This window comes from Rhineura floridana, chromosome 10, assembly GCF_030035675.1.
Source record: "Rhineura floridana isolate rRhiFlo1 chromosome 10, rRhiFlo1.hap2, whole genome shotgun sequence".
In the NCBI taxonomy this organism is placed as follows: domain Eukaryota; kingdom Metazoa; phylum Chordata; class Lepidosauria; order Squamata; family Rhineuridae; genus Rhineura; species Rhineura floridana.
This window is the reverse complement of record NC_084489.1, coordinates 39,744,640-39,810,296: the sequence shown is the minus strand read 5'-3', so window position 1 is coordinate 39,810,296 and position 65,657 is coordinate 39,744,640. Positions and strand designations below refer to the sequence as shown.

Sequence of the window (65,657 nt, the reverse complement as noted above, 5' to 3'; positions counted from 1 at the left end):
ACAGCATGTCTGTGAGTAGGTGGAGCTAGGTGCAAAAGTGGGTGGAGCAACAGATGTGACTTTTATCCTTATATAGTACACTGCATTCTGGTCACACGCACGCACGCAAGCAAGCGACATTATCACAGTTCAAGGACACATTCTAACCAGGCAGAGGCACTTACGGAGAGTGTGGTGCAGAGCTGATGAAGAGTGTGGCCTGGGAAGTGTCCTGGGGGCCAGACAGAGAGATCAGGGAGACTGTATACGGACTCGAAGGGCATTCGGATTCTGTGTGGCAGCAGTGCCTACAAGAGGTGAGGGGAGCCTCTTCAGGGAGGAGAGCAGTGCATCGACTTGAGCGGGATCCAGAAACTTACCAACATCAGATTTACAGTAGTGAGTCCGGAGGTCTGTAGGGGCACACATGCAGGCTGCTGTGGGATCCCCTAGCAGAGCGAGGAGGAGGAGGAAGCTGGCTGTCAGAAATCTGTCCACTGGAACCGACTCCATTTTTTTTTTCTGCCAGAGAAGAGGTGGAGTGACTCAGATGTGACCTAGAAGCCAAAGAGAGAGGGAGACAGAGAGAGAGAGGGAAGGAGGGAGTTATTTCAGGAGCGGGAGCTGCAGGAAGAGAGGTAGAAACATCATCTGTAGAATACCATTTGGGAGTGCTGTACTAGCAATTGACTGTTCTCTTTCCAGAAGGGGGAAAGAGGGGGAAAGAGTTCCCCAATCCCGACTGAACAAAGCTCCTTGTCATCCAAGTTCTCTGGGTTGGGTATGAACAAAAAAACAAACACGAGGGATGGATGAAGAGAGGAGTTAATTGGAACAGAGGGAAGGGGAGCTTAGCAATGGCTTCCTGTCCTTAGGGGCAGCAGGTTGAAAGGTGGGAGGGGGGGAGCCTTAGCTGGACTAGGGAGAGCCTGAGGCGAAGAGGAGGGTGAGAGGTCGGGCTTAACAAGAACTTCAAATGCGTCCTGACCTTACGGGCAGTGGCTTGAAAAGGGGAAGCCTTAGCAGAGCTAGAGGGAGCCTGAGCAAAGAAAATAGGGTGAGAGGCCAGGCCTAACAAGAAAACACCTGAGTCTTCTAGATCTGCACAGAAAATAAGGTAAAATGAGAGCTGGGGGAAGGGGAAGGTTTGTTTGGGGTTCCATTGGATAAACAGGGTTGAACATCTCAAGAGGGGTTTAGGACTTGGGAGGGATCCATCACAGAGTAGGGAGGAGCTCTGGGCAAGGCCTAGCTTGCTGCTGCAAGACTTAAGAGATCTTTTTCGTGTATGACTTGATTGATCTTACTCACCTTGCTCTGTACTGTTGTGCTCTAGGTGGCTCCTGCCAGTATAGCCCTGCAGCTCCTGGTCCACGTGGCTGGTATTTAAAGTGCACTCCACTTTCCCCTGGGGGCTGTTCCCTTTCCCTCACTGTTTTTCCTGCCCTTACTGCCAAAGGGACCCATGGTTTTGAGCTAGCCGTGCCAGGGTGGGGATGTTCATGTGCCTGATGAATCTGGCGTAACAGAAGACAGGAAAGGTGGTGATGAGCAGCTGCCAGCCCCCAAGGAGAGTTTTATTTATTTATTTAACAAATAAACTTTGTTTGTTTAAAGTAAATAAACTTTATTTACTTTGGATTGCTTATTTTGAATTTCTTTGGATTTAATTTTGGATTACTCAGTTGAAGGAAAGTGATGCTGGCAGTTGTTTTGGTGGCTGGCTTTTAAGAGGGGCAAAGGGGGTGCACCAGATGGCACCATTTATTTATTTTATTTATGTATTGTGTTTGTATACCGCCCCATAGCCGAAGCTCTCTGGGCGGTTTACAGCAACTAAAAACATCAAAACAAACATACAAATTTAAAACACATCTTTTAAAAACAATTTAAAACACAATTTTAAAAAATTTAAAACAATTTTTAAAAAAGAGCATCTATCCCTGGAGAAGCCTCCCAACCCCAGGCATCTGCTTCAGGGTCCCCATGGACTGAAGTAGTTTGCATTCTTCTGGAACTCCATCATGTTATTATGTACTTGATTGGTTTATGCAACAAGTCATTGATACAATCTAGAGCATTAGGGGTGGATTTATACTAAATGAAAGGAGTGATTCACACATCATTCCTTTTTATTAGATGTTCTGTGATGCTTCCCCAACATTACTGCATTATGGCTGTCTGGAGGGACACTTTTATGGTATAGCACAACAAAAGCAGGATACACACACACACAGAACTTTTGTGGTGTGAAACCTTGCAGGATTTTAGCAGGAAACTATGAGACATGTACCTGAAGCTGTATGATCACCTCAAAACATTTGCAGATCCACATTGTATTGATATTGGGATTGTGTATAACATCATGGCCAGAAATCATGATGAATACTCAATTAAAAGGATGTCTGGAAGGGCCTATAGTTTTGATTGGCAGCCTTTTGGGGTAGAAAATGCAGGATAATAAATATTGTAATAATAATTTAAGAAATTGTGCTTACAATGCATAGCCATCCCTGGTGTTGGTCGGACCTCAGTGATGATGGCACAAGGCCACATGTACTTGCAGGGCCTCAGTCCTCCTGGCACTGAGTTCATGGGCTGTGCTGAGCCCAGCAAACAATCACAGAGCAGCTCTTACAACTGCACGCCAGTGCATGACTCAGAAAATGAGATTCTGGGTCTTTTCCTCATGTCTGTTTGGGAAGTACAACTCAGCAAAGTCACTGAATGGTCTGCATTAATGGAGAACATTCTCTACCAGTGGCCAGTTTATTTCCGGGCCCAGTTCAAGGTGCTCACATTAGTGTTTAAAGTCCTAAACGCAGTCGTGTAGTGGCAAATTAAAAAGTGCAGGGTCCCTTCATGTTAGTCACAGCCACGTCCTCTTCCCCCCCCCTTTTGCTTCTGGGTTGAGAATGAGCTCCTCCCACAACAACAGACAACCCTAGGAACCAATCAGCATGAAAGGGGAGAGTGTTAGCTACTGTGAAGAGTCTTTTCAGTGGCTCTCTCACCTTCTTTCACTCCAGTTAGCTCCAATCAGCAGCAAAGGACAAAGAAGCATGTTAGAAGACTCTTCTCAGTGGCTAACACACTCCCTTTTCATACTGATTGGCTCATAGGATGCTGGAGACGTTGGGACCCTGCTCCCAAAAATGTAAGGGGTCTAAGACCCCCCCCGAGACCCTGGACGACTACATCCCTGCCTCAACGACTTGGGTCCCAAATATCTGAAAAACTGCCTTCTTCCCTGCAGATCTCCTGGGTGTTGAAATCAGCAGAGGGGGCCCCACCCTTGGAAGTTCCACCACCCTTGGAAGCTCGGGATTGGTGACCTGGGAGAAGGCATTCTGAGGTGCGTCTGAAAACTTCATTGTACAACTTTGCCGAATGCTGAAGACACACCTCTTTACTCTGACCTTTGACACCTGAGTATATGTTTAGGACCCACCCTAATTTCTGTGATGTTATTTAGGTTGTTTATAACTGTTTCAATTATGTGTTTTAAAATTGTTGTAACCTGCTCTGGGACGTCTGGGTAAAGGGTGGGTAATAAATTCTAATTCTAATAATGATAATAATAATACTGTGCAGAAGCAAAAAAATCTTGAATGTTACTCCATTAGAGTGTTGTTTGCTTATTTGTTTTTTGAAAAACCACATTTCCATCTTGGCTCTGAAACTGAGTGCAAACTTCCCAGCCTCACCTGATTTCCAAGGTTGGACTGGAACATCTAGTTGTAGAAAGCTGAATGGGCAGGGCTGGGCAAATGAGCCTGGCAATAATTTCCCTTTAATATGTAAGCGTTTTGATTGCAAACCCTGAGGCTGATTGCAGAACTGCCCAGTCCTCTGACCAGCCGTGGTTCGGAAAGTGGGATCACCCTGAGGGCTTTGATACTGCTCCCCTTTCCTTTTCTCCCTTACCTTTTCAGAGCTAACCATAGTTAGCATTGCTGGTATTTTGGGGTGTTTGAGAATTTTGATTCAGTTTGCATTTCAAACAGAATTTATCAAATTTGCAATTTCCACAACAATATGAGAACCAAAACACAGCCATCCTTTGAAATTCGCATTTATTAGAATTTTGGGATGCAGTTCGCCAACTAAACATTTACAAAAATGTATGTGTTAGGGGAAAGCGTGCATAAAAATGAATACATGAGTGAAAATAGCATGCACAAAGGCATGAAATGATGAGAAATGGCTTGCAAAAAAAGTGTACCTTTGTCAAAACTGCCTACAAAAATGTGTTCATTTGGAGAAATTCACACTAAAATGGTGGAGAATATTCATGAGGATTTTTTTTTTAAATTACAGATTGCTGCAGAAATGTAGAGAACTGAATTTAACATTAGAAAAATGAGAAACTGAGAGAACTGAAACAGACAGATTTTTCCATCCCTACTGGTATCTAACTGTGGTTAGTTTCAAACTACAATTTGCAACCATGGTTAGAAGTAGGTTTGCAAACTGTGCTTTCAGTTAAAAGCATGGTTCTCAAATGTAACACTCACCACAGTTTGCACCAAAAAGAAAAGGAACAGTGGTATTAATCCACAAGACTGGAGGGACCAGGAACGGCCTGAAAGTCCATAAAGCATTCCTAATGCTTTAACAGTAGTTAAGCAGGAGTTTAGGCAGTGTTGCATCTACACTGGAGCCGAGTAGAGGAATCCTCAGCACATGGAAGATTAACCATTTTATAACGAGATGGCTGTTTGATAGGGCATACTAGGTTTTTTGTTCTTTCAGGTGTATTCTGCAACATGTCATTGATGCAATAATAATGCACTAGGGGTAAAGAGCTAGTGTGGTGTAGTGGTTAAGGTGTTGGGCTATGACCTGGGAGACCAGGGTTCGAATCCCCACACAGCCACAAAGCTCACTGGGTGACCTTGGGCCAGTCACTGCCTCTCAGCCTCAGAGGAGGGCAATGGTAAACCACCTCGGAATACTACTTACAATGAAAACCCTATTCATAGGGTCGCCGATAAGTCGGAATCAACTTGAAGGCAGTCCGTTTTTTTCAGGGGTAGTTTTATATACATGTTACCAAATTCTTGCAAGCTACACAGCAAGTGGATTGGACCTTGAAAGACCAACCCAAATTGTGTTTGCATTCTGACAAATTTGTAGGGCAGTACAATATCTCAGAGAGGAGGTCAGGTCTCCTGGTCCCCTGGTGCATTCACTATAGCTGCCCAATTTCCCTGCTTTTTAAAGTTTGATAGAAATATCTGTGGGCTATAGGTACATTCTTAAACTGCAAGGTTTTTTGCCTACTAGTGAATTTACTCTCAAAGTGCCTTGCAAACAATTTACAGTGGGCCTCCGAAGAGGCTAAAACCCCATTTCCTGGAGCTGATGTCAACAGACCCTTGACAGTATGGAAAAGCTCCACTGGACAGCTACTTGAGGATCTGATGGTGGCAGAGAAGTGGGCCTTCTTCGTTGCCCTCACCACTGCACAGTAGGCACGGTTATGATGTTTTACTTGTCCCTGATCACCCTCCCAGCACGACTTTCGCCACTTGCGCTCTAGCTGTCATCCAGCCTGTTTCATTGCCTTTAGCTCACTGGTGTACCAAGGTGCAAACCGGTCTCCACAATGCCGGAGAGGGTGCTTAGGGGCAACTCTGTCAAGAGCCCGACGCGCGTCACTGGTCCACAGCATGACAAGGGCTTCAACAGGGTCACCTGCTCTATCTACTGGGAACTCCCCCAGGGCATTCAGGAATCCTATGGATTCCAGTTTCTGGGGACATACCATATTATTCTGTCCATCACTCCTGCGGGGAGGATCAGAGCCATAAGTCTAAACTTCACCAGGAAGTGGACTGACCATGACAATGGGGTGACGTCCACCACCACTATCTCCAGACCACCCCTCTAGAGCAAAAACCAAATCAAGGGTATGTCCAGCCCTATGCATCAGGCCAGTGACAACTTGAGACAGCCCCACGGTCATCATGGAGGCCATGAAGTCCTGAGCCAGAACACTAGAGGCAGCCTCATCATGGACATTGAAATCACCCAGGACTATTGTTCCAGGCTCCTCCAATACCACAGCCGAGACGGCCTCTGCCAGCTCGGTCAGAGAAGCTGCCAGGCATATTGAATATTTGAAATTAAAGGTTTATCTGAAGTTTGAGCATTCATCAGTCAATCGTTCAAGGTCAGAAAGATACTTCAAGTTTTGTTTATCAATTAAATGTTCAATGCATTTTGAGTTAAAGGAATGTGTAAACATGATAAGCTGAATATGTAGAAGTCATGTTAAGAATAGTCATAAAAATAAAAAGGATAAAGATTTATCAAAAGTAAATTTAAAACTTGCCTTGCCTAGAAGAAATAGATGTATCTCCTTCCTTATGTAGGAATGCTTAGTGATAATAATCCAGTAAGCAGAATAAGCCTTCTTTGTATATTTTAATCTCAAGAAACAGTAAATTAGTTTAGATTGTGAGCCTAACTTATGGAACGGTGATTTATTATCTTCATATGATAAGATTCTCAAAATCTGTATAAAAATGCTGAAGTTTGAGCGTATCAGCTTCCTATCATCTGAAGCTCACTTGCCTGTACTGGCAGCATCTTCAAGAGCTGGTAAGACCTAGAAACACAGAAAAATGCTCTCCTAGTTTGAATTTTTGAAATCTTAGGGTCTAGACTTTGTGACAAGAAGTGTTTAAGTACTGCTATTGCTTACCTTAGGCTCATGTGTTATGAGATTATATGTATGTTATTAGAGGAAATATATTTTATTAATAAAAATAGAAAATGAACTCAAAGATTCTCCTGTACTACAAATTACTGTTGTACAAAAACTGAATTAAACCAACTACAATTTCAGGTGTACATTTTGTTGAAGTGGATTGATCAGCTATAGGTGGTAAACTGGCAGCCTAGGCCTTCTTCAATCCAGGCACCATACGTTGATACCATTAGCAAAGGTAAAATTCCTGACAGCTGGCACCCAACATGAGGATGGATGAATATTGATCCAAAATCAGATAACCCTCTCAAGGAGAGACTTGAGGAGCCATTATCTAGAAATGAAAAGGGAAAGGATAACCTAATGGCTTTAATAAAGTAATAAATATCTAGATTTTTAATTCACTGGAGATGGATTAATGTTGATAGATGGCTGATTTAAAAAAAAAGTCATGAAAAAGCAATTGGAGTAAAGAATCATGTTGTGAGGTAGGAAAATTTCCCTTTGGAGATGTACAAGAAGTTAATTTGACTTTACTGACTCTATGGCACACAGTAGATGCAAATAATGGTACTTTGCCAATTTTGCTTTTAGAAGCAGGCCTCCCAACACAGAAACTGAGACAGAACCTGAAGCAAGGAGAAAGTGGGGATGCATCATAACCCTGCTACAATACACAGTGTTGTATGAGGTCAAGCATGGCTATAAATTTGAAAATGGACACTGACCTGCCAAGAAATGCTGCTGAATTGTTTAAAGCAAGGTAACTGCAGAGAAACAGATGGATTTAGTTTTACACTCTTCAGTGGATGTTGGCTCGAGATGTTTATTCATTTATTTAAGCTATTTCTATACCACTTAATATATATAAAAATCTCTAAGTGGTGTACAGAAGATAAAACAACAGCAAATGTTATAAAAATATACAATAAAGCCGCAATACAAATGCATACATAATACAAATTAACAAATAAACATTAAGACAATTGCCTTGCACTTTGTCACTCAATATCTCTCAACCTCCTGGCTCTCACCCAGGACTCCACCCATCCATCCTGGCTCTCGCCCAGGGTCCAACACACACAAATCACCCCCAGTCTCACAAGCTTCCCAGGGGATCCCAAAAATGGCAAACAGAAGGATGCAGGGGCACTTGGAGGCCCGGGCCGCCCCTGTGCTGGAAGGTGCCGTCGACAAGGACGCCATTCTTGCCGAGGCAGCATAGGTAAAAGTGTGGGGTGTGGAAGGCGAGCTCCAGGTGGCGGTGTGAGATGAAGCTGGAGTGGCCCATGTTGACGTCCACCAAGTCCTGCGAGGAGACACGGCCCATCATCACTGATGCCCGACGCATCACAAACTCCAGGTCACGGCCCTGAAGACGCACCAGCACTGGAGGCAGCACCAACACGGGACCAGGGAGGAGCAGGAGCAGGCTGCCGACATGTTGATAGCATTTTAACTTGCTGCTGCCGCCGCTGCCTCCCTCTCCTCCCTCACCAAGCTGGCGCAGCCGCCTTTGCCATCACTGGCCTTGCCTGCCTGAGGCCAAGCAAGATCGCTGCGGGGCTGGCATGAGTAGGGGGCATCCTGCGTGGGGAAGGGTCTTGGCAGGCCTGCTGGGCTGGCGGAGCTGCATCTCTCTCTCTCTCTCTCTCTCTCAGCAATAGCCACCAGCAGCTCCATCCTTCTCTTTACATCTTCATACAGCTGCTGCTGCTGTTCAACCCTTCCCCTTTCTGTGTCTGTTGTGCCAGCTAGTTGTGCCAGCTGTGGCTGAGCACCAGATGTCATGGTCCTGATATAATTAGCCTTCAGTTCCACAGCAAAGAGATCAGAGAGATGTTGCATTTTGGCTGAACAAGCATATTGCTGTTTTGAAATAAAGTATGCCGATTTTCATTGCACTAATCAGGTAATAATTAATGAATGCTGTCATGCCAGAAGCAAAGGTTTATCCTTGGATAAGCAGAACTATGGGATACTACTATGGAGAGTCAGTGTGATATTAACGGTTAGGGTATTGGACTGTGACCTAGGAGACCAGGGTTCGACTCTTCCCTCAGCCATTAATCTCACTGGGTGACTTTGGGCTAGTCACTGTCTCTCAGTGTAGCCTACTTCACGGGATTGTTGTGAGGATAAAATGCAGAGGTGAGAACCGTGTATGCCACCTTGAGGTCCTTGGAGGAAAGGTGGGATAGAAATGTAATAAATAAATAAATAAATAAATAAATATTGTAACATTGGTTTTGAAAGCTTTTGCTACAACAGGCATAGCCTCTTTGGAAACAATTTGTAAATAAAGTAAATAACAATAATACATAAATACTGACATACAATGATTACTGAACTTGTTACCAAATATGACCTAAAAAGTGAATTTTTGAGCCAAAATTTTAAAACTGAGAATTAAGAGACAAAGGAAATGGCATTTACCTTGGATTTGAAATGGATTTGAAAATACTGTGTTAAACACTTATTAATTCTGGGCTTAGACCTCTCAGGCTGAGCAATATGCACAAAGCAGAAGGAGATTTCTCCCCCCCCCCCAAAAAGAACAATTTCAGGGAAGAGAGAGCATGTGACACAGCTGAACTGAAAAGGAAAAAAGGAGTGATAACCCCCCCCCAAAAAAAATTATTTTTGTGATCAGATAAATACATTTTTGAATCAGAACTTATGATTGGCTTGGTTCCCTGAAACTGATTTTTTGTTAGAAACCAAAGAAAGTAAATAATTTAAAATGTTCACAATATCTCTAGTTTGGGAGTAGATACTTGTGTTATTGTGCTCAAAAGGCATTGCCCTAAAGCTGACGTAGCTTTCTCCATATTTCTGATGTGCACTCACTGTTATGAGAAAGCAATGAACACTGATTTGCAACTGGAACTGCCGAGACCATTTTCTTCCTCCAGAATTGCCAAGCATTGCTTAATTTGTGGTTGAACAGCCAAGTCTGTTAAAGGACTGGATGTCTCTTCCTACCTCTCTGGACAAACTAAGATCAATGGATAAAAGCAAAAAACCTATCTTTACTAAGACTGAACAAACATTTATAAAGATAGAATGATGAATGTGAAAAGTATTCAATGTGCTTGATATTGCATATAGAAAAAGGAGGAAAACAGTGAATTTTAAAAGCATATGTTATGTTTACTTTTTCAGATCTCATCATCAGTAAATGTGGTCTGAAAGACGGTGAGTTCCCTGGGAAGAGAGATTGACTGTTAAAACCATTCTGAGAATTTCAGCTCTGTGAGGGAAATAGGGGTCTCCTAACTTTCAGCACACTTAACAAACTATAGTTCCCAGGATTCTTTGGGGGAAGCCATAACTGTTTAAAGTGGTAAGATACTGCTTTAGATGTATAGTACAGATGGTACCTAAGTATTGCCCTTGTGGAGCTCAGCAGGGAGGAGGATAGGGATAAAACTAGAATTAGTTGTCTCTGCCCATCTTTGGCTGTGGCTCCACCTACTGTTGGTCTCCCTGCTTTCTGCCCTACCAGTCCCAATGGGCACAAGGTTCTACTGCTTGCGCACTTAACAATGGTTTTCCTTGCTCTGGCATCTATTGGTTTGCTCCTTGGCAACAGCTCCTTCCTCCATTCTTGATAGATACCTATATTTTTTGTAGGGTAACATTTTATTGTTAAGAATGTTGTAAAGATTTTCAACACGCATTGGAATGTGAGGTAACTGAAGAAGAACCTTGTCTTCTACAGATACAGTATGTGAGGTTCTGCCAATAGGCAGTTAAACTGTCGCAGTAGTGCACTGTTGCTAAGGTATATGCAAGGTTTGGGTTTTTAATATACAGAGCAGCATCAGCATCCAGAGGTAGTCAGTGTGATTGGTCATTTGGTGGACATTCCATTCAAAGCTATTGGTCCAGAATTGTCTACCAATAAAGATTTGAAATCCCATCAGAAACAAATTGATTGGCTGGAGGTCCTAGCTGAAGGGAATATAAGGCCAGGTTCAGCACTGTGTGGAGTCAGTTGAGCACTCTTTGGTGGACTGTGGATTGCAAGGAACTCAAGAAGTGGATCTGAAAGCAACAGAAGCTGAGAGCAAGAGAAAGCGAGAAAGAGCTTGAAGCAAACTGAGAAGCCCCCCCCCCCAAAAAAAGCTGCAATCATTTGAGGTAAGAGCTAAGAAGGACTGCAAGAGAGGAGTGGGAGACTCCAGAAGTAGTCTTTGGGATAACTGAGGTCAGAGTGACAGCAGGCCAAAGGTACCTGAAAGAAGTGCACCCTGACCCAGATGGCTAGTAATGCCCTCTTGATAAGCCTGTGAGTTAAGAGGGGGACAGGGGAGGAGTTGAAGGGTAGTTGGCTAAGGTGGTTGTACAGGAAAAGGAACTAGAGCAGGCACCTAGTTATCTACTTAAAGCAATAGCAACCCCTTTATGTAATAATAGCATATTGTATCCAATAATTAACCAAGTTTTCTTTTACAGCTTATAAGTAAATATGTTATATTAATATTAAGCTTTAACAAATAAGAATATCTTTGTTTTACTTCTAAAAAAGAATCTGTTATCTGTTTTGTCCCATGCCTATTCCCAGCTATTGTATTTGTAAAAGGGAAAGACTGTTTGAAATAAATGGTAGCAGTGGAAATACAAAAAGGATAAATAATATTCATGTTAATTTAAGGTTTACAGTGGTAGAAATTGATGAAATGAGAAAGCACCAGGGACACCTACAGTTCTTTCTTTCTTTCTTTCTTTCTTTCTTTCTTTCTTTCTTTCTTTCTTTCTTTCTTAGAATTCGTACCAATTCTTCACTACAAAGTCCCATTTCTCCATAAACTGGAGACCAAGCAGTAGGTGTAAAGATCTAGGCCAACATTGGAGAACCTCCAGCCCAGTATTTCATTATACTTGCAAACAATTTATATTATTCAACTTATTCAATTTATTCATTTTAAAATCATACTAATATTGGAGAGCTATAACATAAACGTCAAAGAGCAAGAAAAGCTTCTGAGAGTTTATGAAGTCCAAATTTCCAAAGAGGCTGAAGAAAAATGAAACTGAATCTCCAGTATTAATATATGAAATAAAATTCCACCAAAACACATAAAAATCTTGTGGTTGTTATCTGCCTTGTACAACATGTAAATTGTGCACAATCTTTTCCAGTATTGCAATATTCCATATGCTTCTGTACCAGGTGGAAACATCTAGATTCATAGACTCTAATCATAGACTCCAACAGAGATGTACAATGTAAGACCTTGATGAGCCATTTACTCATGGCAGCTCACCTCACAATCGCTAAGCATTGGAAAGACCTAAAAGCTGCCTCAGTACAATATTGGTCACCAAAAGTTTGGCATATAGCACTCACGGAGAAATTAACCTCCAAGCTCCGACAAGCAGAGGGAGATTCAAAGAAGGAAAGCTTTATCAATGCCTGGTACCCTTTCATAATTTATGTGAGTCAAACAATAAACGGGTGGGCCCTGCCAACACAGTATGCTGCTAGTTGGAGTGCTTAGGCCACAAAATCTCCTGTTTTGAATACCTAATAATTCTTAATTTTCTTTAAAATACTTAAATAATTTGAATAAATTAACTGAGTTTATTTAAGAAACACGCCATTGCCGGGAGGGGGGAGGGATGGAGTTTAGACAGAGATTTAATAATTATAAGTTAGATTTTAAGATATAGATAATAGTTAATGCAATATGATATAGTTTTTTATGGTATAATCAAAACAATGTATCTTATTTTTCTTGTTTTTATATTGAAGAGATAAAAATTCCTGAATGTGGACTGTACCTGAATGCTGATTTCATGTAAAAGTCATGTAAATATTTCAAAATTCAATAAAAAGTAATTAAACAATACAGGATATTTTATAGAACATGGCATGTCTCTTGTGCTGCCTGACAGCTTTCTGACTCTTAAACCCTTGGGCAACATAAGAAAGGTCACTTTTATTTTGGTGTTGTGACCAGGGATGTAGTCGTCCAGGGTCTTGGGGGATCTTAGACCCCCTACTTTTTTAGGAGCAGGGTCCCAGCTGGGTGCCTATGTCTCCAGGATTCTACAAGCTAATCAGCATGAAAGGGGAGCATGTTTGCCATTGAGAAGAGTCTGACATGCTGCCTTGCCCTTTCCTGCTGATTGGAGGCAGTCAGAGTGAAAGGAGGCAAGTCAGACTCTTCTCAGTAACTAATCTCCCCTTTCATGCTTATTGGCTCCTAGAGACGTCTGTTGTTGTACGAGAAGGTATTAAAAAGGATTTCATTCTCAATCCATCAGCATGAAAAGGGGGGAAAGACTGTAGCTGCGACTAACATGAAGGGACCCTGCACTTCTGAATTTGCCACTACACTGCTGTTGCGGCAGACTAAAGGAATATTAGTTATCAGTTCAGCAGAGACATCACCTTTGAAAATCTGTTTGGCCAATCTGTTTAGATTGTGACTGAATAGGGAGAAAGAAAGAAAAGGAAGATTTCCCTCTGGTGGTGAGACTAGGCCATTGGAGACACTGTGAGAAGAATGGTGAAAACTTAATGGTTTCAGAAGCAGATCAATTTTGTGTTTTTTTAAAAGAAGAATCATCAGGCTACATTAACTCTCCATAACAACTAGGCAGAATTTTGAAGACAGGACACAGTGGCCTGCACCAAACATGGTTGTTAAGTGAGTAGCACAAGTCTATCATGCTGTGCTGTGATGCTTGTCAAGTGGGTGCAATTCAAATATAAAAGGTTAGTACCAAATATCCGGCATAAAATTGTGTCACAGTGATGGCAAAAATGCCATTTATATTTATTTCTGTGGTTCAGTTCACTCTGAACTCACGTGACAGATCTGTGAGGTCTAAGATCTTATGGTTTATTTTTTAATTTTATTGTATTTATTAAATTGGTTAGTCACTTTTCTTAACGAGGTGAACCCAAAGCAACTTACAGTCAATAAAAGAGAAAAACCAGTGTAAAAAATTCAAACAGAATAAAAAGTTGAAACAATAGATAAATGTAAAGGCAATGATATAGACCAATGAGGTTTGTTTGTACACACCATTGAATCACAGAGTTGGAAGGGACCTCAAAAGGTTGTCTGGTCTAACGCCATGCAAACGAGTGCCTTTCTAGAAGGAGAGAGAGAATACTAGCAGAAAATAATGTCCGTTAAATGTGAAATCGTGCTAATATAAAAAAAGTAGAAGAGAAACTCACAACAAAAATGTGGGCCACAAATGATCCCTGTGACAGAGAGAATGATGGAATGCAACAAAGAGGAAGAAATTAAACTGGAAAATGCACCTGATTTATTTAATCAATCTTAAATAAATGATGGGCCCGTCCATGCAACTGTATAATCTGCTGTGTTATAGCTTTGTGTACTCATTAATTCACCGTTGTCCATATGATATTGCAAGCTAGTATGGATTTTTGCGTTCACAAATCCGCATTAGAAATACCACCAAAAAAACGATATGCTTTCCTAAACCAATAATCAATCACATTAATGCCTGTGTGCTTGGACGCAATACCGCAGACCTTCTTGCAATAGGCAGCCCATGGGCATTCCTCCATTATATGCCAAGACCCTTGTCTCCTTCCCACCCAATGGCACATCCACAAACCGCCCCATGCGTGGAAATAAAAGAAAAAGTTTATGCACTCTGTTGCGCCCCAGGCGCAAGGGGAGTTAGATCAGGGAGGGGAGTCAGATGAGGACAAGGTCCCTGGGGACGTTATAGGAGGGGGGCTCTGTCAGCCTGCAGACTTCCTCGCCCATCCCTCCTGTCGAGGCAGATCCCACCCTGTCTGCGAGTTCCCTGTCTAAGCCGTTGGGAAGCGACCCTTCACCCATGCCAAACCCGCCCACGCCAGAAGCCTGGCATTTCAAATGCTTCTCCACCAACCAGCTCCCCGCTCCCTGAGGTCACACCGTCACCTAGCGAAACCCAACTGTCGGATGGGGAATTGGAGGCTCGCCTCCCCTCACACCGTGCGAGAAGGCATGAGAAGCGAGACTCCCAGAGGGTGGAACTGCGGAGGAGCTGTCGGTTACAGGCGAAGACCTTCCCTACTTAAGCAGGTGCCCAGCCAGACTCCAGTGCTGAGTCAACTCTCCCCACATGCTGCAGAGACTGTTTAGGTAGCTTAGCTAGGGAAAGTAGTGAGCTAGAGTAGACAGATTTATGAAGCACATTACTTTGGATGTAACCATCACCCTAATAAAACGGGAATTAAACCAAGCCTCGCCTCCGTCTCGGGCTCTGGGCAGGACAGCTTGACTCAGCCATCATCTCCCTTCACTGATGCTTCCATGACTGACACCATGGAGGCTAGCAGCACCGCCAAAGGGAGACTTCAAGGAACCATTGAAGCCTTGTACACCGAAGTCCAGAATTTCCAGGCAGTAACCCAGAATCTCCAACTCGAGAATCAGAACTTTTGAGCCCTGATTGCCCAAGAAGGCGCGGCACCGGTGGCCGCACCACCCATCAGAGTCAAGGCACCAGTGGGACTACCTCCTTGCTATGGTGACTAGAGTGACCAGTTCGCCATGTTCCTTGCCCAGTGTGAACTATACATATGCGTGCATCAAGCCGAGTTTCCGAATGATGATGTGAAGGTGGCATTTATCATCAGCCTCTTGGAAGGGGAAGCAGCCAAGTGGGCTACCCCGTATCTCGTGAGAAATGACCCTGTCTTGGGTCAATATACCACCTTTGTCGCAGCCATGACCGAGATGTTTCGTGACCCTCAGCGTAAAGAGACGGTCACCCACCAGCTAGGAACCTTGAAACAGAAGAGCTCTGTGGGGGCCTATACTAACAAATTTCGCGTCTTAGCCCAGGAGGTGGAATACAATGACCCAGCTTTGATGTACTCCGGGTGCTGGACAAATTGGCACGCACCTCCCCGCCTGGCAGCCTGACAGAGCTGATCCAGTTATGTTTGCAGAGAGACAGTCGGATTGAAGGTCGCCGCTTGGAGCGCAGGGCAGAATTTCCACATTCTCAGGCTCCTGCACCTCTCCCCCGCATCCATTTCCCACCTAGCGTGGGAACCTCAACTAGTCTGGCAAAGAGTGAATCAAAGCCCAATTGTAAACATATCTGCTTAGAAGTAAGTCCCACTGAGTCCAGTGGGATATTCATCCTTGACAATGGGTTAGGTCCAGACTAAGTTGGTTGCACTTAGTCTCCACTGAAATGATTGTGAGTTTAAGGAAATAATAGCTATCTTTTTCACAGTAATTTCAATAGGATGTAAGTGGACTTAACTTAGGGGGTAATCAAAACCTCTGCCTGGCAGCAGCAGAGCTTAATGGAGCAGCATAGCCACTGCTGCTTCCACAGCCCCACAACGTCTGCTGGCCAGGGCAGAAGGTTGGGGTGGGGGTAAGAAAAAGAGTGCAGCAAAGATCAGGCCCATTTCCATCACATGTAGTGGGGAATTTTATATATCCACACATATATAATCTTAGATATTAGAAGAAAGACGTTTTAGAATCATAAAGAACTAAGCAAATGGCCCACTGGCCTGTTTAGGGACCCTAAGATCATCCCATGGGACCCCAGAAAACCAGATATTAGAAGCAGACCTGTGTGTAGGCCTAGAAGAAGCCGGCAAAGTGAACTTAGTTTGAACTCTTGTATTCTTGCCAAATCAGCTGGTGCATGACTGACAGATATTGATTACCCTATTGTTTGGAATCAAGAAGCGTGTAACTTGTGAGAAAAAGCTGTGATTGATGTAACGGAGAAATCGCTAATATTTGATTCTTGGGTAAAGCAATAATGCCATCTAGGGGGAAAATTATGAAATGTATTAGAAGTTTTAATGAAGAGAAATAGTGAGATTTTACAATGATTTTAAAATAATCCAGTGTGTTATATTTACAACTTTATAAGTGTGTTTTCATTAAGAAAAAGGTACTCTGGGGTGGCCTGCCTCCTCTATATCTCTGAGACTGAAATATACTAGTTAGCCAGAGTCACCCAGTCTTTTCCTGATTCTGTGTGGTTTTAAAATGAAGCTCAGTGTATTTAAATATAATCCCCTCTCTTGAGCTATGTATTTTATAAATAAGAAAATGGGATTTCTGAGAAAGTATAAGGACATAAGAACCCCCATGACAAAGGAATATAACTGGGGGTGCTCATACATTCCCAAATACCCTAAGTTGGGGCAAACCTAACTCAAGGAACTTGTCCAAATATCTCCAGGTGTACCTGGGTCAGCCTGACTGATCAGGAACAATGCCATATGGAATGTACTGGGTATGCTTGAAGGCACCTTCACAATGGTACTGGCCTGAAAAAGCATTAGTCATGAGAGACAGCAGGACAATGGAGATATTAACGAGATGGACAGAATCTTGGAATCAGCACTGGAGTTTCTGATTGGTTTGGAACGATTGTAGAGAGGAGGAACTGTGATGTTGTGTGGGCAAGGACTCATGAGATTGGTGAATCACTGTCACATGCTGTAACTGTACTCTATAAAAGAGCTTGCACACAGAGCCTCAGTGCAGTCTCTCCTGGATGTTTCTGGGAGGCTGACCCTGCATATGCTTGTAAAGAATAAAGGCCTACCTTTTTGCTTCAAGCCTGCCTCTTAGAATTGTTTTTTTAAGGACCCCCAGCAAAAGATCCCAATGGAGAAAAATTCTCCATCACATGTTGGTAGCAAGATCAGCCTAGGATCCAACAGATCCTGTGCAGGCCTAACTCTGTACACCCCCTGCCACCAAACACCCCATTTCAGGGGTTACCACCCACCTGTCATTTGGCACCTGCATTGGGGCACTCCTTGCTGGTAGAGGAGGGAGAAATTCAATTCAGTTCACATTCAAAACCAAATTTATCAAATTCACAGTTTCTGAAACAAAATATGAGGACTGAACTATGAGAACAAAATATAAAATATGATAACAAAATAAGAGAACTGAAACATAGCCATCCTTTGATATTTGCACTCATCCAAATTTTGCGATGCAGTTTTCCAACGAAGCATTGTTTACAAAGATGCATGCATTAGGGGAAAGCATGCACAAACAGAACATATTGGTGAAAATAACATACAAAAATGCATGATAGGATAAATTGCTTGCAAAAAATGTGTACGTTAGTCAAAACTGCATGCATAAATGTATTTACTAGAAATTCATGCAAAAATGCTGAAGAAATTTCACGAGGATTTTTTTAAAAATCGCAGATTGCTGTGATGAATTGAATTTAAGATTAGAAAAATGAGAAACGGAGAGAACCGAAATGGACAGATCTTTCCACCCCAATTTGCTGGTGGGGCTCCCCGCACAGAAGCTAATGGATCCAAGCAGGGTTGGCTGGAGAAACACCTCTGCCTCTCTCAAACCCCCTCCAGCATGGTGATGCAGAGGTTTGGATTGCTCTGTTAGTAGACATCCTGGATTATTTTTCCTATCAAGTTTAAGGTGAGCCTTTCACCCATAAATACAATCCACAGCTGCAGTCTCTGCTTTCTCTGTTTTGTTTGCCTGTCTCCCACTCAATACAATAAGCTAATGCAAGACACAGTGCCACACAAGTAAAACTTGATCCAGAGCAGAAATCTAAAGATAACATTGAGTGTGCTGAAATTCAGTCATACCATCTAGTCGAGGACCCAAGAGTCTAGCATTTCACAAGAGGGATCAGAGTATGAAGCCCCACAAAGCGCCATTTGATATGTGCAGCAAGCAACAGTCACACTCTCGCTTAGCTAGCTGTTTAATAGGGAACAAAATAATTAGAACATAGAAGGATATCTACCACTTAACAATAAAACATAAAAAAGAAATGACAGGAGTCTAAAATGGATTCTCTTGTTGGAGAATGATTATCTGCAGGGTGACCTCTATTTCATATTTTGGCTCTGTAAGCAGAATTACTTAACAGTAGATTTTTGTTGAAGCTAATGAGGCGTGCACTGAACTAACTGACCACGATCATTTAAGTACCACCTGGCTGGATCAAGGCCTTTCTAGTTCAGCATCCCATTTTTGTACAGTAGTCGACCAGACATGTATGGGAATGTCATAAGGAGGTCAGAATGTGGGAGAAATTTGATTGTTAGCATTTCAAAGTGAACTTACCCAATTCATACTTTCTGAAACAATATGCAAACCAAAATGCAGCCATCCTTTGAAATCTGCACTTCTCTGAATTTTGCAGTTCAGTTCTCCAACCAAGTAATGTGTACAAAAATAAAAAATGCATTTACTAGGGAACATTAGTGCATATAAATGCATATATTGGTGAACATAACATGCAAGAATGCATTATATTTGAGAAAAATGCCTTGCAAAAATGTGTATGTTAGGCAAAATTGCATACAAAAATGTGTGTATCAGGATCATACAAACGCTGATGCATTTTTTAAATTGTAAACTGATGTGGAAATATGGAGAATTGAACTTAAGATTGGAAAAATGAGAAACAGAAACTAGAATGGACTCATTCACTATAAGGAGGACATGACAGCAAGAGCCTCCTGACACTATTGCTTCCAACAACTGACATACAATGGCATATTCTCTTTTTTTAATAGCTATTATGACAGCTTGTAGCCCATGAATAGCTTTATCGTCTGTGAATTTGTCTAACCCTCTTTCAAATCCATCTAAGCTAGTGTCCACATCTTATGGCAGTGCATTCCACAAACCAGAAGCCAACATGCTGTTCTTAGATTTTTTGGACTGCAACCACCATAATTCCCAGGCATTGACCATACTGGCTGAGACTGATGGGAGTTGGAGTCCAACAACATCTGGAGGGCACCACATTGGCTTCCCTGCCATTAGCTAACCAGGCACTGTTGGAAGATGCACTTCCTTCTGTCTTTCTTGAATCTCCCACCAGTCAGCTTCATTGGAGGACCCCAAGCTCCAGTGTTAATACTGCAGTTAAAACACTCTTAAGGCTGCAATTCTAAACACACTTATTAGGGACTCTGCCCCATTGTACAGCGGGACTCGCTTTGTAAATGTGTAGGTTAGTGCTCTTAATGCTATTGGTTTCAATGGCTTTAAGTACATATGTCTAGGTTGGATTGTGACCACAGTATTTAAGATTGGCTCCCAGACTTACACATTTGGTGGCAACCACAGGGTAAGGAATAGGGTTGCCAGATCTCCGGTTTTCTGCCGGAGTCTGGCAAAAGGGGGCCGTCTCCGGCCATATTTACGCTAAATAGCTAGATCTCCGGTTTTCAAGCACCTCCCCCAGTCACGCATGCGTGATTCATGCATGCGTATGCTGCTGAAGGCTCTTCCCGCCCACCCGCCTTTCCCCAGGCAGGCGCAGGAGGAGGAAGCAGCATCTTCCCGCCCGCCTGCCTTTTCCCAGTGACCTAGCAACCGCTCCGGAGACAGTGTCCGAGCGGCCTGGCAGCCTCAGCAGCAGCCATGAAGAGGCGGTGGCAGTGGAGGCCAGGCTGGGCTGGCTCCTTCTTAGCCCCGGAGCCAGTTCCCCTCCTCCGGAAAGGATGCCCGCTTAACTCCTCATGCTGTGGGTGCTGCTGGGCAGGAGTGGCCGCGATGGAGCTCAGCAGTGGCGGCGGCGGCCGCAGCGTCTCTGCCTGGGGGGCAGTGAGAGGTGCTGTGGGCCGATTGCCCTCCTCAAATGACGACGTGCTTTGGTCGCCGCTGGCCGACAGCGGCCGCGATGGGGCTCAGCAGTCTCTGGCTGGGGGGGCCCATCGCGGTCGCTGCCGCCCAGTGGCGCCCACAGCATGAGGGGTGAAGCAGCCGGCCGTTCTTTCCAGAGGAGGGGAACCGGCTCCGGGGCTAAGAAGGAGCTGGCCCTGGCCGGCCTCCACTTCTGCTGAGGCTAGCAGGCCGCTCGGACGCCATCTCCTAGCAACTGCTGCCGAGACGGGGCCCACGCAGCCTGCCAGCCTGAGCAGGAGGCGTGAAGAGGTGGTGGCAGTGGAGGCCAGGCTGGGCCGGCTCCTTCTTAGCCCCGGCCCCGGAGCCAGTTCCCCTGCTCCGGAAAGGACGGCCGGCCGCTTCACCCCTCCTGCTATGGGCGCTGCTGGGTGGGAGTGGCTGCGATGGAGCTCGGCAGTGGCGGCGGTGGCCGCAGCGTCTCTGGCTGGGGGGGCCCATCGCGGCTGCTGCCGCCCAGCGGCGCCCACAGCAGGAGGGGTGAAGCGGCCGGGCATCCTCGGGGCTAAGAAGGAGCTGGCCCCATCCGGCGTCCACTGCTGCTGTGGTTGGCAGGCTGGAGAGAGAGAGAGAAAGAGAGAGGCTGGAGAGAGAGAGAGAGAAAGAGAGAGGCTGGAGAGAGAGAGAGAAAGAGAGAGGCTGGAGAGAGAAAGAGAGAGGCTGGAGAGAGAGAAAGAGAGAGGCTGGAGAGAGAAAGAGAGGCTGGAGAGAGAGAGAGGCTGGAGAGAGAGAGAAAGAGAGAGAGGCTGGAGAGAGAGAGAGAAAGAGAGAGAGGCTGGAGAGAGAGAGAAAGAGAGGCTGGAGAGAGAGAAAGAGAGAGGCTGGAGAGAGAGAGAGGCTAAATAATAAATAAATAATATTCTGCTGTTATGCCCATTTACCCAGGAGTAAACCCCACTGAAACTCCGTGCAGATGCATATAGGATTGAACTCTTGGCTGTTTATTTTTATATGGTGCTGGCTCTTGGGATGTCAGATATGATCGTGTTTTCTTGGAATGATATGCTATCCTTTTAAAGTAAATCAGCTTGTGAGGGCTTTGAGCTACAAGGTGGTCTATTGTTGTTGTTATTATTATTATTTATTTGATTTATATCCTACCCTTCCTCCCAGCAGGAAACACCTACCAAAAAACAACAACCCACCAGAGTTCCTGTAAGCAAAGCAGAATGCAAATGTTTGAAACTTGTGACCACAATGTGCAGCCAGGTGGTGAAGAGGGGGCTGTTCTGCAGCAGCAACCCTTCGTATGATATTTGGGGATGTTCCAAGAGTGTTGTTGGTGCAGCATTTTGCAGCTTGATGTCGGAGCAAGAGGGGAAGTTGCACATATCAGCACTCTGTGGTTTGCACCTCTGAATGTGCATGACTTGGTTTCAGGCACCTTTATTATTTTCCAGATGCCTCTGCTTGCTTTCTTCCGCCTCCTGACCTCCAGCGGCATGAGTAGACTTCGGACAAGTAATGTACTCAACAGGAAAATAAAATTAAACCCTTCCCAAACTCTGGCTGGGCTGTGTTACTTAACATCTCAGACCACAGCGCCTTTCTTCTCCCTCCTAGCGTCAGCTTCTGGGCACAGAAGTGACTCAATCCATACCTGTCCCTTTCTCACAGGCTTGTCGAGGACATAATATGAGTTGCACAACTTCCCAGGCCGCATGGATGAATCTGGGACACAGAGAAATGGGGTGGCCAGAGGCGCAGGCAGGAAAAAGGCTCCCGGATTTTTAAATGGCTGTGTAGCTTATGTCACTCTGGCATGACAGGATATGCCTGTCCAAAAATTATGCAGAACGTTCTGGCCTAGTGGTGCAAAATGGCGGGGGCTCCTGTACTTTTAATTAATAGCTGTGTGGAAAAGGGAACATCAACAAGTACAGCTTTTCTCACGCTGCAAAGGAAATATCCACAAGTGCCTTCTGCTCTTTCTTAAGGGTATTCTACCTTTTTTCCTTTTTTTGCAGCTCTTTCAGGAAATAGCAAACATTTTCTTATTTTCTGTGGCTTTCTGTTTTGGACAAGTTGCAAAAACATATAAAACAAACAGATAACCTTGAGAAAGAGCTGAAGAAGTTAAAAAATGCATCGGGTCAAGGCCAAATGAGATATGCTGTGGGAGATCTGTGATCACAGTCTCATACTTATATTGTCCAGGTGACAGGAGGAGCCACCCACCTGCCCAATGTCACTACCCTAATCAGCTGTTTAAAAACTTGTGAGTTTTGTACCTTGTTCTGTACCTGTTGTCTTTTGATCACACTATCATTACCCAAACTCAGTCTGTTGTGATTCATGTTTCATTACATTTGTATGATCTTGGCTCAGTAAGGCAATTTATGAAAATAATGTTACTGTTTTCAGTTCTCCTGCTGGTGGTAGATGTTTAAAGTCACTGAAAGGCAAAGGAATGCCTGAAAGGCAAACAGTGGCAGAGGGGAGGAGCGGGACAAAACTTTGCCCAAAGAGAATGCGTTTCAGTTAGGTAAGCCTGAAGAATGAAGGCTGAGTGTTAATTTCTAAGGCTGCAATCCAAGACTCACTTTTGTTGTTAGGTGCCTTCAAGTCGATTACAACTTATGGCGACCCTATGAATCAGTGACCTCCAATAGCATCTGTTATAAACCACCCTGTTCAGATCTTGTAAGTTAGGTCTTTGGTTCCTTTGTGGAATCAATCCATCTCTTGTTTGGCCTTCCTCTTTTTCTACTCCCTTCTGTTTTTCCCAGCATTGTTGTCTTTTCTAGTGAATCACGTCTTCTCATGATGTGTCCAAAGTATGATAACCTCAGTCTCATCATTTTAGCTTCTAGTGATAGTTCTGGTTTAATTTAACATGGCTGCAACCATATCTACTCAGAAGTAACTCCTATTGAGTTCTATGGGGCTTAGTTCCTTAATAAGAAGTGCGCTTGGCGCCGACATTGCTATCCTTTCGGCGCCAAGTCAAAACCTTCCTATTTTATCAGGCATTTTAGCTTTTCTTAAACATGTTTTAATTGGTTTTAGATTGTGGATTTGCATTTATATTTTTTGAATTGTTCTGTGTGATTCTATTGTATTTATTGTAACGGTTGTACACCGCCCAGAGAGCTATGCTAGTGGGGCGGTATAAAAATTCAATAAATAAAATAAAAATAAGCATGTTTACAGTTGCTGCCTTCAGGGGCATCCATCTGTGCTCCCATCTAACATCTCTGCAACACTCGGCTCCTTTCTTCCAATAATGGCCTGGCCTGAGGGCACGTAAACCCTTCTTGCCAGAAGCAAGTAAGCGAGATTAAATGTTCCCTAAAGGCATTGAACTGTGACCTGGCAGACCAGGGTTCGAATCCTCACACAGCCATGAAGCTCACCTTGGGCCAGTCACTGCCTCTCAGACTCAGAGGAAGGCAATAGTAAACCACCTCTGTCTGAATACTGCTTACCATGAAGACCCTATCTGGGATCAACTTGAAGGCAGTCCATTTCCATTTTGCATCACCCTAAGCTCGTGAGAAAGAATGACCTTGTCACTTCAGATGGACCTAGGAACACCCTGTTTTACGTAAGATTTCTATTTTAATCTCCAATCAGAGAATTTTTTTTTAATGGTATGCTCCAAGCAACTGTGGTTGATACAATGTATCATGTTTAATGACATCACTAGGGCCCCCCCATTTTCTCAGGTTTTTGCATGGTTCCGACCTGGCAACCCTAGTAAGGAACCAGGTGCTTCTTCCCCTTTGCAAAGTGTTGTAGGAAGGACACTCTTTCCAGAGGAGAAATGGCACCCAAAGGATTCCTAACCAACCCTTCTTCCACCCAGTTGCTTTCCCCCAGTAACTCCTCCAGCTAATTTCCCCCTGGCCTCTGTTCTGTGTGCCCCTGGCACTTTGCTGCTAATAAGCAACAGCCAGAGCTCTCAACTGTATGTTAGTCAATGAATGTGGAGACTAGCCCTGATCCAAGGTGTGGATGATATAAGCTTGAGATAACCAGCCGGTGGCCGATGGGATGCTTCCAAGGATGCCCTTCCCCAAATAAAAAGACTCGGTGGGATAATGTACTAATATATGAATTGTTTCTGAGATTTGAATTAAATGTCTCCTTTTTCTGTTGATATTTACTTTTTTAAAAAACACACTTAATAAAGTACTGTGTATTAGGGATGGGGTTCGCTGCCTGGTTCCGATTGGCTTGCATTCCCATAGTCCATTGTTCGATCCTGATCTGCCCTTATTTTGTTCCTGCTTGCTTTTGCACTTGGCAATTCGATCTGCTTTTTTTGTTGTTGGAGAAAAAAAAGCATAATTTTTAACGTAAATGCTTATGTAAATGATCACAGTGTTCCATTTGTGTTTTTTTCCTATTTACATATCCATGAGGCAGATAATCCCCTTTGAGTCTGCCTCTTGCCTCAGGTGAATGGATGTTAATGGCGATTGTTATCATACCTAAACAGCCCTTACGAATGCATCAATTTAGAGGAAATAGAATTACGAATATAATTACGTAAAATCAGGGGGGGAAATCAGAAAAAAAAATCTGTGCTGATTACAGCTACAGACTGCCACAAGAAATCAGTGCCAGACAGAAAAGACAGCGGACTGTCAGATTCAGTCAAAATCTGGTATTAAGTCCAATTTAGTGCATATTCTCCCCCACCTCTACTATGTACATATCAAGGAGGAAAATAATGCAACATACAGAAAGAATTCATACTAGTAAATCATCCTAACTCCTATGGCGTTATTGAGAAATCCATAATTTTAAAAAATCTTCATAATTTAAACCAGATTGTCCAAATACCATATTGCCCCCACGAGCCTGTGCACATTTAAGATTAAAACATGTAGCATTCATCATGTAGTGTAATCACTATATGTACATGAGCTGAACAGCCTCCATTGGCCTTTGCTTCCCAGCATGTGAAATAAACACGTGTGATTGTCATATGTAATGGTTTATACCTGTATTTTATGCTTTTTCCTGTGTGGGAGTGCTTTTCTTATAGAAAAGTTACAAGGTTTGAAGCAGTTGTAAAAAAGTTTTAAAATCTTAGTTCAGAGAATGCTACACTTGTAAAATGCATGAGCTTTTTAATACTTTTGCTCCCTCTTCTGGTCATATGGAAGAAACAATTAGGCTGCTGGATTCAGCTCAAGGTCTGAATCTGCTTTGGAAAATACGATGCTTCATTTTCTCCCCATTCACTATTTGACTACAAACTTTTCCCCTTTTGACAGAAGTGGATGAAATTTGTAGTCATAGTAGCCTCTTCACAATGATTAAGTTGCCAAATTACAGGCATATACATCCAGGTATTTTCATGGAGACCTTTGATTTTTAAATGCTTAATTCTTTAAAAAGAAATAGTCTGTAATGTTCTTTTGGGGCTGAATTAGATGAAGTTTCAGGTAAGGTTGCCCCTTCCAAGGGCGTGAATCATGAGATTTAAGGTGGAGAAAAAGGAATAACTTAATCTCCCTTAATATGTTGATCTGAAAGTTGCAGGCATGAGAGAGATGCCCCTGGGTAAGAAACATTCCAAATTGCTGACAATTTTTGGGGTGGTGGTGGTGTACTAGAAGAAATTAATTTTCCTTCCTGCTGTGAAAGAATTAGTTTCACAGCAGATCAATTGACCTGCAGAGGTTTGCACCAAGAGAGTGCAGAGTAGTCCCCAGATATGGAATCGTCATCTCAAAATGTAACAAGCTAATATCCATTACAGCTTCAGCTTCCAGCGTTAAAGTGATGTCTCCTGCTTTACCAAAAAAAGAAAGAGTCCTCTTAGTGGTAACAGGAGTGGGCAGCTTGCCTCCTCTACTAGTACCAATTGGCCCAATCCAGGCTTCTGAGCATAGCCTATGGATTAAGTACTGTATACAAAAAAGGATGCTACACAGGTTAAAATATCTAGCCCCAAGGATGTAGTAGGCCAGCCTTGGCTACTTATTATTAGAGGATAATGAAGCCTAAATACTCACTGCAGGAGGAAACGGCTTCAATTCTGCACCCAAATCATGGGTTTTCTGTATGTGTAACCAACCACCCCCTTTCTAAAATAAAATCCTTTATTACTAGGGGGTGGAGACAAGACAGTGGAAGTTGCTTTCTTTACAAGTGTACTTTAGCAAGTTCTCTAGAGTGGGGGATAGCTGTCGTATCCTAAGCATTATACCACTTCCTAAGCCAGTGCTACCTGTCCTCACATAATGAATGGGAAGTTGTCTTATGATGGTGGTGGATCAGTTATATAATGCTCAATTATTTAAATTATAAAGCTCTCCTAAATAGCTGAATCTCTCACATTTCCAGGCAGATGGCCTGCTCAGTGGAAGAATATGTTGAACACTCCCCAGACAGGTTGCCTGGTGCCTATATTGTCCTTTCAGCACAAGGCAAAGGCTGTTCTATGTTCCTGAGCAATTTAGATAGTATTAATCCTTTTTAATGCTATTTTGATGATACTATGGCTTTCAGATATGCTTATTATATATTTTTAAATATACAATTTAACTATGATGGGAATATAATTGAAAGGTGATATAAAATACTATTAATGATGATATCATGCATCAGCCTCTAAACAAATTGGGGGGGGGGAGAACCCTTTTAATAGTTAACAAAATTGCTGAGCATACGGAGGGTGTGTGTGTGTTGCTTGTCACTTATATCACAGGCACTGTCAGTAGAGGTCAGTGACATTCATAGACGATGTACCATGCAGCACTCTCAGTTACAATTAGCAAGTGCTGAAGTGGAAGAATCACATTTTGCAGCTTGTTTTGGGGAGATGCAATAGCTTCAGAACTGGAAGTTACCTTGGAGGGGTATTATGCTGCATAATAAATTCCCACTGGAGTTAAGGGGAGGGGGGGAAAGGGTTAACAGAAAGAAAAAGGCCAACTGGATATCGGATGTGGTTTGTATGTCATGGATTTTCCTACATATCCGTCCATAAAAACACTATCAGTACAAAAACAGAAGTTCTTAGACCTCCCAACAGCCTATTGTTGCCTTACAATCATTCTAGTGACCTTTTCTTTTTCTCATCATGCATACAATCTTTTCCTGCTACTTCACAGATGGTAATAGTTTGACACTTTTCAGATTTTTTTATTTGGATTGTGTAAAAATCCTATTGATATTTTATAATTGCAACGTTACATGGAAGATACATTGATCCTAACAGTTCAATTCACATCTGTGGATAATGTAGGTTTTTAAGTTAACAATTCAAACCATTACTGCACAAATAGAAATAGCCACAGTGGAAGTTTTGATTTTCTCCTAGTGTTTTTTGCATTGTGTAAAAAATGCACTTGACACATTATACATCTGTCTTCACTTCCTAAACTGCTCAATAGTCAAACTGGTTATTTCACTAAACAAGCCTGTGCATCATGGAAGCTACACTGCAGTTTAATCTGGTTTGAATGTCTCTTACCTATATGCTGTAAATCAATGCACTATTTTATGAACTAGCTTTCAGCTCTTACATTCAGTGATGAGGAAACATTTGGAAGCAAAATGGTTGTTAGATCAGGGGTGAAGAATCTGTTGGCCTCTGAATGTTGCTGTACAATTCCTTTCATCCGTAACTATTAGCTATGCTAGCTGGGGCAGATGGAGTCCAAACAGCTGGAGGGGCACAGGCTCTTCAGCCCTGCAATTACTAGTACATCTTGGTAATGTCCCCTTTCACTTCCAAGCCCTCAAAACTTAGCACTACCATAAATCCCTTTGCTTAATCCACTAGCTTGCATCTTTTAACTTCAGTGAAGGGTAAGGAGCAAGTTACTAGTCAGCCAGACTAAAACTTCATGTATGCATCGGAGCCCATCCATGTAATTTTTTTTAGAAGTAGGTACTTGCTTGTACAATTTGTTTCATTGAGCAGATGAACATGGCTATGTTTCATTTATATACATATGTCCCAATTGACTGTCAACTATCTTCGCGCAGTAAGCCCGTAAGCCCAAAGCACACTTCTGCATGTAATCTACATACCAGGAGTGTATGTAAACTGCTCAGAGTGTGTGTGTAACAGTATCTGCTCACTCTTGTTCCCCATTACTCATAGCTCTTCCCTATTCTTTCTCTTTTCCTTCAGGTAAACCATAATCCTGAAAACACATATAAAACAGAGTCAAGACATCCAGTGTTCTCCTCCATGCAGATGACTGCTATCTAGACTACTGTGCAACTCTTTAGATGTACAACAATCTTTTTGACTCTTATATCCATCCCACTTCCCGAAACAGCTGACCCTAACCTTGCATTGTAAGTCAGCTTCAAAACAGAGGTTCACAACTGGTTTGCAATGTAGCATGGAGTGGGACGCTGCTGTTCATTTGAAATACACATTTGTTGTTAAGACATACACATGTAACACTCTCCAGGGATTGGGGGTTCATGAGCACAATCCAGTTGGTGTCCCTGTACACCTCAGCTAAAAGGGAGGGAAGGCTTTTTTTTGCTGATTTCCCCTTCCTCCTGAAATACCTTCCCTCTTTTCTGGAGGGTGCCTTAACCCTCTGGAGCAAATCATTTTCGGAAGAGGAAAACTGAACTGTCAGGGAAAGGAGAAATGGCAAAAAAACAGCCTTAGTGAAGACATTCATTAGATCAAAAGCCCTTCTGTAAGGACAAGTACACCAACTGGATTACACCCAACACATTTTAGCAGCGACTGTATTGCTTGCACCTCCATAAGCCTTTGGAGAGCTAGGATCAAGTTCCATATCAGTGCAAGAGAAGGTGGTCATATTCAAGTTCTGTAGCAAAGTTTAAATAAAAAATGGTCATGTTTGATTTTTTTCACAGTGAAGCACAGCAGAAATGAGGCATACAAAACCAGGTGTATTGTATTTGGCTGCAATGAAGTTATAGAAAGCACCATGCTCTTGCTTCAACTATACTTGCAAAGAAAAAGCAAAAAGACACATTGAGAGGGGTTTTTTTAATTACATGATCAGGGAACACTATAGTCATCCTGAGTGTACTTATTCTAGCCTGATTACACAATTCTATAAATTATAACACAAGAACAAGTACATATGTTAACAACCATCCATGATCAACATTCTCTGGCTGACGAGAAAGATTTTTGAAGGTATTAGATACAATGCATGTAAAAATAGAAAGTTTAAAAACAATCTCATCAGAGAGTTATTTCCATTTGTTTGGTGAAATAAATAAGGCGGCAGAAGCCATTACTCAGCAGTGGCTTTCTTAAGGTATGCTATTATATGTACCCTCTCATCCCTCTTCTTAAGGCCTGCAAAGATCATCTTAGTTCCTGGGATATACTTCTTGGGGTTTTCTAAGTACTCCATCAGTGTATCTTCTCCCCAGATTATACCTAGAAAAGCAGCAACAATATTATTATTATAGATTTAACAAAGTCAACATGTTTCATGGATAAACACTTCTACATTCTTCTTCCCCCCCTCCCCCCATTCTGTATGTGGTCCAATAGTAGCATGAAAAACATGACACAAATATAAAATAAACCATGGCCTTTAGGTTCACCTCTAAGTTGTGAATTCATAGCTTATTATGGATGGGGTTGCACGCCCCCTGAAGGAGCAGGTTCGTAGCTTGGGGGTTCTCCTAGAACCATCTCTGTCACTTGAGGCTCAGGTAGCCTCGGTGGCACGAGTGCCTTCTACCAACTTCGGTTGGTGGCCCAGCTGCACCCCTATCTGGACAGGGATAACCTGGCTTCAGTTGTCCATGCTCTGGTAACCTCCAAGTTAGATTACTGCAATGCACTCTACGTGGGGCTGCCTTTGAAGGCGGTTTGGAAACTGCAGCTTGTGAAAAATGCAGCGGCCAGATTGGTAACAGGGACCAGACGGTCTGAACATATAAAACCGATTCTGGCCCACTTGCATTGGCTGCCTGTATGTTTCCGAGCTCGATTCAAGGTGCTGGTTTTAACCTATAAAGCCTTACACGGCTTGGGACCACAATAACTGATGAAACGCCTCTCCAGATACAAACCAACCCATGCACTACGCTCAACATCTAAGGCCCTCCTCCAGGTGCCTACTCCGAGGGAAGCTTGGAGGGTGGCAACAACGGAGAGGGCCTTCTCAGTGGTGGCCCCTAAATTATGGAATGATTTTCCTGATGAGGTGTGCCTGGCACCATCACTGTTATCTTTTTGGCGCAAGGTCAAGACTTTATTTTCTCCCGGGCATTTTAGCATGTGTTTTTAAATTGTTTTAAATGTTTAAATTGTGTTTTAAATTGTTTTTAAAAGATGTGTTTTAAATTTGTATATGTGTTTTTAGGTACTGTAAACTGCCCAGAGAGCTTCGGCTATGGGGCGGTATATAAATACAATAAATAGACCAGTCACTGAGGTATCACTTTTATAGATATAGAGTGGTTATTGTTACTGGGCCTTAACTGAGAGCATAACAGAATCTAAACTTCCTACCCAACCCGAGGAACTCAACATCTGTTTGTACAGATGTGATGGATATTACTTCCAAAGTGCCATGTTACATTAGATAAAAGCCAAGAACACACAGTGACAATAAATTTGCCCTGCAATCTACTTCTACCAAAATCTTCCTCAAAGCGAATTTGTTAAAATCCTAGGAATTTATTTTCATTTTCAAAACCAAGAGGTTCTAGCTCTCAGTGACCAAAAAAAAAAAAACCTGAATACCTGCCAACTGCACACAACCTCTAGGTCAGCCTTTCCCAACCAGTGTGGCTCCAGATATTGTTGGACCACAACTCCCATCAGCCTCAGCCCGCATTGCCAATGGTCGGGAAAGATGGGAATTGTGGTCCAACAACATCTGGAGGCACAATGGTTGGGAAAGGCTACTCTAGGTGGTGCTTCTATGGCAACAGCCCTAATTCAACGAACACTCTTTGCCAGTCACCTTGTATCAATAGGAAAGGGCTTGGGATGCAGACACTATTCAAGCCTGGGCTATGTCATGTCATAAGTAAATGGCAACTGAAAGCTGCTACAAAGAGTTAGGAGATTTCGATCCTCTCCCGGAATAATTAAGTGGCATGGTAAATATGGCAAACAGACAGGAGTGGCAGGCAGGGAGGGGTGACGTCATGCACCTGACCTCCTGGCACTGGCGTCGCTGGGCTTACAGGGAAGACCAAGGAGGTCAGCACTCTGCAGACACACTGGTGAAGTTAATCCAAACTCTTGCCAGTGCATCCACACAGCACTGGCCTTCCTTCTCTGCATCCTGGTAAGTCAAAGCAACACCAATGCCAGGAGGCCAGAGGTATGGTAACACCACTCTCCGCTGACCACTCCTGAAAGTAGGGCACATAAGGGGCAATTAACAGGGACTGAATGAGTTTTGGGATGGTGCAGAACATATACCAGAATGCCCTGGTTGCTGGAGTGGGGATCCATTCTGTTTTACTAGTATGTTCTCCCCGCTCTCCTGCTACTAGTGTACTTGCATCTGATTTGCAAGACTACTGTGACACTTCCATCTTACCTTTGCTTTTGTTGGCTTCCGTGTAAGCGAAACCTTCAGCTTGACCAGTCTTTCGGCCAAACAGACCATGCAGATTGGGGCCAGTCTTGTGCTTGCCTTCCTTCTCAACTGTGTGGCAGGTCCCACACTTCACAGCAAAGATCTTCCTGCCCTTCTCAATGTCTCCCATTGTCAGTGCTGAAGAAAAAACAACACACTCTCTTTAAGCATTTCAAGGTCAGTTTGGTTCATCTAAGGTGCATGTAAAAAGATGTAAGAATGAAAAGAACCAGGTACTTCTGAAAGCACCCATAAAAAATCAAGCACAAAAATATGTTTTCATAGCCAGTGACCAACACCAGGAGATCAATTGTTAATAGTATTCTCATCAATGAAACATAATAGTGTTATGCGTTACTGATGGTTAATACATATTAAAATGAATCATGAAAGGAGAAAATGGCCTGCCCCTGGGTTGCAAATTGTATCTCCGAACAATTATTTAATAAAATAACTTTCAATGTAAGTCACTCTCAAACAGCTTGTCTGCATAAAACAAAATATCAGTTATTCAATTTTGTCTGATTTATAGTGTGTCCCTACAGTATCGTTATACCCCAAAGGATGTGATTAGGGAAGTGAGGAGGGTCATGACCTACTAAGGCTGTAATTAACAGTACTTTTTGAAATCTTGCAATCCCATGCCTTTTACTTGGTAAGGGCTTTCTTCCAAATAAGCATGCACACTGATTGACTTATGAGACAAGTGTACTAACATCCCAATGTGGACACACACGTTTCTCTTCCCCTTGTAACACTTACAAAATCAGCAAGATCAACCTTTTAAAAATCACAGACAAGGCATCAAGCAGCCGCTGTTTTCTAAGAGACCCTGTCCTAACTAGTTTTTGAGACTGCCCCCAAATTAACAGTATGACAGTAGATAACCCTGAAAGTAACGTCTAAATCCCAAAAGCTGAACCATTGCTGCCACAGGCCTTGTTAAGCTCAGGCCTTCTGTTTCAATGGGCCCTATTTCCAAACAATTAAATTTTGGATTACAGCCTTAAGGAAGCATCCACAAGATCACATAACATTAACAGGGACTAGCCACCTCTATCGTCAGCCATATTTACAAATACGAGGTGGCTGCTTTAAAGGATGGGGGGCGAGAATTAAGAAACGGATTCGCTCTGTTTGCTTTTCAGTGGCAGGCTCCAACCTACACCGGCGAATTGAAAGGCACGAGTTCACCCGGAGTCAAATCAACACGCAAACTTAAGGCTGCGCTGTTAGGTTTTCTTTTCTTCCCCTTTTCAAATCTCACGTGGCGCTGAAGCGGCATCTAACGTAACGCGGCAAGGTAGAAAAATGCCCGGCCCAGTAGCAGCAGCAGCAGCCTCCTCCTGGGCCGCTTCCTCTAGACCGCGTGTAAGGGCGGATGCTCGAAACCTGGTGAAGCCACAACCACCGCAAATGAGTCACGGCACCGTGAGGCTTCTGGGGACGGCTGAGCCGTACCCCCCCCGGCAGTAGAGAGGCTGGTCCCACTACGGCTAAGAAAGAAGGGGCGCTGCAGTGGCTGAACAGCGACCCTGTTGAAGGCACCGGGGTTGGGAGGTGAGCCGAGAGAAGAAGCAGAAGCGGGAGAGCCGCTGTGAAGCGAGAAACGAAGGAGGCTACAAGGCCGCGCCCATTCGCCTGGGAGTAAGTTTGACTGGCTTCTGAAAGGGCGCGATGATTAGCAGGGTTTCTTTGTAACGACCGCCGCCCCAGGCCATATGGAGGCCGCCAAACGGCCGCTCCTCTCCTTTCAGGCCTCTCCATGGGGGTCACCTGCCTGACCTTGGCCCGTCACACCTCATTTTCGCTTTGGCCCGCTTTCCAATCTCTTCCTTCCTGGCCTACACCGCAGGCGGCTTCTGCTTCTTCCCCCCGCGCGCCTCAGATTCCGAGTTCCGGGACCCTTCCTCTTCTCGCGGACGCGCCCCTCAGAGAGGCTCCCTTCTCCTGCCCATCATCACCCCCCTTTTTTTATTACCAGGCAAAGTAGAGGAAGGACTGCAAAGCGGCTCCTCTCCTGCGCTCTCGTCGCTATTTCCATCAGAGTTCTGGAGACTGAGCCCAAGGGCACCCCGTAATCAGAGCTATGTAACCGGTGTCTCTACAACCAAATTTCTTTCCAGGATCCTCCCTTCGGGGCTCGTCCCCTCTCTAAATTGGCCAATCGGACTCCAAAGGGAAGAGTCGCTATTGGGTCACCCGAGTGCCTGTCATTATACGTATATTAGCCAAGTTAATTTGAGGCCAAGGGGAACTCGGGTAAGCCGGGTTCATCTTTGCGTAAGGACCGTGATGTAAGATGACGTCAGCTGCGCTTGCGCAGAAGGGGGAGAGTGGCACGGTGAAGAGTGCCTGAGACTAGAATGTTGGGTCAAAAAGAAAAGTCACGTGAGTGGACTCTCCTTTCTGGAGAAAATGTCTCAGGGGTGGGTTGCCAGGTTCAGGGCCTGAGACTGATCCTGTATCTTTAGGAGAAGAGAAAGTCAGCCAAGTGCAGATGTTCTTGCAACACTGTAATGGGAAAAACCACAAGATGGAATTCTCCCCCCTGCACAACTGTTAAAGATACAGAAGACCTCTTGGAGGCTGGGCCTGGCAACCAAGAAGGCTTCTGTATCTTTAAAAGTTGTGCAGGGGGAAGGGAGAATTCCACCTTGTGGTTTTTCCCATTACAGCATTGCAGGAACACCTGCACTTGGCTGACTTTCTTTTCTAAAGATACAGGATCAGTCTCATGCCCTGAGCCTGGCAACCCTACTCTGGGGGTGTGAGTAAGATGAGGATATCCCTATTGGTCTTCCTGCAAAAAAAGGGTATTAGAAGGAGTAATGTACCCTTCAGGTAATGATGATGCAATTGCAAAGTTATAGGTGAATGGTGCAATTGCTAGGCAAGAGAAGCTGGAGTGTTTCTATTAATTTGCGTATTCAGAATAAATTTAAAGTTCCTTTAAAGTCTCTTTCAAAACTCATATCTTCCTGCAAGTCTTCCTTGTTTCTGTGCCATATTGTAGCTGAGCCAGTAACAAGAGTCAGATTACATGTTAGGTCACAATCACATGGTTAGCAAACATGTCAGGGAACTTTTAAAATTGAATACTAGACATGGTAGGTGAGACCACATTACATAGGAGAGCAGGCTTAACATTTTCTTCCCCTGACAAGATCCAGTAGAAAATCCCCATCCCCATCATACAGCAATTGACTTGATTGTCCATTACAGCTTTTTCCCCCTAACTCTAATTGCTGTGGAGGGATTTTTGTCAGGATTGTAATGGCGGAGAGACTGATTAAGTCTCCCCTCTCTGTACATTGCAACCCTGATTTAAAAATCGCCCCTGTGGCTAGTATTATTTTTAACTCCCATGATGTTGTTGCTAACCATATGAATAACTGGAAATGGTGAATGATTCAAAGGCCACTGATATGGATTACTGTGTAGAACACATTGCATTCTGTATATTTTATGATCACCCCAATAAATGCATTTTTATGTTGTCCAACTTTCACTCTTATTACCTAGAACAAGGAAGTTGGATTGCTCCTACAACTAAGCAAGCAAAGCTTGCTGGATCCTCCCTGATAGGGAGCTATTAAAAGCACATGATGTCTATATTCTTTGGTAGGTCACAACTGACTAATTCACTATCTTTTTAATTTCACCTTGCAGTCATTTCTCTCTCCAGGGGGGATTTGTGCATAAAGATCCAGGGGTGGGAAATCCTTTTCTGTCAGTGGCTGGATTCCTTCCAGGGTATTTGTCAGGGGCTGCATTCCATCAGTGAGCAGGTCTGGAGCTGATGGTGGGTAGGATTGAAAGCAGCTGTGGGCAGGGATAAGCCCCAAAGTGGGTGGGGCCACCACTTTTCTCTCTTTCTGGCACCCCTCTCCTTTTTCCTCCTCCCTGCCCAGTGGGCTCCTGGAGACAGTTTGCTCTTGCTAGAAAATCTAAACTGATTGCTTGCAGAGAGCTTTCCCCCTCTCCACCTTCCATCGCTTCACCCATTCTTCCTTTTTTCCTGTCCCCCCCCCCACTCTCCAGCCCCTCAGGGCTCCCCACACACATAAAAGCAGGCTGCAAGTTGCCCGTTCTTGACACAGATGCTTAAACAGGTTTGCTCCACCAGTAGATTTGTTACCATTTTTGTGGCGGGTTGCACAGTTGTGAAGAAATAAAAGAAAGTGAAGTGCAAGAATCCACATCGCAGTACAGAGTGGCATGGAAATAATTCTTGGCAGTTTGCTTGCTTCTTACTGGTATGCTGGTTAAAGCTCTGAGACTTGGGAAGAGTACCATGTGTCAGCCATAAAATTACAGGAAGAATGTACATATGGACTGCAGATTCTCTATATATTACCATTGCAAGGGCTTAAAAAAACACTCTGCACTGCTCCCCAGTCCAATGTACAAGTAAGCTCTAAAGAAGAGCCTAATCAAACAAAATGCACATGTGACATCCCATAATAAAACCCTGTCTTGAGACAAGTTGTGATTGTCTAAGTCTTTAGTACTGGAAGAAGTCTACTCCCCCAGTCGTACAGTGGGTATGACTCAACTGGCAGCATATGAGAAGGTGGCAGATAAACACAAGGCAGATAGGAAGTTCTCTGACATGTGGACTCCTTATACAGATGTTTGCTTAAATGTCTGAGCACTGGGATGGTTTGGACCACCAGCTGTCTCTCTTCACCCCATTTCCATTTCTTCTCCTTCCTCTCTTCCACCTTATATGTACACACAGAACATATTGTTTTGTATTGACCTTTTTTTTTTTTTTTGGAAAATCCAATAAAAAATTGTTAATAAAGAAGAGTGAGTCTCTCTTGTCTCCCAGTGACCTTGTTTGGGCTGCAAAGCTGTTGACACTCAGCATCTGATTATATGAAGTGAGATTTTTTTCTCCCCTTGTAGAATGTGAATTTACCTAGGAATGTAGTAGATAACACAAAACTGAAATATAGACTACAAAGTATAATCTGAATGACTGATGCTAATAGGTCTCTTGATTACGATGTAGAAGTCCATGGAGATCTTGAAGCACATGCAGACTAGGGATGCCAGGTTCATGGCCTGAGACTGATCCTGTATCTTTAGGAGAAGAGAAAGTCAGCCAAGTGCAGGTGTTCTTGCAATGCTGTAATGGGAAAAACCACAAGGTGGAATTCTCCCTTCCATCTGCACAACTTTTAAGGATACAGAAGGTCTCTTGGTTGCCAGGCCCAGCCTCCAAGAGGTCTTCTGTATCTTTAAAAGTTGTGGAGGGAGGGAGGGAGAATTCCACCTTGTGTTTTTTCCCATTACAGTGTTGCAAGAACACCTGCACTTGGCTGACTTTCTCTTCTCCTAAAGATACAGAATCAGTCTCAGGCCAAGAACCTGGCAACCCTAATGCAGACCAATTGAGCTTTATTGCTGTTTTTTCCCCAGTGCATCTTTGAATACTGAAAAACTACTATATGTGTAAACCATTCTGTGGTTAGTAGGCTCCCTAATTCATTGTAGGCAGGAAAAAGGGACTTCTGCTCCTGCAATGCTGTTGGACTCCAATTCCCATTGGCCCAGGCTAGCATGGCCAAAGGTCAAGGATGATGGGAATTGAAGTCCAGCAACATCTGGAGAACCACAACGTCTCCACTGATTTAAGGCCTAGCTCATTACTTATTGCCACCAATTATTATAGCTCAACAATACCATGTCTTTTTCTTTTGTCCTCCTAAGGGGTAACCCTGTGAATGGAAGGTCCCAGAGAAAGTGTCCCTCCCCGCCACAGATGCATCAAGGTGTTGTTGGGATGTGCCATTGGAGGTTCAGTCTATATGCTGAGCTCTGTATGAGTACTGTGCCGCTTTCCTGGCCTGGTACTAGGGGATCCATTGGGTGGTACCGGTTCAAAAGTATTCTGTCAATCTAACAGGCTGGCATCAGTTTGAGTTCATTATGTATCCGCTGGCCACTGCTTTTACTGATCCGTGTGTTTTTTTCCACTTGGAAAAATATCAATATTAATATTTATATTTTAAAAGGAAATAACAATAAATTATCATTCTTACAATCAATGTTTTAGAGGCAGTTTTTTCTAAAGTCCATTTTCAAAAATAGTGACGGAAATTCGCTACATTAAAATCCAATCCTCAGTAATTAGAAATAAGTGAATTCATAGAAAATTCGGTACCAAATCTGATTTGGGTAGAATTCTAGCACATCCCTACCTGGCGCAGTGAGTGGGACAGTCCCTGCTTGTGCAGAGTCCCGATTGCTCACCCAAGTTCCAAAACGTAGGCTCTCTGCACAACCTCTCTCACATGTTCATTGAATATGTGAGGGGAGAGTGGGAATGTTCCAGCTAGCCACACACTCATGCCCTTCTGACCATGTCGCCTCAACACCCACACATTTAATTGAAATACATGAAAGAGGTCTTCGTATGCACAGAAGTGCAGAAACAGATAAGCCCCTTTAACATGTTCAACTTGAACACACAGGTGTTCATAGATTGTAAGCCTGAAGGCAGGAGTGTCTTGTTTTTATTAATATTTGTAAGCCACTCTGGGAGCCTTTTCAGCTGAAGATTGGGGTAAAAATTACTTTAAATGAATAACAAATAAAATGTCAGGGACACAGTGAGAGAGGTGCACTGCTATCAGGGACATGGCTAGCAGTCATGGCCCAGGATTGAAGAGGGTCGCTGGCCAATCTCATTTGATTCTCCCCACCCTCCTTCAAAGCTGCCTGAATCTGCCTTTAGAAGACATTGAATCTGTACTTTGTGCATCAACTGTAAAACAAGGGAGAGTGATCTATAAAGCACAAAAAGCCAATATGGAAGCAACAGCTGGAGAAATCGGCTGAGGTTTTATCACATCTACCTTTTGCTTTTTGAAAGGATGAGCATGTGTGTCAGTTAAAGAAATGGGCATGTATCCCATAGAATTGGTGCCTTCTGCCTTGCCTATTGTGATCTCTCAAGTCCCTTACTCCTCCTCTAGTTAGATCGCTCAGACGCTTGATGGCTTCACCTTTCCGAAAGGAATCCTGCATATCAAGTAATTTTGTCTGAGGCCGAGACACCCCACAGTTAGGAATCCATTCTGGGAACTGGGAGCTGGTTACGATCTCTTTGAGACTGGGAGCACATTGAAAATCCAGTCTGTCATCAGGTTTCTCACAGCTTAGATGTGTTAAGGCTGGTTTGCTAAGGCTGACAGGATGGTGCCACACTATGTACTTGTTTAAGTGGGAGGGTGGCAGATCTTCATAGTAAATGGAATCAGCAGGCTTTATAAGCAGCTCTGGATCAGGGGGAACTGCAAGCTGCCTTTGATATAAATTCTCTATCTTCCAGGTATCTGTAATTTTCCAAAATCTGTTCCGTGGAAGTTTCTTTCCTTGACTGTTTTCTCTCTGGTAATCTACTTGAGGATGAATCAGATTCTCTAGGAAGTACTCAGTCCTTCTGTTTGCTCCACTGTCTGTTTCAGGACACTGACTTCTGCTCGGCACCCCTTCTGAATGTCTGCATGTGACTAAATTGTCAGTACAGTGAGGTACAAGCATATATATATTTGCAGAGTCTTGCAGCTGAGGGTTGGAGATGTGAAACTGTCTGCCTTGAAGTGAGCGTGCGATACGTCCATCTAGAGGTCTTACTTGAGAAGCATCTGATGGAAATGATTCTCTCTGAAGGAGAAATACTTTGGGATTAATATTTATATTTATATTCATAGTGATTCTATCTATATACAGTGCTTAGAGCAGGGATGAGGAGCCTGCTGTAGTCCTCCAGGTGCTGTTGGATTCTAACTCCCATCAGCCCCTGCCAGCATGACCACTGGTCAGGAATGATGGGAGTTGCAGTCCAGCAACAAATGCAGGCCTACAGGTTCCCCATCTCTGTTTGGTCCTAAAACTAGACATGTCGTTTGTTGTTTATTTAATTTCTTTCCAGATTGCCCTTCATACAAATGAATCCCAGGGCTGCATACAATAATATCAGCAACAAGAGAATACATGAAAAACAAAATGGAATCTGTCATAAAACAAAAATTAAAAGAGGACACCTGTACAACTAATAAACAGACTGATAAATAAAGGTAACCCTTTTAAAATGCTTGGTCCTACGGGGAGTTCTTAACCTGGTGCTAATAAGATTGCAACATCGATGCCAATTGAGCCTCTCTAGGGAGGGTATTGCAAAGTCAGGATGCCAACACAGAAAAGGTTCTCTCCTTCATGCAAGTATACCACACTTCAGCAAGTGATGGAGCTCAGAGAAGGGCATTAGTGCACAGGCAGGACAACGGGGAGCTCCTCCAGGTATTTGGGTCCCAAGGCATTATTGATTTATTAAAAATATTTTAAACCACCTTGCATCCTTATTTATTAATATAATTTTAAATCAACCTTTCCAGATCCCAGGGCAGTGTACAAAGGGCAAGATCAACTAGTCATACCAAACTAAAATGGGGGGGGGGACCTATCCAAATAAAAATAAAACAAATTTCAGAACAATAAAACAATACAGCTGACAGACCAACAGATAAAGATGCTTAACATGCCTAAGCAAATAAAAAAAGTTTTAACCTAGTGCCGAAAAGATTGTAGTGTTGGTGTCAGTTGAATCCTAAAATACCCTGCCCATAAAGTTAGCTTAGTTTATTAAAAATAAAATCCACGGGGAAGGATATTTTAGGGCTTTAATAGTAAGCACCAGCACCTTAAGTGTTTTCATTAAACATGTACATTAATAGGGGGCACTGATCATTATCAGGATCACAGCAGGCAGGGTTAACTGATCCTCCCCTGCTGCAGTGTTCATAGCAATTGCTGCTCTGAAGCTGCCATGAACTGCTCTTCCTCTGCTGTGATCCAAATAGCTGCAAACTCCCCCCACCAGCAATGTACCTTCCATGAAAACACATTCTTATTGTCTTGTCTAATTTGGCCTTCAATCTGAATTTATTGAAAGAGCATTGCTGGTTTGGTGGTAGTAGACTGGGGTTAAGGAGAGAATTGTAATTGGCCTCTGTGAAGGCTCAGACTAAAGCAGCCTTCCCAACCTGGTGCCCTCCAGATGTAGTACTACAACTCCCATCATCCTTCACCATTAGCCATGCTGTCTGGGGCTGATGGAAGTTGGAGTCCCAGAACATCTAAGGGGCAGCAGGATGGCTCCAGGATGCATGCTAATTTATAGGGAACTATAGCTCCAGTGAAGCCAATGCCAAATTATTTTAGATTTTCAATGGGAAATAGATTGCACCCAGGTTTGCTTTCCATACAAGTCAACTCTTTAAAAGCCACGTGTGAAAGCAGTTAAGAGACACAATGGCTTCTGAAAGTGGCTGCTGAGCACCACTGGGAATTTATGCAAGCACCTATTCTCATCTAGGGTAACTGAGATGTAAGAGTGATTTATAGATCCATTACTGTGGGAATACAAGATGGAAAGCAGCTGTAGGCATTGCAAGGCAAAAATTACGTTCAGAGCATTATTTATTGACCTTTTATTATTTATTTATTATTATTTGTTATCCATAACAAGCATCACTTATTTGTTATGCTTGTACCTGCTTTTTCATTAAATGTAGAAATTTTATTAGCGCAGGTCAATAAAACATACACCACTGAAAAGTTAATATATAGAACAAGTTAGTCTTGCAACAAAATGTTACAATGCCATGCGGAGTGCTGTTGTTCAGGATTCCAGCCACTCCACTCCATTCTATTTCCCTTCCTACCTGGTTTTCTAGGACAGTCAGCCATGCAGTGACACTGAACATGCTCAGTTCTCATTGGGCAATTTTGGGTTTTCCCCTTCCCTAAGGGATTTTTTTTTAAAAACAAAATTTGTATTCTGCAAACTGTGGGATTCCCCCAAACTTGCTGATATTTCCCTCTTGTGAGTGGATGATGTCCTTCTAGCTACAGAAGCAGCGGAACCCGCAGCCTGAACATCAGAAATAGAAGGAATGATTGGATTGAAAAGTGCTAATTGCCATACTTACAAGTTCTACATCTTTGCCCAGTTCTCCAGTTGTTCTGCCAATCACCTTGTAATCATAGTCATCCAGCAGCAGGGGGTTCATAGAACCTCTACCTGAAGTAAAACAATGTGACATCAATTTAGGAAGCTAAACATTTTTAAAATTTCTTCTCTTTTTGCAGTTTCTTTCTACAAGTAGCAATAACAAGATGATTTGAAAGTAGGGGTGGAAAGACCTTTCATTTTTGTTTCTTTCATTTTTTCAGTCTTCAGTTCACATTTCTGTAGCAATTTGCAATTTTTCTAAAAATCTTTATGAAAATTCTTCAGCTTTTTAGTGCAAATTTCTCCTAATAAACACATTTTTGTATGCAGTTTTGACTATTGTACACATTTTTGCAAACAAGTTTCCCTGATATAATGTTATTTTTGTATGTTATTTTCAATAACATATTCATTATTATGCACACTATTCCCAAACATATGCACTTTTGTAAATGTTATTTGGTTGGAGAGCTGCGTCACAAAATTCAGATAAGTGCAAATTTAGAAGGATGGATGTTTTAGTTCTCATATTGTTTCAGAAAGTGCAAATTTGATAGATTATTTAAATGTGAACTGAATGAAATTTCTATCCCATCCTTGGGCTTGTCCAAACGACTGTTTAATCAGCAATATGATCGCTTTATGTCTTCATTAATTTTCCATGGTTCATACGACGTTGCCCGTTTTCGCGGATGTTATAGGGTTTAAATCCGCATCTGCAGTATCGCAAAAAATGCGATTTCCTTTTTTTAAACCGGGAATCACCTGCTTCAGCATAGCGCTAGGATGCAATACCCCGGACTTTAGCGATGTAGGCGGTTCATGGGCGGTCCTTGGCCATTTCCCCATACCCCTTCCGTCATTCCAGTCCAATCACTTTTGCTCATGTGCGCGAATGTCCGGGGGAAGAAGCCCAGGAAAAGTGAACCAATCAGGAGCGGAGCTGGGAAAAAGCAAGAAGAAGTACGGGTCCTCCCCGCTGCGTGTGTGGGCGCAAAAAAAACATTGTTTTTATATCGGCAAAGAGCAAACAAACAGGCTAGTGGGGACTGTCAGATGACAAAGCGCATATGGAAAACATGGATTCAGTTTGGACGAGCCCCTTGTCTGAAAGTATTTTTTTCCCTACCTTAGTCTAACATGTTAATATGTACCTGTGTAGTTGCGCTTGTAAGTTGTCAGCCAAAGGGCCTTCTTGGCATTTTCCAGCATGTTGGCAGCTCTGGGTGAGATGTCAAGCTGTGGGGGTTTGAAACCAGACTTGGGAGAGTTTGGATCGTATGCCTGATCATTTCCATCACCAAACTGAGAGGAAGAAGTGAAACAAGCATAAAAAATACTGCTGCACAAATCACACATCTGGTGCTGTATGATAGGCTTGGGAATGACACAGCTTTCAAAATGTTCAGGATTTCAAAATGTTCAGGATTTAAATGTGGTTTTAGTGGTGTGCCCAATCAGGATAAAATAAATGTTGATGTTCAGGTGTTTAATACACTTTCCAAATGATAATCTAGAGCAGGGATGGGGAGCTATTTTCAGCCTGAGGGCTGTGAGGCGTCCTTCCCTGGCTCTCCCTGTCAGGTTCCTACCTGCTTGTGGTTACTGCCTGTCTCTAGGCACCACCAGGGACTCCACCAGTCCGGACCGCTCTCTCTTATGATTTCTCTCCCCGCTCTAGCACAGATCTCAACAGATCCCCCTGCTAGGCAACCACCAGTAACGTCCCAATACTAGTATTCCCAGAGACTCTGAATACTGGTATTGTTATTCTCTTCACCGCTGCCACCATTTGTTACAGTTCCCCTTCAGCCTTGGTCATGACCTTACCCTCCCTTCTGGTCTGTGAAACCCCAGCCAAGGATCAGGCCTTTGGTAAACCAAATTAAGTATTTATTACAGATAACAAAGCTAACAAGATTAACAAGATTTCTTCTTAAGGCACATAAGCATATGGTTTTACTCAATACTAATCCGAACTCCACCTCCCTCCTGGTAAACAACTCTCTAAACCCCACCAAGCAATCCACTCTTTCTCTTCTCCCCCCAGATTCCACAATTCACCACCTCACATTCACCCAGATTTACCTGTCATCCTTTCATTTATACTGTCAGCCATTTTAAACATTCAGCCAATCATCAAGCATTCTATTGCCCATTCACTCCCCCTCCTCTTTCACTACTTACCATGTATACTCTAAAGAACCAGCACTTACCATATATACATTAATATAGGAACATCATATTTCCCCCCCTTAAACAACAGCAGAGTATTATTCCTGTTCCAGGATTTATATGTCGCGTTAACAAATAAAAGTCTCTATGGGGAAAATGTCTTTCTTTGTTCCTCTGTCTGGTCACGTCACTGCAGTCCCAGCCACTTGCCTGGAAAGTCCATCAGCCAGTACATTGTCCTTGCCTTTTATGAACTGGAAGTCCACTTGATAGTCCTGTAGGGCCCAGGACCACCTCTGCAGCATAGTGTTATGGTTTTTCATAGTCTGCAACCATAACAAGGCCCGATGATCCGTAGTCACTGTGAATCTTCGTCCCCACACATATGGGCGCAACTTGTTCAGTCCCCACACGACCGCTAGACACTCCTTCTGGACCGACGAATAGTTTTTCTCCCTCGGCGTCAGCTTGCGACTCAGATACGCCACTGGATGTCTGGTGCCTTCTCTCTCCTGTAGCAAGACAACTCCCAGCGCGAGGTCCGATGCATCTGTAGCCACGATGAATGGTTGCTCATAGTCTGGTGCTATTAATATGGGTCCTTGGCACAAGGCTTGCTTCAGTAGATCAAAAGCCTTCTGACATTCATCCGTCCATACCACACGCTCAGAACACTTCTTCTTTGTTAATTCATGCAAGGGGGTTGCTATTTCCCCAAAATTTCTCACAAACTTCCTATAAAATCCAGCCACACCCAGAAATGCCCTTACTTGTTTTTGGTTAAGGGGTTCGGCCACGCTTGTATTGCCTCCACCTTGCTCCATAAGGGGGTGATTTTCCCACTCCCCACCTTATGTCCTAAATAGATTACTTCCTTTAGTCCAAACTGGCATTTCTTAGCTTTTATTGTGAGGCCTGCTTTTCTTAAGGCCTCCAATACTGTTGTCAGGTGTTGGACATGCTCAGGCACCGACTTGCTAAAAATAGCCACGTCATCGATATAGGCCACTGCAAAATCTGACATGCCTCACAACACAGTATTGATTAGCCTCTGAAATGAACTTGGTGAGTTCCTTAGTCCCATGGGTAAGGTCACAAACTCATATAACCCATCTGGTGTACTGAAGGCAGTTTTGGCTCTGGATTGCTCGTCTAGTTCCATTTGCCAAAATCCTTTACAGAGATCTAGTGTAGAGATAATGGTTGCTGCCCCCAATAACTCTAACATTGCGTCTACCCTAGGCATAGGATACGCATCTGGGACAGTAATTTTATTGATTAGCCGATAATCAATGCAAAACCTTGTCGTTCCATCTTTTTTTGGAACCAGGACAATACTTGAGGCCCAGGGACTGATGGATTCCCTGATCACTCCTAATTCCAGCATATCTTCCACCTCCTTTTTGATCTCATTCAAAACTTTCCCATTCGCACGGTACGGAACAGATCTGATTGGGGCATGATCTCCAGTATCAATGGAATGTATAACTATACTGGTTCGGCCAGGTTTGTTGCTAAAGAGATTCCTATAGGTTTTCAAAACTCTCAGAATCTCTTCTTTTACTTCCTCCTCTACCTCCTCTGACCATTCCACTTGATCTACCCCTCCTTTGTCTTTGCTTTCCTGTACCAAATCTGGAAGTTCAGGCCCACTTCCCTCAGGGAATAAGGTAACTTGCAACACCTGTGCATCCCTGGTATGGTAAGGCTTCAACATATTTACATGAACCACTTTGCTTTTGTTTAATTGGTCTGTGGTGATTACATATGTCACTGTGTCAAGCCTTTCTCTGATGGTATATGGTCCTTCCCAGTTAGCCTGTAATTTGTCATGTTTCCTGGGTATGAACGACATAACCATATCTCCCACATCATACACACGTTCTCTGGCTGTTCTGTCATACCAGTAACTTTGCTTCTCCTGTGCATGACTCAAATTCTCTTTCACTACTTCCATCATTGATGTTAATTTATTGCGGAATTCCAGTACAAAATCTACTACAGAAGTTTTGTACTCTCCCAGAGTTCCTTCCCATGAATTTTTTAGCAGTTCCAAAGGTCCCCTCACTTTTCTAGTAAACATTAGTTCAAAGAGTGAGGAGCCTGTTGACTCCTGAGGGACTTCTCTGTATGCAAATAAGAAGCATCCCAAACGTTCATCCCAGTCTTGTGGGTGATCTTGAACATAGCTTCTTATCATGCCCTTCAAAACTCCATTGAATCTCTCAGTTAGCCCATTAGTGGTGGGATGGTAAGTAGTGGTCTTTAGATGTTTTAGACCACAACATTTCCACATACATTGCATCACTTCTCCCATGAATACACTGCCTTGATCTGTCAGCACTTCATGAGGGAAACCCAGCCTCATAAAGATTTTTAATAAAGCCTCTGCCTCTTCCCCAGAGACCACTTGATACAGTTTGTCTTCTTCAGCAGGCCTGCTAGTGGTTGCTATGGTGACCTGAGGCTGGTTAACAGATTCCACCCTGTTTGTTTCAGCCCCCCTTAATATGGCTTCTTTTTCTCTGCCAATTTGCTGTCTGGTCACTACATAGATCTTTCCTTGGGCGCCCATTACATCCCTTCCCAGTATTACTGGTTCTTGTTGCTGGGCATTAATGCCTACTTTATATCGGCCCTCTCGGCCTCTCCAAGTCATTTCCACCAGGGCCACAGGCAAACTTTCTGGTTGACCCCTCACTCCTTGGATAGTCACAGTTTCCTGAGGTAATATTACCTCAGATTTTATTAAATCTGGCCTCAGTAATGTCTGAGCGGCACCAGTATCAAGCAATGCCCAATAATTTGCCCCTTGTACACTCACTTCCTCTCTCAGACTTGAATCAAGGTCTGTTACTTCTGTCCAGTTTATCTGGCAGAACTGAACCTTTTTCGCTGTTTCTAAAGCCTTGGGCTCTGTTTTCACTGCCCTTGTCTGAGCAGGATTACTAATGGGGTTGGCAACCTCACATTGAAAACGTAGGTGCCCTGGTCTACCACATTTGTAGCATAATTTCTCCTCACTTTTAGGGTACACAGATCCACTCTGGGGTGTCCTGTGCCCTTCAGATTTTAATGGAGGACTCACTCGCTGTGGTACCACATCCCTTCTGCCAGCACTATATGGTCTGGGTTTAAACTCTCTTGATGTTTTCCCCACCCAGCCAGTTCTATTGGAGGCGAAGTGCTCCGCCATCTCTGCGGCCTCCTGCACAGATGTAGGGGAACGGTCTTTGACCAGGAGCCTTATTTCTGGTGGTAACTGATGGTATAATTGATCCAGTATCATGAGGCTTTTCACCTCTTCCACTGACTGAGCTTTGGCACTACTCATCCACATTCCAAATATATCCATCAACTTTGCTCCCAGTTCCACAAAAGACCTCCCTGTCTGTATCTGGCAGTTTCTGAAAAGCTTTCTAAAATAATCAGGCCCCAGTCTGAATCTTTTAAACACTGCTTCTTTGAATTCAGCATAGGTGACGGGCCTGTCTGAGGGGAAATATTGGTATACCTCAGCCAATTCCCCTTTAATCAGGTTTGATAAATACTGCATGTATTTATCTTCAGGTAGCCCCCACAACTGAGCTGCTTTTTCAAAGGTGCTGAGGTAAATTTGAGGATCTTGACCAGGCTCATAGACAGCAAAGTCCTTTGGAGTAATTTTTATTTTTGCTCCATCTCTCTCTTTCCTTGCCTCCTCAGAGTGAAATTTCTCTCTATCAAATTTTAACTTTTCTACTTGTAATTCAGCATCCAATGCTCGTTGCTTCTCCCTCTCCTCAAACCCCAATCTCATTCTCTCAATTTCCAACTCCCTCTGTTTTTCCTTCTCTGCACCTTCCATCCTCAATCTCTCAGCTTCCAACTCCCGCTGTTTATCTTTTTCCTCAGCCTCCATCCTCAATCTCTCAGCTTCCAACTCTCTCTGCTTGTCTTTTTCCTCAGCCTCCATCCTCAATCTCTCAGCTTCCAACTCTGTTTTTCCTTCTCTGCACCTTCGATCCTCAACTTCTCTCTCAAGTACTCTATATAAGCGGGATTGCTTAAATATCCTTCTGGGGTCTCTTCTCTGACAGGTTGTTTTTGCTGGGCAGTTGCAAATCCTATAAGTGCTACCCTCAATTCATCTACCCCTTTACCCTCATGAGGTAAATTGAATGTTATGCACTTCTCCACCAGCTCCTCTCTTTTCATTTTTATGTATTCAGCCATGGTGTTTGAGTTCACTCATTCTTTGCCACACACTCTTTGCCAGTCACTCTCACAAGAAATCTTGTTTTGTTATTTCTGTTTGCCACACAACTATTAGGGATTGTCTAGTATTCGTATCTCACTGCTACAGCCAACACCTGTGACGTAGTCTCCTTTGTCACCACGTGTCTTTAGGACTCTCTTTGGTTCGTATCTGGATTCTCTGTTGTTCGTATCCCACCGCTACTGACACCACCTGTGAGGCGTCCTTCCCTGGCTCTCCCTGTCAGGTTCCTACCTGCTCGTGGTTACTGCCTGTCTCTAGGCACCACCAGGGACTCCACCAGTCCGGACCGCTCTCTCTTATGATTTCTCTCCCCTCTCTAGCACAGATCTCAACAGATCCCCCTGCTAGGCAACCACCAGTAACGTCCCAATACTAGTATTCCCAGAGACTCTGAATACTGGTATTGTTATTCTCTTCACCGCTGCCACCATTTGTTACAGTTCCCCTTCAGCCTTGGTCATGACCTTACCCTCCCTTCTGGTCTGTGAAACCCCAGCCAAGGATCAGGCCTTTGGTAAACCAAATTAAGTATTTATTACAGATAACAAAGCTAACAAGATTAACAAGATTTCTTCTTAAGGCACATAAGCATATGGTTTTACTCAATACTAATCCGAACTCCACCTCCCTCCTGGTAAACAACTCTCTAAACCCCACCAAGCAATCCACTCTTTCTCTTCTCCCCCCAGATTCCACAATTCACCACCTCACATTCACCCAGATTTACCTGTCATCCTTTCATTTATACTGTCAGCCATTTTAAACATTCAGCCAATCTTCAAGCATTCTATTGCCCATTCACTCCCCCTCCTCTTTCACTACTTACCGTGTATACTCTAAACAACCAGCACTTACCATATATACATTAATATAGGAACATCACAAGGGCCACATTCCTTTCTGGGCAACCTTCCATAGATCACATGCCAGCAGCCCTGTAGCCAGGTTGGGGTAAATGGGTGCAATGACCCCCTCAATTTTGTTGGGGGAAATTGTCTTTTTAATTTGTGAAATGACAGACAATGACAGCCTCCATTGAAAGAATGACAGCTAGTTTAAGAACAGGAGCAATTTAAGAGTAGGACCCTCTGAAAAATTCAGTGAAGATGGCAGAGCGAGTGCTCAACAAAAGCCTCATCTGGAAGAGCCCTCCAAAGTTTGCTCACTCAAGACTTTCCCTGACTGAGGGTGGATTTTTCATGATCACAATCACCCTATAATTACTTAGGTGATCCTGCAAAAAAAGCCTGTATAATAACATGACCTTTGAAGAATTAAATATGAGAACTTTGTATTATGGGCTAGAGTTAGACTCCACCTCTTGGACCTTCCTTTGCTCTGCTTTTCAGTTTCAGTTTCAGTTGTGTTCTCTACCTGGCTAGCAATAATAAAGCATGTTTGTTTGCCCGCAGAAAGAAATAAGAGTTTGTTTATTTTGCAGTTATTATGGGGAGTAGAGCAGGACTGGATGCTTATTCCTACAGAGTGAAATAAAGAGATAAGTTAAAGTGAAAATATCTACCTTAAGTTACCCTTTACTCTTTTAAAGCACTCACTGTACTCAAAATCATAGTGGATATTTTTTCTTCTTTTGTCTTGAGTACTTGATGGCAAAGGATGCAAACAGCTCTAGAGGATGGCTGTGCACAGTACAGTTAGCTGGCTGGCTGGCCACCTAGGCTGTAACTCAGGCCTAATTTCTGATTTTCAGATCAGCTTTAGGCTTTTTCAGGGTTTCTGGGGAGAAAAATTAACCTAGCAGCCACTTAAAACATTCCTATTGCTTTCCATAATTAGTTTTCAATTGCTTAGTTAGTCATTTATATAGCAACCAGTTAAAAGATTTCCCCTTGATTATCCAACAGGAAGGAAAATCTAAAGATCAGGAACAGTACTAGAATGAGGGATCCTCAAGGAGGATAAGAACATAAGAAGAGCCTGCTGGATCAGGCCAGTGGCCCATCTAGGATACCTTTTGGGTATCCCTTTGTTCACTGTATCCTTAACATCCTTTTTTCATATGAAACAAAAATATGCCAGTTATTTAATTCCTGGTGTTCATACTAAATTTTCTGTCATCATGACCTTTATATAGCCCATTATGTAAGTTAACACACTATCTGCATGGAGGAGGAGTGAGGGGAAGGTCATTGGCCTTCACTAGAGGGGGGGGACTGGCTGGTGCTATGCACCTCCTCCCCTAAAATGCCCCACCTTGAAATGTGGCTGCCCCACCTAACAAGAAAGGTTGGCTACAGGGCTGGGGGCAGAGGTAAAAGTGGTTAGAACAATTAGTATAAATTTTACTTTTGTATGGTAGGGTGTTTTCAACATACACTCTCACCCCTCTCTTTTTCCTCCATCCCAGTAAGTAAGAAGCATTATCAGAGTTTGAAGACATATTCCAACCACACTCAAGGAGGGTGCAACTGAGGAGGGGGCATGGCCTGAGGATGGCCATGAGGGCCAGATAGAGAGGCCTGGGAGCAGAGCTTGGAAAAGTTACTTTTTTGAACTACAACGCCCATCAGCCCAATCCAGTGGCCATGCTGGCTGTGGCTGATGGGAGTTGTAGTTCAAAAAAGTAAATTTTCCAAGCTCTGCCTGGGAGTCACATGTGGCCCCTGGGCCTGAGGTTCCCCACTCTTGGTCAAGGGGCATGAGACGTTTTGCTAACTCAGTAGCTACAACTGAAGGCACACCAGTTGTTGCAAGAACACATAGCAGCTAGAAGCTGAGGTGGGCATTACAAAAAAGTAGTTTATACACAGTTTGCTTTTTTGTAAGTCATCTCTGATGAATATTAGGAGTCAAACCATTGAGCCATCGAGCTGAAGATGGCCTGCACACTGACTGGCTCTCCAAGCTTTCCAGCAGGGGTCTTTCCCAGCCTTACCTGGAGATGCCAGGGATTGAACTGGGGACTTCCTGCCTGTAAAGCAGATGTTCTGCCACTGAGCTACACCCCTTCCCTATCATGAACCTGTCTTAGTCCACTCGGGCCAATGGTCCATCTATCCCATTACTGTCTACTCCAGCTTTTCCCAACCTGGTATCCTCCAAATGTTTTAGACTACAATTCCCGACAACTCCCAGCCAGTGTGGCCAATGGCCAGGGACGATGGGAGCTGTCATTTGAAACATCTGGAGGATACCTGGTTGGGGAAGGCTGGTCTATTTAACCTCTCTGAGTTTTATTTTTAAATTGGAGATAACCAGGAATTTGAACCTGGGACTTTTTACAAGCAAACCATGTGCTTTGTCCCTTTGCCAATGTTAAATTTTCCAACCATAGTAGCAATTACCTACATGAAAGGATCCGTGTTGTCCTGGCCGTTCTACAGCGTTCGTGTTAATATCAAAAGGTTCATCAGCACCTTCATTCCTGGAGGCGCCACCTGTAAAATTCACGGAGAAACAGTTGTAATATGAAATTCACAGAGCTCAAGTAAGAGCACAATTCTTTTTTCCAGCTTGAATTGTGTGGCAAGAATTCTGCTTAAATCTAGATTAATATAAAATTGGAGCCACTAGCTCTGGTCATGCTTTCTTGCTTGTAAAAGTGCAGTGAAAGTGAAATCAAAACAGGTTCATTTATCTGGCCTTGTGTATTTTCAGACTGGGTTGCTTTTGTCTGTACGCAGAATGATCCCAGTCCTAGTGCTGCCAGGCCCTAAGAGGTGAAATGATCAGAGACAACTTCTGCAAGCATTTGGTGGAGCAAAGAGGCAGCAAAGCCCATAATCCTAGAAGCAATGATTTTCCTATGCACTTGCAATACAAATGCAATGAGAGCGAAAGCTGGGAAAGTGAACGATGCAGCAGGGGATATTTTTAGGGGGGAGCACCCATTATCCCTCGCTAGCCCTTGGAGTCATTTCTGCACTTCTGGAATTTTGCTATGCAAATACGTTTTGCCATTCATGGTGTGCATAGAGCAGAGCTTGGAAAAGTTACTTTTTTGAACTACAACTCCCATCAGCCCTAGGCAACATGGCCACTGGATTAGGCTGATGGGAGCTGTAGTTCAAAAAAGTAACTTTTCCAAGCTCTGAGCAGGCATGGACAGACATCAGGCTTGTGAGAGCTATTTGTTTTATTTTGCTAAACCCCTGCCAAGAGGAGCCAGATGCAAAATGGTAATTGGGGGTAGGGAGGGTGGAGCCAGATGCAGTATGTTGCCTCAGAGGATTGAGTCGATTGCCTACTGCACCCCATGAGTGATACTTGCATATATAAATACAAATCTACATCCGAGTTACTATAGACCAGAAATTCTAACAATCTGGTTTGGAAGGAGGGAAAGCTGTTTTGTTGGCAAGAACCCCCTTGCTGATCCACTGCAAATCATACTGAAATCTACCAGCACATCTTGATCTGGGCCAAGGGTGGGCAGAAGGCAGAGGACTACCATGTTTTGAAAAGTACTTTTAACAATGATTGGGGAACAGGGGCAAAATCATGTAACTATCTTATAAGTCATCTCTGTTTCAGTGGATGGCAGACCATAAAGATCTTGCTGCCAGTATCAGGACCAGCAAAGACCAAGAATTCTTCAAAGAAGGCAATAATTCTTAACCTCATAAGCTTTGCTTGGAATAGAACTTGCCCTCTGATGGTCCCCTGCAAAACAAAAATAGAACTGCAAATCTATCCACCTTTATACGTCTTAGGGCAAGTCTAGAATAAAATGCATGCAGAAGTGGGAATGTTTATAAAAGGGAAACAAATTCTAATTCCATTATTTTACAATAAGGACTTGCGAGCCTGCATTGTCACCGAGGCAGAGATCATACTACCTACTTCAGCATTCTTCTTCAGCATTGTGAAGATGGGTGGCTAGAGAGAACAAGTCTTTAATTCAACTTGACCTGCTGCTTTGTGTCATTAGTTTGTTATGATTAAAGCTTCTTAACCCCTATGTTTTTAAATTGGACAAATGTTCTGTGCTTTCAATCGTCTCGTGTTTTACCCTTACATTACATTCATATGTCTATAATCCATATTGCATGATTAACATATTTATAGAGCTCTGAATGCCCAACATAGATGTTTATTTTTTAAAAATTATATGCTAATTTTCTGTCATGTTCAAAGCAACTTATAAGAAAGAGGAGAAAATGAAAAATTCGGTAATAAAATCAAATAAAAAATGGAATATGTATCAGCTAGTCAAAAGCATCTAACAGGAAATCCCAAGATAAAAAAGGGATGGTTTATCTGAAAAATCAAGCAGAAAGGAACAATCCCTCATTTTCAAAAAGGTTTTGGGACCACAGCTGTAAAGACCCTGATTTCAGTGGCAAATATTTGTATTGCATGGATAGGTGATAAGGAGACTAAACCAGGACCGCTGCATACCAGTTACTGGGAATTTCAAGTGGATAAAGTCCTGTTGCACTCAGCTTGTGCTTCTGGTTTCCATAGGCATCTGGTTGGCCACTGTGAGAACAGGATGATGGACTTGATGGGCCATTGGCCTGATCCAGCAGGCTGTTCTCATGGCCTTATGTCTGGTCCGATGAAGGAAGGAGGTTTGATAATGTCATTGTTCTATGTGTATACACTGAACATCTCTGTGACCATGTTGCTTCTATGTTGTTATCAAGCAGACTGCCTCAACTGTGCACTGCCTTCTTAAGTACAACATAGCCCCTAGAATCTTCCTTCCCCTTTCCTTGGAACAGGAGAAAATCTGCTATGTGAAAATCCTCACGAGGAACTCCATATGGAACCCTACTACTAAACCTATTTAAGGCTCATCCACATGGCGATTTAGTGTGTGTCTGGTGCTACTTGCATCCCCTTGTAATTTGCATGGTTCACATGACATGCAGGCAAGCAGAGGCTATCATGCATTTTCCCCTTTAAATCCATATTAATCCAATCTGCTGATAATGAGAAAAGGAAAGCGCTCCTCCTTGTAAGTGCTTTGCTTTGGGTTTTTTTAGTGGGCAGGCTCTCTTATGCCCCATCACCTGCTCCCTCTCTCTCTGCCACCCACAAGAGCTGCCGCAGCCGCTGCTTATTTTGCCTTTCACTCACTCGCCACCATCCTGCTTTCATTCAAACTTGAACAATGGAGAAGGGGGGGTCTAGTCAGTTTCATTTTTTCTTGCCAATTGCATATCAAGGCTGTCTCTCAGCCTCAAACCAGAGGGAATAAACATGTAAAATCTGAGGGTCGGGCCACAAGGAAACAGTGAAACTAATCCTTCCCAGAGGAATGCCTACTAGTGTGAATGGAAAACAGTGGATTTGAAGCTACCATTGAGAATGAAGTGTGGACCTTGCAAATCTATCATGACGGTAAAAGCAGCATCTGTAGTACGAAAGTGTGTATAAGCTCTTAGTTATCAACAGCTGTATGGAACCTGAATTCAAAAGTTATAGTTCAACAATAAAGATTGATTCTTTGGCTTAGCCTCCTGTGATTCAGTAATTCTAGTTTTGATGCTTTTCCCCCTCTTCTTCAACTGGTTTCTATTGATTCCAGGAATAATTTTGCAGCTTATATGGCTGCTGGAGGAAGAGGATGTTTAGCATTCAGACAGAGATTTGTAATGGAGGGGGAGATATACAAGCCCTGGATGCAGAGACAGTGTCACTTTTTCTTCCACATGCCTTCCTTTTTTGAAAGGTAACACAACAAGCAACATGGAAATAATAATGTACAGAGCTGTCTTAATCTTTTGAATGAAGTGATCTGCTATCTTAAACAATTGAGACCAGTAGTATAGTGGCAAATTCAGAAGTGCAGGGTGCAGTCACACCTCACAGCCAAGCCCCCTTTTCCACTTTCCCTTGTCTTCCTTGATCTCCCTGTCATCTCATGAGTTCATACTCCACTACAACAGAGGTCCCTAGCAGCCAATCAGCATGAAAGGAGAGGCTGTGTGTTACCTACTGAGAAGAGTCTTTTCAGTGGTGACTCACCTTCTTTTACTCTGATTGCCTCCAATCAGCCTGAAAGGATAAGGACTCTTCCTAGTTGCTAAAATGCTCCCTTTTCATGCTGATTGGTTCATACACAGGCTGGGACCCTGCTTCCAAAAAAGTAACAGGACTACAACCCCCTGCAACCCCAGATGACTACACCCCTGATTGAGACTATGTTCTAAAGCTCTCCTGAGTGCACAGGTTTTATTTAGTCTCTCTAGCTGACAAAAAAGAAAAAGATACTGGAGAACACTGAGTACTTAAAAAAAAAACTACAACAGTCAAATGAATCATGCTTTACCTGTGATGTCAACGTTGCCGTGGACATAGGGATGAAATGGCCGATAGCGGCCTGCTACAAGAAGAGTCCCTTGAGTGGCTGGCAACTTGTACTTCACATATCTACCAAACATAGCAAATCTTTTAACTATTTGACAGGGACACACAACATTGCATGGTAGTAATATGCCTAGTGGATTTGGAATGGATTTCAGGCCAAGAAATATAATTCCGGTAGTTTGCCATACATCTATACATTGACTTCTCTATATCTTAAAAAAGAGAGGATAATAAAAAATACATATTATCTAGTGTGAGGAACCTTTGACTCCTCAGATGTTGCTGAACTACAACTCCCAGCAAGCATGGCCAAAGTCAGGGATGAAGGGAGTTGGAGTTCAGCTATATCTGGAAGGCCAAAGATTCCCCACACCTGTGATAAGATTTGTGCACCAGGGGCAGATAGCCTGTAGGCTGTATCCTCTCCAAAGACCCCCACTTTAAAAAAAATTACAGTTTTAGCCATGCCCACTTTTACACTTTGGTCTACCTTTACATGAGGATCCAGAGTGTTTGCTATCTCTAGTGTAAATAAATGGGCCCCATTGGTCGCTATGAACAGCAAAGGATCTGTAAGGACAACCTGTTTTGTTCCTGACAACAGGAATGCTGAGACTTCAGTTGCAGCATTCAACTCTGAAGTTGCAGGCTATATCTTCTCCTGCAACACATTCAACCAGATTTACTAGTAGCATAAAAAGCAAAAGATTCCTTAGAATGAGCCAAGAAGGGAAGGGCATCCCTATTCGGTTTGTCTTGTTTCTCTTTGCCTAGGAAGTGGTTCCCACACCTGACCTTTTCTGCATCCGGGTAGCTAAATGCACACTTGTTTTGTGTCCTTCAAAACCTTTCAGTTTTTTGCACTTCAGGAAGTGTGGTAATGGGATAATTCCAGAACAAGGTCCAGCAGATAACGACAAGGCTGATGTTTCCATACATGGACATGGCATTTCTTTAGTATAAGTTCCATAGAAGTTTGTGGAACTGTGTAGAGGCAGAGTTCATTCTCTAGTGCAAATTCTGTTCCTTTCTAAAGGGCGTCAGTGTGAGACGTTTAAGGTGGATTTTGTCCAGTTCACAGTGCAGTCCTATCCATGTCTATTCAGAAGTAAGTCCAATTGAATCCAATGGGCTTTACTCATGGGGCTTCACTTCTAGGTAGGGATGGGTAAATCTGACCATTTCAGTTTCTCATTTTCCACTCTTAAATCCAGTTCTCCTCATTTCCACATCAGTTTGTGTGTGTTTAAAGTCCTCATGAAAATTTCTTGGTATTTTACTGCAAATTTCTCCTAATACACACATTTTTGTATGCAATTTTGTTTCATATATACACATGGTTTTCCAAGCAAATTTCTCTAGTATACTATATGTTATTTTTACTATATATGCATTTCTGTGCAGACTTTACTCTAGTATATAGATTTCTGTACACCTTACGTGACCAGAGAACTGCATTGCACAATTCAGAGATGCACAAATTTTGAAGGATGACTGTGCTTTGGTTCGCATATTGTTTCAGAAAGTGTAAGTTAGTTAAGTTCACCTTTAATGCAAACTGAATTCTCTCTCATTCCTACTTCCACGTAAGTGGGTATAGGATTGCAGCTCACCAATTTAGATTGTTTAGTCACCAATTTATCGACTTCAACTGGACAATGATCTCTTTGTAATTATTTGGCTATCATTTTCTACCCAAGACATTATAAAAAAACAAATCCACAATAAACCGAAAGGAAGGGCTGTTTGTTAGGCCACTGTCTTCATCATTCATCATTAGTAAGCCTCTGCATCCTTCTGCAACTCTTTCTGCCTTTTCCCTCTAAGGGGGAACCTGGACTGTGACATCAGTTGCCTAGGATCAGAAGAGAATGCCACAAACCCTCCATATATCACTTTGTGGGTTTTGAACCATAAGTCATTTTATGAGCCAATCTTGGCTGATAAAACAGGATATAAACTGTTAGTTATACTTTTTCTGATATCTGTACATATAAAATGCAACATTTATTTATTTTAATACAGAAGGATACTTACTCAGCTGAATTTTCTGGCAGGTCAGGAAGTCTGAAATAAAAGAGGGGTTCATCAATTGCTTCAGAGTATAGTATACACTGTATATCTACAGCATAAACATCCTACATTTGTGTATATAGATGTGTAGTTACCAAATGATCTGGGAACTGGATCACATGCATGAATTCTCACATTGGATAGGTCTTTTTATTCCATACGGTTGCCGCCCAAGGTGGTTGGGCATGTTCAAAAAGACAATTGTAATTATTGGGCTATTCTGACTGCTCAAGCTAAAGCCGACTGAATAGCTTAAGGATATACTTTGAACTTTGTAACTTTAACCCATCAGTCCCTCAAACAGCAAACTCAGATGGTGAGCACCTCCAGAACTATAGCCAAAAAAGGCCACTGAGAAACGGGGTGTGTGTGTGTTATCAGCCCAATAAGAACTGAGCAATTAAACAACACCATTCTGCTGAATGCGCAGAGAAGGTCTAAGCTATGTAGCCTGTTGTTTTAAGCTTTCTGGAGGCTATGTTCCTGACAGGAACACTGCCTGACTAGATATAACCAAGAACATGACAAGCATTGCATGGGAAGCAAGTATTTTTAAAACAGGGAACTGTGCAGGGACACTACTCAGGATCTTGTGTGGATTGCGCTAGCTGTTCCTGGGATATATCCTAGGGAAAATTACCCTGAGAGTTCTAATGTATTTCTTTCTGAATGTTATAAACATTCAAATAAGTATTTGTGTTTATTCCAGTTTTAAAATGTGTACCCTTAAGGTTGTGTATTTTGGTGCCATCAGGTGGTAAAACTGGAGTGCTGCAGCTCTAATTCTGCAGTACTCAAATTTCAGTCAATTGGCTAAGATTTCAAACAAGGACAACAAGAGAACCATTTTCTTCAGTTATTAACTAGCTGCCACCTCTCTGCAAGTGCTAAGCCCCTATATCCAAGTTGAAAGAGTCCCTCAAGGATCAGAACTGGGACCTGTGCTTTTTAACTTGTTCATAAATGATCAAGAGTTAGGGGTGAGTAGTGAGGTGGCCAAGTTTGCAACAGCAACAACAGCATTCAAACCCCATGTGCTGTTTAAAGACAGATTTTTAAAAATCTCATTCTAGACGGTAACAACTTCTAAAGGGATAGCTGTGTGAGTCTGTTGCAGCAAAAATAACAAAGGGCACTTTCAGACTGTCACTATTTCCAAGCAGGATTCAATCACATCCCAGCATTTTTTAAAAAAAAGTTGATTGGGAGTTCTTGTGCAACAAACCCACTTCCCCAAAACATCGGACTTTTTGTGATAAGGAGAGTGACAGGAAAATGCTCTGGAAAGTGTGGGAAAACACTTGCTTTGACGTAATATCATCTAACCTGCATGCAAAAAAATCAGAATGCATGCCCATTAAATAGACAACATTGTCTAATCTCCCTGCAAAAAAATCAGGATGAATGCTCAAAAAACAGTTCATTTGGAAGTGCCCAAAGAGTTTTGTGTGGCACCTTAAAGACTAACACATTTATTCTGGCATAACTATTCATGAACTGACGGAGTATAGTCCACAAAAACCTGTGTTATAATACATTTGTCTTTAAAGGTGCCACAGTACTGTTGGAGGAGGTGTGTGAACTGATTCTTTGAACAGAGATACACTTACATCTCAGTGACACTGAATGTGTGATAAAAACCCACTCAGTCAGGATAAATGCATATCCACACACAACATATTTAGGAGTGTGCTTGCTCTTGCTCTATTGCCAAACAATAATAAATGTTATAATGTACTTGCAGAATTTCACTACATCAACATCAATGCCACATTAATGAATACTGCAGCTATTTTATGTGAGCTTAATGTATTGTAAGATCTAGAAAGCTCTTTGCTCACCTTGGACAGTCTCTTTTAACCAAACGATGGGAGAAACATTTTGATAAAAATATTCTACCAAATTTTTTGACTTGCCAAAAGACACCAGCATTTCTGAATTTGCTTCTGGATTAAAACACAACTATCCAGTCATCCAGAGACGTAGAGAGTGCAGATTGCCTACCTTAGGGGGGCATCTCTGGTATTGCCATAGTAGTTGTGTTCATGTTCAAACTTGTAAGGAGGCTCATAGATTCTATGAGATTCTGGCAGCATGGGCTCACTCCCTCCAGATTCTTGTCCTCCTTTCAAGACAGGTTTGCACAGCTGGAATGTTTCCCTTAGTTCCTCATATCTAAAATCATACCAAACATTCTCAATGACACAAGTGAAGTTTGCTTCATAGTGGGGGGGGGGGGAATGACGATGACGACGACTTACAGATCTCCAAAATTGGAAATGTATCACCAAAATAGAGGTCAATGGCAGACAGAGTTGCACAATATCTGCATCTGCTGATTTAGATGTATAGATTCCAATTTGGAAATAATCACTACAGTTTAAATAGAAATATCATTCATCTTTCCTTAGTAGGAAAGACCGAGCAAGTGATTTGTGTGCCTGCTCTGTCTGCTGAGGTGCTGATTGTTGATGGGCAACTTTAATGCCTCTGCTCTCCCTTCTTAGAGTTCTTTTATACCAGACTTGGACTGGACAGCCCTTCAGACAGAGAGGAGTCCCCTGTAAAGTAAGGTCACATTCACACCATACATTTAAATGACATTTATGGCACATGGCTTCCCCCAAAGAATCCTGAGAACTCTGATCTGTAAAGGGTGCTGGGAATTGTAGCTCTGTGAGGGGCAAACTATAGTTCCCAGGATTCTTTGAGGGAAGCCATGTGTTTTAAATGTTCTTTAAATGTATGGTGTGGGTGTGACCTAAGACATATGGACACCCTGTTCGTAGTACAGTGTCTAACAGTGTGATTCTAACCATGTCTGCTCAGAAGTAAGTCCTATTGAATTCAATTGGACTTACTCCCAGGTAACTGGACTTACTCCCAGGTAATTTGGCTTAGGATTGCAGCCTAAAACACTTACTTTCTCATTTCTTCCATGCTATCAGACTATTTCAAAAGCCCATGGCCAGCCAGATTGTCCTACACCCAATCTAAAGTTGGCAGCCTTTCTTGAGTAAATTAGAACATGTTTCTCTGCCTTAAATTTAAACATCCAAGTTGTGGTGTATTTTTCAAAGTTCCTTTTAACATCTCATACAACAAGGTTTTTTTTAATGCTGTTAGAATAAAAATGTTGGCTTAAGTGACTGGTTTGTTCCACCAAGGCTGTCCTTAGGTTCTTGCTATTCAGAAAGTTGAATTGATGATGGCATTAATAGGGTATGTGATGTTACAAATTAACAGTGAAACCAAATGAAATGTTAATAAATCATGCATGACTTCAGTCTCCAGGTTAGTAGGTTGAAAGAGCGACCTCTTTATCTAGCCCAGACTTTCCCAACCAGTGTGCCTCCAGATGTTGTTGGACCACAACTCCCATCAACCTCAGCCAGCATTGCCAATGGTCAGGAAGATGGGAGTTGTGGTCCAACAACATCTGGAGGCACACTGGTTGGAAAAGGCTGATCTAGACAGTAAAAAATACACGTCGCATAAGATGTTGGCAGTGATGGTGGTGGTGGGGGAAGCTCAGAAACCTGATGATCCATGCACACTGAAAGTGAATCTTGATGAAATTTCTCACAGATTAACAAACAAATAACCAAACAAATAAACAAAGACCATAGCTCACCATTACTTTCAAAGGGGATGAAAGAAGCAACATTTCTGGACACCTGACTCTGAACCTACTCCTGAGGAAGAACATACGTTTGGACACTGATCTCCTAGCACTGGTGCAAAGAGATGTCGGTTCCAGCTTCTTCCTTCTGATGAAATGGACAAGGTGCTTTCAACCTTAAAGCCAACCGCTTGCTTACTCGACCCTTGCCCATCGTGGCTCATTATGAGCTGCAAGGACAGACTGGGTGAGGGGATCAAGATGGTGGTAAATACGTCCCTGGAAGAGGGAGTAAGGCACAAGTCTGTCATCCAAGATGGTGGGAAGCAATGGCCCCATTTCTCTAGTACCGGTGAAAATTATACTGGGAGATGAGCATTACACAGCTACTTGGATTCTTACTATGGAGTGGGATGGGGAACCTGTGGCCCTCCAGGCGTTGCTGGACATAAGAAGAGCCTCCTGGATCAGGCCCATGGCCTGTCTAGTCCAGCATCCTGCTCTCACAATGGCCAAGTAGATGCCTATGGGAAGCCAAAAAGCAAGACCTGAGCACGGCAGCACTCTCCCCACTTGTGATTCCCAGCTGTAGTTCAGCAATATCTGGAGGACGGCAGGTTCTGCACCCTTGCTGCAGAGTGGTGTGCTTTGAGCTTTTGTTTGTATTATAGTGGCTACAGCAGGGAATTGGTTACCCAATTAAATGGGATGAAATATGATACAGACAAACATAGTTCTGTATTTGGGTAACATATATGGTATAACCTCGTATTTAATTTCAAAGGCCACACAATGCATAGGCTTTAAAGCAGCATGATGCCTAGTGGTCCTAGGCAAGATTACTCTGAAATAACCGTATCAGTTTCAGTGGGACTAACTCCCAGGTAAGATGTTCACAGGACTTGCAGCCATAATGGGGTAACAAGTGACAGCTCAAAGCAGATAACCTCTGCATGCCAGTGAGGATGAGAATTTATAGAGAAAATCCATCCTTCAAGAATACACACTACAATCTGTCATCCATACAAAGCTCAGGGCCAACTAAATATGACACTAAATGTGTTTTTGCATCTAATGTGAACATTTTTTAAAAAAATGCAAATAGTAGCTGGTGAGTGGGCAGGAAATGCTGATAATTACTGGGATCGGAGAATGAGAAGAGGGGAAGTTTAACCCTTACCTCTCCTGCTGAGGTCCTGGGGAAAATCATTCATTTCAAGCTGCTATTTGCATTGAGAGGAGGGCTATGATTGGCAAATATTCAAAGACACATTTCATGTCACATCTAGCTTGGCTCTCACTCAGCCCATGTAGCTGTTAATTGATATGCATGCAATTGCTGCTATTTGATGTGTTGATGTTTGCAAAATGTGCAGCCCAATCCTGACTGTGTTTACTTTTAATTAAATTGCATTGAATTCAAGGAGGCTTACTTGGTAGGATTGCAGCCATAATGAATATATTCTTACTATAAGACCAAAGTTAGCTACATACAAGATACTGAGGAAATAGACGTAAACAATGAGTAGCTACTTCTTACCTGTCTGATGGCACAGGTGGGCCTGGAGGGATATGCAATGGAGTCAGGTGAGTTGTGGATTCCAAGGTTTTTGTTACTAAGGCTGTTCCATCTTGCACATCATTATAATAGGACATGCCTGGGTGCACCTCCATCTTTAACAGCTACAAAGAGGATTTATATAAAGAAAATTCAGTGATCAAAGCAACCAGCTTCTGCAGTTTGCTTAGTTTGACCGGATAACTTCTGTTTGAATAAGTAACTAGAACTGTAACAGTGCCCACTTCATTACTGAGAAAGATCACTTTTCAGATTGCAGTGAACAACAAAGAGAATTTGGACAAATAAACACCATAGAGAATTTCATAATAAACATAAGAACAGGGAGAACTTGGGAAAAATGATATTTTGGAATCAAAGAGGCTAATTTTGTACTTTCAAAGTGACACAATTTTGGATATACACAATGACCTGAGTGCCCGGGGGGGGGGATGGACCAGAAAGGACTAGAGCAGTCTTTCCCAACCTGATGGGAGCAGTGTCACTAGGGACTGACTGCCATTGGATTAGAGGGATTGCTTGAGTCTTATGGTGCCTGTATAAATATTTGCTTTATTTACTTAGCAGTCATAATCAGAGGAGACTGGTGGCTTCAATGTCAGTGGGGCTGTGAATCCGCTGAGTTTTAGCCCAAACTTTCAAGGAGCTGTCCAACTCCAGAACTGATTCACTGCCCAACTCCAGAACTGATTCACTGCCCCACTGACACTGGGGCCACCACTGGTCATAATATGGCTTTGGCGTCAAACCAATTGCAAAAGAAACCAAACTTTGTACAAGCAATGTTTTGAACATATCCTAAATCTAGAAAATTGTAATTAGGAGAACATTTGCAAAATTAGAGATTTCGGCTATGCTTTCCACACTAATGTGATCTAATATTGTTTTCCGCCTTTGATAAATACATGTAATTCTGTGATGCCTTCAGCCAGCTCCCAGCTTTCTCTTTCTGCCTCTTTCTTCCAAATGGCGAACAACTTATATTTACACACACTATTTACATCAGCCCCCACCTGTCAGCTGGAGGGGTCATGTCACCTTCTCCACGTTCTGATAAGTACTTCATTCAGAGGCATAGAACATTCCCAGCTATCAACCAGCAATGATCTCTCATCAGCCAGTCATTCTGGGCTAGTATTAAACAACAACCTGCTCAGCAAAGGACTCTACCACCAGCACCCATAAGACCATTAACTGTGCAACACATGCCCCTCTCCAAAGTTGATGCAAATCCATCTTTCCTGCATCCATTAGCTCTCCAGGCCTTTCTCCATCCCATACAATGTTGAAAGTTGTACAAATGATAATGACTAGAGGAGAGAAACAAGTGAAGTAAAAGTGGAAGCTTGAGCCTCAAACCTACCTTCCCAGTTTAAGGGCAGTACAATTGTGTTGTTTCCTGGCCTGCCCTCCCAGTAGTGTCTGACATCACAATGACTTGGTCATTGGCTCCTCTTGAAATAGAGGAGATTGTCCTGACTGTTGTTTTCATCATTCCAGATGAAAACTGAACTTGTTTTATTTGGCATACTTTATTTCAATCAAATGGATGAGGAAAGGTGAAATATATTGCTGTATAAGGACCCCAAAAGACCAATTATTTACTTGCTCAGACATGAAGGAAGGTGAACTAAACTAAGGAAAAGAAAAGTCTCATCTAATTGTGTTTTGAAAAAAACAACCTTTTACCCTTTCTCTTGAAACAAACTGAAATTGCGGGAGACGTGTGATACTAATGGATGGATTTTCATTCTCATTGAACTGTTGCTAATGTTTTGTATTCTCTGCATATGGACAGAATGAAAAGCATTCTAATGGTCAAGGTCACAGTGCATTTGGTTTTTACTTGTTATGTGCCCTTATTACTGTAAAGTTCACGCTTGGATGAGTGGTTGTTTGGTGATTATTTCTTCAGGGAGATATGCAGTGTGCCCCTGAGCATGCTTACGCAGAAATAATCCTCCCCCCAAGTTCAATGAAACATATCATCCAATTCCATGAACATTTAACCAGATGTCAGTCCCACTAAGTTTAGTGGGACTTACTTCCATGTAAATATTTGCACTGGATTCCAGCCTTAGAAACAATCCATTATTGTTTCCTCTGGGATGTTATGAAAGAGAGAATTTGGTTGGATCTAGAATAGGGCTCAAGAACATTAAGATGTTCTTAATGTGAGTACAAATAATGCTTAAAGAGGGGATAAGTGCATATCTTTTGAATGCATGATATTGTATATCTCTGCAGAAGAAAAATGGATGCATGGAACTGATGTCATACTGGGACCAAGGAAGCAATTCCCCTCTCCAGCTGTTTAAGAAGGTCTGGATTTCTGGAACGGGCTCACATCTTCTGGTGTAGCTATGCCTGGGTATTAAGTGCCTTTAGGTTTCTCCTTTATGTGTCCCCTCCAAAGGAGGTACGGAGAGTGCAAACACAAGAGCAGACGTCCTCGGTGGTGGCTTCCTGAGTGTGAAATGTTCTCTCTAGAAAGATGTGCATAGCTGCCATGACCCCCACCAGGTGAGAGTGGATAGGTGGTGGTGAGACAGAAAATGAGGACATAGACTGGGATGAATCACTTGGGGAGGGGACTGGCAGCGGAATGGACTTAGAGGGTGCCCCGATTCCTGTCCTGTCTTCATTGAAATCATGGCAGAAATCTTTCTAGACCCCCAGCGAAAAGACATTGTGTCCTGTCAACTGGGAAATCTGAAGCAAGGGAAAAACTCTCTGGCGACTTACAAGGT

General features: G+C 42.9%; 2 protein-coding genes and 1 long non-coding RNA gene across 5 annotated transcripts; 1 reads left to right on the top strand and 2 right to left on the bottom strand.

Moving 5' to 3' along the window:
* The first annotated feature begins 8,752 nt into the window (after nucleotides 1–8,752).
* Nucleotides 8,753–21,870, top strand: LOC133365179 (uncharacterized). Its single transcript, XR_009758120.1, has 4 exons — nucleotides 8,753–8,848; nucleotides 9,863–9,895; nucleotides 17,898–18,135; nucleotides 21,484–21,870. It is a non-coding gene; the product is annotated as an uncharacterized LOC133365179 (long non-coding RNA).
* A 7,428-nt stretch (nucleotides 21,871–29,298) lies between these two features.
* Nucleotides 29,299–34,120, bottom strand: LOC133365144 (cytochrome c). Of its 3 annotated transcripts, none has more exons than XM_061586599.1 (3): nucleotides 33,871–34,120; nucleotides 31,851–32,027; nucleotides 29,299–29,719 (listed from the first exon to the last, which is right to left on the bottom strand). In XM_061586599.1, the coding sequence occupies exons 2-3, from the start codon at nucleotides 32,017–32,019 to the stop codon at nucleotides 29,571–29,573; spliced, it is 318 nt and encodes a 105-aa protein (XP_061442583.1). In that variant the 5' UTR covers nucleotides 32,020–32,027; nucleotides 33,871–34,120; the 3' UTR covers nucleotides 29,299–29,570. The 3 variants fall into 3 exon arrangements, with proteins under 3 accessions (XP_061442583.1, XP_061442585.1, XP_061442584.1); XM_061586601.1 differs by lacking the exon at nucleotides 33,871–34,120 and adding an exon at nucleotides 33,157–33,240; XM_061586600.1 differs by lacking the exon at nucleotides 33,871–34,120 and adding an exon at nucleotides 33,056–33,150.
* Nucleotides 34,121–38,725: 4,605 nt separating this feature from the next.
* On the bottom strand, nucleotides 38,726–63,002 carry SPMIP4 (sperm microtubule inner protein 4). The gene is made up of 7 exons (XM_061585676.1): nucleotides 62,869–63,002; nucleotides 59,711–59,881; nucleotides 55,596–55,696; nucleotides 51,663–51,753; nucleotides 43,074–43,231; nucleotides 41,897–41,988; nucleotides 38,726–39,569 (listed from the first exon to the last, which is right to left on the bottom strand). The coding sequence occupies exons 1-7, from the start codon at nucleotides 63,000–63,002 to the stop codon at nucleotides 38,790–38,792; spliced, it is 1,527 nt and encodes a 508-aa protein (XP_061441660.1). The 3' UTR covers nucleotides 38,726–38,789.
* Between the last annotated feature and the right edge of the window lie 2,655 nt (nucleotides 63,003–65,657).

What these genes read in the sequence shown, in the direction of transcription:
- LOC133365144 (XM_061586599.1), bottom strand. Translation starts at nt 32,019, where the DNA reads ATGGGAGACATTGAGAAGGGCAGGAAGATCTTTGCTGTGAAGTGTGGG. An exon ending in GGAAGCCAACAAAAGCAAAG is followed by an intron (nt 29,720 to 31,850) that starts GTAAGATGGAAG and finishes CTGCTTTTCTAG; the next exon opens with GTATAATCTGGGGAGAAGAT.
- SPMIP4 (XM_061585676.1), bottom strand. Translation starts at nt 63,002, where the DNA reads ATGGAGGTGCACCCAGGCATGTCCTATTATAATGATGTGCAAGATGGA. An exon ending in CCACCTGTGCCATCAGACAG is followed by an intron (nt 59,882 to 62,868) that starts GTAAGAAGTAGC and finishes GTATGATTTTAG; the next exon opens with ATATGAGGAACTAAGGGAAA. An exon ending in TGGGCAAAGATGTAGAACTT is followed by an intron (nt 39,570 to 41,896) that starts GTAAGTATGGCA and finishes TTTCTCCTTCAG; the next exon opens with AGAGAATCATTTCCATCAGA.